The sequence below is a fragment of the Lactuca virosa genome, chromosome 1 (genome assembly GCF_052849685.1).
Source record: "Lactuca virosa cultivar CGN04683 chromosome 1, Lactuca_virosa_CGN04683_v6, whole genome shotgun sequence".
In the NCBI taxonomy this organism is placed as follows: domain Eukaryota; kingdom Viridiplantae; phylum Streptophyta; class Magnoliopsida; order Asterales; family Asteraceae; genus Lactuca; species Lactuca virosa.
In genome coordinates this window covers 133002510-133074598 of record NC_136426.1, presented here as the reverse complement: position 1 = coordinate 133074598, position 72089 = coordinate 133002510, and the positions used below count along the sequence as shown (strand labels likewise).

Genomic DNA, 72089 nt, shown 5'->3' with positions numbered 1-72089 from the left:
CTAAGCTTAAAAACGGATTTGGAATCATAAAGTTCCATTCTTGGGACCAAAAGGTCCAAAACCCCATTACAAGAGATCTAAGCATTCATGAGGCAAGTTTTGAGCTTTTTACCTCAAATGAGTGCTAAATGATGATGATGTCTCAGATCCTTAAGCTCAAGCTACACAATTTCTTCTTCACCAACTTCTTTTTTCTCCTTCCAAGCTCCAAGCCACTAAAATGGACTTCACAAGATCAAGATCATACAAAAATGAAGAAGGTTAGGTTTCTAGGGTTTCTGAGTCAAGGAGGCTGGTAAGGAGTTTGGGGTTTGGGACATAAAGATGTATTTATGTGGTCCAAACCCTAAAAATTAGGGTTTTGAGTCAGCTCGCGTACACTGCGCGTACCCCTTGGTACGTTGCGCATACGTGCTTCAGCCCCCCTGCATCCAATGATGCCACTAAGCCCTGCGTACGCCAAGCTTACGCCCAACGTACGTCTTCAGTCAGCCCAAACATATAACGGCCAACTCAATAAAGGCCCAACTCAATAATCCAACATTAATCTCATAGTCCAACAATCAATTACAAAAATTAAATAATTAGCATTACCTCAAGTCAAGGGTGTTACACGTTGATTGCATGATTAGAAAAGTCGCAGCATAACTGAATTTGTTTTTTATTACTGAATTTTATTTAGTTTATTTCATTTCTATTTTAGTCTTTAATTAATAATAGACAAAATTTCAAAAATGGTCCCTACGGTATGCATTTTTTTGGGTTTTAGTCCAAACCACGACTTTTTTGGTTTCGTGGTCCTTTTGGACTAGTTTTTATGTGAAAATAGTCCCTCCAAAAGTTGAAATGACTATAATACCCTTGGAGTATTTATTTTTCATTTTTTAAACTTTAATATTTATTTTTTTATTTTAACAATTATAAAATAATAGAAGACCCGCCCCCTCTCTTTCCACCGTATACCCCCACCTTCTTTTTCTTTTTACCCAAGATGAACACTTCATCTTCTTCATCTGTTCCTTCTTAATCAAAATTCCACATCTACCCACCGAGTTATCATCTATAATGTGACAACCTGAAACTTTTTCCGTTATCCTTACCCAGTTTCCGTTAATAAAATTTGGGGTTTTTATTAAATTCCGTCAAATTTCTTAGTTTGGGAAAGACTTTATGTTTTAAATAAATAATATATATTTTATATGAGTCGGAATAAACCAGAAATCACGCGAAAAACTCGAAACTTCACCTGAAAACACCGAGTTCACGGTCAGGACGAGTTTACGGTCGTAAACTCGTGTAGACCGTAAACCCAGTTTACGGTCGGTGCCAGGTGGACCCCACCACCGACCAAATCCCCAGCCTATAAATACTGGACCCCCACCCTCATTTGAACCTTCTTGACCGGAAACACCCACTTTCTCTCTCTAACTCCCTTGACCATAAACACCAAAAAGCCCTCTTTTCACTCGAAAAACGTCGGAAATCGCCGTTTGGGGCCGTTTGGGAGCCTCTGGAACACTTTTTCGTCGAAAACAAGCACCCTTTTTCTTGAGTTTACGGTCAATCTTCATAGACTGTAAACCCGTTGCGACCGTAAACTCACCAGATCTTCATAGACCGTAAATTGCCTGTCGACCGTAAACCCTATTCACGGTCTATCGACCGTAAACAGCTCTTTCGTGAGGAAAAGCCTGTTTTCTCAATTCAACCAAGTCCCGGTAACATTCCTTAACCAAAAACAAGTGTTTATCTAACGAAATCGCTAATTTAGATACATATATGTATTTATTTGATATTAGGATTCCGTTAAGTGCCACGCGCGTCGACTTGAGGATCTTCCAGTTCAATCCTTTGCACCCAACAATCAGTGAGTTCATACCCCTATATTTTCCGAGTTTTTAATGTTTTCAAGGGGGGATACAAGTAAAAGCACAAGTAATCTTGTGTTTAAAAATATAATTTGGTTTATTATATTTACCTATCATTAGTATACACTGAACATAGAACTTACTAATCATGATGAACATAGTTACTACTAGATTTGCGGATAGCTTTATAAACATGTTAAGATATAAACATTGCAAATACAGTTTTCAGAACAAAGGAAACAAACTTATGAATTATAAAATAAAAGATATTATTTTATAAGATTTCATGTTAATAACAAAATGGATTTTCATAGTATTATTAGTGAATTCGTTGAGGGAACTACAGTGTGAGACGCCTTGTAACCAGAGGCTCCTGGAGGGAGAGCGTGAGTTTGTGTATAGATCTATACGGGAGTGACAATCCCGCACCCTGACTATTAGCTACAGTCAACCTAGGGTGACAAACGTCATTTTTCACGACGTCCGAGTACGTCTTAATGTTGATCGTCCATAGTATGGTTATAAGAATCCACAAGTGAAACAACGACTCGTTCACGTAATAATATACCTAACAAACAGTCAACAGGGTTAGTAACTATGTGATTACTTAGTATGTACATTAGGGTAATATGAAATTAACATCCGACTTACTGTGGGATGTGTGATTCCGTCTCATTTCCTGTTCCTTGTTTGGTTGTGGGCTTAGGGCAGAATCACTCAATCGACTGTTTATCCATCTAGATTTTCATGACTCGTATGTACTAAGTGATCACAGGAGGGTATTAACAACACTTTCAGGATACATAACAACACATTATCATCTAGTTTTATTTATGTAATAAGACTACTATACAATGGTTTTCATACAAAGGTTTTCAAACAGAACAATGCATAAACAACATAAGTATGGTAGATACTGGTACACCACGATTCGGAACAGATAATTCAAATAACGTACTCTTAAGGAAACTATAGGATTTTCCTGGGTAAACATCGGTATTTTACAAATAATTGGTTCATTATTCAACTAACGAACATTCGATAGTAATTCCATGAAGCTTAGTTTATGCATCCAGGTTACGTATGAAGAATACCTGATAGACTGTGGAATGTGTGTTTTCCGCCTTATTCCCTGTTCCTTGTTTGGTTGTGGGTTTATGGGAGATCCACACAATTAACTGTCTATCCGATATTGGTTTATACATAACTAGTATGAATTAAGAAGTCATAGAATGAATGGGTTAATCATGCTTTACATAAGAAAATATTGGATTTTCCTGAGAAACACTTTCAATATACATCAAAGAATCATTTTTACTTAACGTTCATTCCATCAGAAAATATAAGGTTTTCAGGAGAAACATAACGTACTTTTCGAAGGAACAAGGAATAGTTTTCTAAAACATAATGCTTATGGACTCACCAGCTTTATGCTGATACTCTTTCAAAACCTACTTGTATTCTCAGGACATTAGTAGACAGGTACACGCACCGGGTTCAAGAAGATGGAGCATAGTAGCTTCGAGTCTTTACTTGTTATTTACTTTTTGAGTCAATCGTGTATGATTCAAATGTAATGTAAACCTTATACTATTAATACAATGGTTGTGATTGCTTTGATTACTATTATTCAATTGTTGTGATACTACACATGACATCCTCCACCCCCGAACGTTTCCGCCGTTTCGGTTTGGGGTGTGACATATAACAACCGTTATAGCCCAAAAATCAGTTACATTCGATACCGGTAATACCAACAAACCCGGATTTCATGAACTCAATTTGGGTTCGCCTGTTTCCCCCTTACGACCTGGACCAGTGGCTAGCTATAGCTCGAGCTCATGTGGTTCAGGTCGGAATGAAAATAGAATTCAGCTTCGATCAGCTTCTAAAAGGGTAGATTTAGGTTGAAACGTCTCAAACTACAACTACATCGACCCACCATCTTCTCCATACAATCATTGTCACCATCTTCACAGCAGCAAGAAACCAACCCCCACTCTCGGTTTCTTTCACATACGGATCTACAAATCTCGATTTCATTTTAAATGGACCTTGGTCGTGGATTTTGAAGATTGTTCTCTGGAGGTGACAACAAAGATGAATTCAGATCGATAAAGTAAGGCACCGATGTTGAGTGATATGCTAGATAAACCCTTCAATTGGGTTTTTGACATCGTAGCTTTCCGGTTGATTGAATATAAGGGGTTGCAGGTTTCCAACAAGAGATTGAATAGAAGGAGTTGTAGGTTTCGATAATTAATTTTTTTTTTGTTTTCAGTGAGAGATTATCGGTAATTTAAACGATCCTCTTTCTTCGTGAAAGATTGAATAGATGAATTCAGATCGAATAGGAGCTAGAAATCAAGAAGAAAGAAAGAAATAACCGTAAGAAATGGAAAACACACACACACACACACACACACACACAGAGAGAGAGAGAGGGTGGGCCCTCTTATTTTTTTATTGTTTAAATAAATTAATAATTATTAGATTTAAGAAAAATGAAAGAAAAATAGAAAATAAATACCCCAAGGGTATTAAAGTCATTTCAGTTTACTGAGGGACTAAATCTGCAACGAAACTAGCTCAAAAGGACCACTAATCCAAAAAAGTCGATGTTTGGACTAAAACCCCAAAAGAAATGCATACCACAGGGACCATTTTTGCAGTTTCTTAAAAAAATCTTCTTTTTATATTTTTCTATTTTTGACTAGAATGTGCCTTAAGCAAAGAGGCATTGACTTTTAGGTTGTGTCCCGATGGATTCGACCCTGTTTCTTTATGCTATCATTTAGTGCATTCGAGCAGTGATATTTTATTTGCTTAGGATGCCCGCGACAACGTCTTAACAAGTATTATGGTCCTATGTATTTCTAGTTCATAGGAATAATACATGAGACTCCATATACACCCTTTAATATCTAAATCTACAACCGGATAAAGAAAAACCAAGTGTAGAAAGAATAGCAAAATCAATATAACAAATTTGTACTAGGTTAAGGGCAAAAGCAAGAAGATCCAACACATAGACCTTTCATATATCTAAATCTTTTATATTCCATCATCCACTTTTATACAATTAAAATATATATAACCTTCATCTTCTAAACCCCACATCACTAATCTCAATATCGAGTACATATCTTCCCGACCATGATGAACAACTTCATTTTCTTTAAAAACAAACAAATCTCTCTTTACCTCAATCCAACTCCACCCTACCACTTTCTTAGTCTTTATATCTTTTTCTTTCTTCACTGTAGCTACACTTTCCCATTTTCCCCTCACCTCATAAGATTTACACAACACAATATAAGGTAACACACATAGGTTCCAATTCCACCAATATTTCAGCAACTTCTCTATAAATCCCAACTCTATATGTACCCCATAAACATCAAGAATCGACTTACACATAAAACCATTGAGTCCACTGCCCATTGTTGTTATTATGTTAACTGCTTCATTAAGTTTTCTAGCTAATTGTATCATCAAGTCAATAATGGTGGTCAAATGGGTGTTTTTTTGGCGTAACACGTATGCATTCTCCATTGAATAAAAGATTAACAACCCTTCATTGATAAAAACAACCATGTAACTCATTTAATTATAAGTGTTTGCAGGTATATGGGTCAGAATCGGGTTTATGACTCACAGGTTAGAAGTCTAAATATCACATATTTACTTATTAATTTTTACTTTCTTTTATTTGATATATATTGTTTTATTTTATTTTTTCTAATAAAATAAACGGGTTCATTGGTCAACACCTAAATTAGTTGTAAATGTAAACACAACCTGTATAATAAACGGGTTAACGGGTCAAAAAAACTCAACTCAAACCCTTTTATCTTCGTCCGGATCAAAACAAGGCTTTATCGGGCTAGCAAATATTGTAAACTTAGAATAAAGGAAAATGATGAAAGTAATGCTAAAATGATAATCTGGAATATGATCTAAAGTTTTCATGAATACATGACATTAACCGGAAATAAAAATTGATTTATAAAAAGTTACAAATTTCGTTTTGAAAAACAAAATATGTCTCGATCAAAATTTCATCCCGAAACAAGTTTTAAGGTTTGGAAAAATCGATTTAGATTTCTATGTGAAGATCCATCCTCCGACATGGCCTCCATAGCCATGCTTTTCAATTTCTCACAGTTCCTCGTTTTCTCTCCACCTTCCATCACCATCGCCAAACACCTCTTCATCTCTTCCCTCCCCACCACTCCTTCATCATCCGCCACCGCCTTCACCCCATTCCCCCACACTTCCTCCACCATCTTTGCATTCATCTTCTGATCGGCATCCTGTGGATACCCCACCATCGACACCCCACTTACCATGCTCTCCACCGTCGAGTTCCACCCACAATGCGTCACAAAACACCCAATAGCAACGTGGTTCAGAACCTCCACCTGCGAACACCATCTCACTATCAACCCACCGCCTTCCGCCGTGTAACGCCTCACCTCTTCATCATCCTCTCCTTGATTGCGAATGACCCACAAAAACTGGTAACCTAATTCGATTAATCCTTGAAATATCTCATCTTTTTGATTTTTCTGTAATTTCACCAAGCTTCCAAAGGAAACGTAAACCACTGATTTCTCACGTTTCGAGTCTAACCAGCTAAGATATGTTTCTCGATCGGAATCCTGAATAGTATCAATGACGAACGGCTCCTCCGTTTCGCCGGAATTCAGTGGTCCGACGGAGAAGATGTTAATGTGATCCGGTAGTGATTTAATCGATTCTTCTTCTAACCCATCAAAACTGTTGATTAGTATGAATGAATTTGGGTTTTTTTCTAGGGTGTCTATGTGTTCTTGGAAAACATGAGCATATCGATGGGTGGGGATGAGAAACGAAGGAATTTCACTATATCTTAACAAGGGTAATCCTGGTACTTTTATTGAACCAGTAAGGTTAATATTGGAATTTCCTACCCCACCGTCACCTTTAAAGAAATGGTAAACAACCGAAAAAGAAGCTGCCGACGGCACGTGGAGTTCACGCGCCACCTCTGCCACCCATGGAAGGGAAAGACCATAGATTAAAAAATCCACCTTTTGTCCCTCTTTAGCTTTTGTTAGCAAGAGTTCTTTGAGGTTTATTGACCCAAGGAATTTGAGTTCTTGTATGGAGCTTAGTTTTCCATCAGCACCGCCGCCGGGGAAGAAGTGGTAAGACATGCCGGAGATTGAAGGGAGGGTTTTGAGGCCGCTGATGGTGGTGGCCAGAGTGACTTGAGCACCGGTGCGTGTGAGTCTGGTGGCTAGTCGGAAAGTGGGGTTGATGTGGCTTTGGATGGGTAAAGATACGAGGAGGAAATGGTGGTGCTTCATGGTGTTATGGTTGGATTTAGACGAGTCTAGTGTTGTTATATATAAAAGGGTGTTTCGATAAGTATTTTAAAATTGTTGTAACCATTTTAAAAGTTATATCCTCAATCAAATAATCAAGAAGGTGTTTGTTTGTTTCTGTTTTCATAATTGATTAATTGATTATTGTGGTATAATGGATTTTTGTGTTTGTTAATATGATTATTTAAGCATTTCAAAGCTAAATTATTAGTTTCATTTCGGTTACAAGGAGTCGACAGGCATGAGTCGCAGGTCAGTGGCATTACCACCGGTAACACTAGCCTCTTGACGTGGGGTATTATCACTGATTAAAAGAAAAAGCATGCTATGTAACCCGTTTCTCTCCATCTCTTTTTCTCTATCTTTTTTTTGTTTGACTGTGTTGACCAACGGTCAAATTTCAAAAAAAGAAACATTATAGTATATTTTACCCATCATAATGGCCTTTAAACGGTTAATGGACCATACATTCTCTAAGGCTAAACGGAGTGGGGGTGTCAAACCCACTCGCTATGCTCGCCAATCGATCCAGGAACACCGCCCCCTAGCTCTCGCCAGGGGGGTCGCTACCCATGCCTCGTTACAGATTTGGCGAGAAGAGAGAGAAGGTGAGGGAGGAATTTGATTGGTAAAAAATCCCCCAAATCTCCATCACAAAACCCCAGAGAGTCATCTTCATCCAGGTAATCCCGAATTTCAATTACTCAACACTTCGATTACACTTTAATTTGATAGTTTTTGTATGTGGGAAATCATGAACCTTCAGGCGAAGCTCGCTTTAACAATGGCAGCCGGGGGACTTAGGGTTTTCAAAAAACGATCAATTGGCACCTCGTTCGTCTTCACCAAGAATCAATAACTCGAGGTAATTTCATGTGGTGCGGGAACCAGTTGGAAAACGAGTGTCAAGGTGTGGCTGCGGGATTTAGAATTTTCAGAAAAAAAAAAAAGAAAAAAAAAAAGAGAAACATGAAGCTCTAGTTGGTATGTGAGGCTACCATGATATCAATGGTGAAGGTGAATGAAGATTGAAAATTAAAAGGAGAAAGAAAAAGAGAAAGTTTTGTGTGTATCTGTTGAGCCGAAGAGCACCTGATGGAGAAGATAGGTCTTGATAGCTTGAGGATTCCATATGGGTCTTGATAGTTTAATTTGTGATGGTGAAAAGTAGAAAAGAAACACACTGTGTGGCGTTAATTTTTTTTATGTCATATTAATTAAATTAAAAAAATATTTGTGTAATATTAAAAAAAATGTTTGTTTAATAAAATAAATTAATTAGATTAAATTTGAACAAGAAAATAAAAAAAATAGAATGTTAGGAGTGTTACCACTCATTACCAAATGTTAACATTAGGTGTTAAATTGAGAAAAATGAGGTGGCATTCAAAAAGGTTACTTGGCAAGGTGTTAGGAGTGTTACCACTCCTCTTAGCCTAAGGTCATATGGTATATGTAGCACGAGACCTGTCGTGGTTAAGCTGGCCACGAACAACGGTCGTGCACACCGCCCCGTTGTTTCGTGGTTGCTCATTTTCGTGGTCTTTCGTGTTCCACATAACGGACGTAAACGCCCAATAGAATCGCAGCACACATTGACCATTTTCTATAGCCGTTCAACGGCTACTTTGTTTAAAAAAAAAAATTTATCCAATTTATTTACCTATAAATACAACACTTTTACTCCTTATTTTTTACATCATTCTTTTCTTTCTCTATACACAAACTACACATTACATCTTCACAACCAAAAATCATGGATCCCAACCAAAATACCCCTCCAAACTACAGAAATCGCAAACCCGATAACGCTTTTGCGTTAGATACAACCCTCACCAATTCCCGACTATGGAGTCACCTCAAGGCGGTTTTATCAATTTGCTTCAAACCGGTTCCCCTATCCAACAAACACCACTTTTCCAACAACAATATCAACATTTTCCGTCTTTCCAACAACAATAAATTTCACAACAATACCAACAATTTCAACAATTCCAACAACTACAACAACCCAAACAACAAGCGTCACAACAACAAAAACAACAACCACCAATTTCACAACCACCACTTTCGTCGGATTTTGTTGCGGAAACGCAACCTTCACCACCACCTCAACGAAAAAAGAAAAAAGGAAAAAAACCGGCCCGACGCACTACCACCCAAGAAAGGGTCCCATGGACAAAAGACGAAGAATAAAAGTTAGCGGAGGCATGGGTGGCGGCTTCCGAAGATCCAATTGTAGGAGATAGTCAGCCTTACGGAAGTTTTTGGGAGAAAGTCTGAGCCATTTTCTACGAGTTAATGGAAAGTGAAACTCGAAATGCCGATCAAATTACGTCGAAATGGCGAGATATTCGACTAAAATGCACCGAGTTTGGAGGAATCTACAACAACCTCCTAAACATACGCAAAAGCGGCTCGAACGATTTGATGTTTTCAAGGCGGCCATGGAGCAATTTGAAAAAACAACGCCAACACGCAAAGCTTTTCCGTATATGAAACTGTGGCTAAAATTGAAAGACGCTCCAAAATGGAAAGAGCAAACGGAAGGAACTTCGCAATCTTCCGGTTCAATGCGTTTGAGAAACCCCGATGGAACTTCCCAACAATCGGACGACCGAACACACATCGACATCAACGACGATCCGCTAGATCTTGAAAACGACCAACCTCTTCGTCGGCCCGTTGGAAGAAATAAAGTAAAAAAAGCGGCTTCAACATCTTCGAACTCTAGTGTTATGGATATGTTTGGCGATAAATTTGATCGATATGTGCAACTTCAAGAAACGAAGGTCGAGGTGATGACTCGGATGGAGCAAAAAATGATTGAAGCACAAACATCATTTCAAGAGGCACAAACGACGATCCAAACAAAAACATAAATGGAAATTTTGAAAATGAAAGCAGACGACCTCGAGGGCGAAGACTTGGAACTTTTCCTCGCGATGAAAGAGTCGGTTCGAGCCCGACGTAGGCGTATGGGGTAGTTTATTTTATTTATGGTTGGAATTTTTAGTTTTTTTTAATGTTTTTTTTTTATTTTTTTTATTTTAAGTAATGTAATTTTTATTTTTATTGTATTTTTTATTTCAATTAATGTAGTTTTTATTTAATGTAATTTGGTCTTTTAATTTAATGGAAAACTAGTATTAAAAAAATGATTTTAATGTATTTTTGAATTAAATTTAAATAAAAAAATGATGTGAAGTGGTGTGTTTAGTGGTAGGCATCCCTTGGTTAGTGGTAGGGAATGTGGTGCTGATGTGGCACCCACCACATATGTGGTATGTGGTAGGTATAACGGATGGTCTAAACAATTAAGAAATTAGAGTCATTTAGCATTAAATGGTTTTGTTTTAACATAATCACCTTAATAAGCATTAATTACGATATACTTTATAATAATACCATGGGTGTTTATAGGTGAAAGGTGGTTTACCCATAGTCACATAATTCGTGGTACGCTCCGGTACGGGTACGGGTTCGCAGTACGCAATTCGCTAGGTCCCAAAAATTCGGTACGAGGGGGTAGGCTCATTTCGGTACGCTTCGGGACGCTCCAGTACGATGCACTAAATATTGTGGTACAATGTACCGGTTAACATCAAAGTTTCAAACATATTAGATAAAGTTAAAAGTTAAAACATGAAATCAAAACATCATACGAATATTTGAATGTGTCTGACTTGGTTGTTGAGTTGCCTCATCCACATTCTGGTTCTGATTGTCTTCTTCATTGCAGTCCTCCATCATCTTTGTCACAGGCAACACCTCTACTCTTTCCAAAAACCATGATTCTCTAATTGAGATTGAGAAATCGAGATTATGATTATGTACGTCTATTTATGATAACGAATGGAGCTTGAGAATGGAGGGAAGCCTAATATAGGCCAGAAGAGTGCGTAATGTTCAATCGATTGCGGAGGGTCGTCAATTAATTTTCTAATCCTTAGTAGAATCGTGACTTTACAACTTCCGGTACGATGTTCCCAAACGACTCTAGAACGCGTATTGGATTCATCAAATTCGCGATCCAAACAGCAACAGGTACGATTCAATTGCATTTTGGGAACGTCAATTTCGGAATTGGAAACGCGATCCCGAGCGTACCCGGAACGCGAACGTACCGCATTTTGGTACAACCGAATTGGTACGTGGTTCGTGGCACTTCCAACGAATTATGTAACTATGGGTTTACCTAGACCTAGACCTCGTGTTGCTGTCGTAACCAATGTTTTAAAAACCGGTTTGTTAGTTGAACCGGTATGGTGACCGGTTCCCGGTTTAACCGGTTCGACCGTCGGGTTAACCGGTTTCTATAATTTTCATATTTTTTCCGATTTTTCTATACATACCTATATATATAAATCATGAATTTGACGTTTACAAGTTCAAACATTAAAAATACATATAAAAACAAGTTGTAGATCAATCCAAATACATTAAAATAGCACACAATCATAAGTTTTAGTGTTTTACATCAATCCATATACATTAAAAAGAAAATAAAGTATAATACCAAAACAAAATATAGTTTTAGATGAATACAAACACATCAAAAAACTTTATAACATTTACCATATATTTTTATTTAGAAAAAACTAAATAGATTTAAAAAAAATCAACAAAGTTTATTATGCAAATGATTATTTTCCATGTATTTTTATTTGGTTTAACCGGTTCAACCGATTTATTTGGACCGGTTCAAACGAGTTTTTCTAAAAACCGGCCGGTTCAATCCAGTTCAGAAATCAATATAAAACCGGTGATGGTTGAACCGCTCCCTCCCCCGGTTTCCGGTCCAACCGGTTCGACCGGCAGGTTCAAACCGGTTTTTAAAACATTGGTCGTAACAGTGTCAAGAATATCACATGTTTTATCTTGGGATCTATTATTAATACCCCCGTTTTTAGCTTCCTACCCCTTTAATTATTACAAATTTGGTACAAAATTTATACTTTTAAATTTTATAAAAGTTTTTTCAGAGTATTAACCAATAAACATAAAATATCTTCTTTTAAGACATTGAAGAATGTATTCGATGCATGTAATGTTTTAACAGCTTTTTCAGAGTATTAACCATCATGTAATTATTAATATGTTCTTCCTACCCCCATGTTTTAATCATATTTCTGACGAGTTTTGAAGTTTTAATCAGATTTTCAACAACAACAATAAACACACATTCGGCCACCAACCACTGTCGTCAGTCACTACCACTGCCGTCGGTGGGTACCGGAAAGACTAGGAGAGAGACTAATAGAGAGAGAGAGAGAGATGTCGCCGTTATCCAACGCCACCTATTTCGCCGGAGAAGAATGTGAATCATTGGAATCGGACAAGCGTGAGAAAGAAATACTCGTCGGAGCGTAGTACAGACGGGTAAAACGTCGCCGGAAATCTGAAAACGTCCCTTGAAATCGTCCGAATCATTGGAGAGTGAGAAATAAATAGTCGCAGTCTGAAAACCTCACCGGAAAGCGTATAACACCTCGCCGAAAATCGCCTTAAGCACCGTCGGAAATCGAATGGGCAGTCGCCGAAAATGGAAAAGGAAAAAAGAAAACAATATAGCACTTATGTGACAATATAATGAAAAGATAAATATGAGTATAGCATTATGAAAAAAGTAGATACTTGTTTACTCAAGACATGCAACTAAAACTATTTGTTAATTTAATATTAGAAGTTGGTATCAAGGTGGCTTGAGGTCATACCGATGTCGTCTTTGATCTTATTTTATATTTTTATTTTATTGAATTATTTTAGATGTGTGATATCAAATCTACCAAAGTTGATTCTTGCATGGCAATGAACACGATATAAACAATTAACAAACAAATAGAAAGATTTTAGATTTTGGTACAAACTTATAAATATAAGGCAGGAAGGTGCGTGCAGGAAGCTTTTTTTACTTTTTGGCTGTCATGTCATCATTTTCTGTATTTTTCTTTCCCTCACCAAAAGTCAAAGTATTTGTGGAAAACTTCATTCACTTTTTTTAAACTAAAAATAATTGAATTTGATGATTTATATATATATTTTTTAAATGAGTAATAAACATAAAAATTACTTAAAAATAAAAACCACTTCATTAATTTAAAATTACATTAAAATATGCAAGATTTAAAAATAAAAAAAATAAAAAAAAAAAAAAAAAAAAAAACCAACAAATATTTAAATAAAAAACACAACTAAAAAATCATAATTAATATCCGAATTTTAAAAAACAAAAATACGTCACTAGGGATCGTCGTCCTCGTCATCGACATCATCGTCATTGTCATTCTCATCTACATCATTCACGTCCTCGTCATCCGAATCCTCGCTCTCGACGAATATATCTGAATCTTCATCTGATTCGTTAAACAAATCATTGTGTCAATACTCTGTCAGCGGTTGAATGTGAGTCATATAAACGTGATCCACCAAATCAGCACGAACGACATGATGAATGTCGCGATCGTATATTTCTGTTCTATTTGCCCTATACTCTTGCGTACCAACGGCTACTCCTTTGATATTTGGCAAAACTTCGTTTTCGTTGTATCGACATATTGCTCTTCCTTTGTCTTCAAGAATCATATTATGCAATATGATGCGCGCATACATTACGTGTTGCAACCTTTTCACTTCATATGACCGTGCCCCGACTGCTAGTACTTGCCAACGCCTCTTGAGTACACCAAATGTTCGCTCCACGTCCTTCATAGCTGACTCTTGCGCCTCTTTAAACTTTTTTCTTTTTTCGTCGTTCGGACTTGTAAACGATTTCACAAAAACAGATAAGGGAGGATATATACCGTCAATAAGATAGTACCCGCGCTTATATGTTACCCCATTTGCTTGAAAAGGTACATCGTGCGACTTTCCAATGTAGATATCTTTGAATATTGTCGACTGATCCAGAGCATTGATGTCGTTGTTTGCACCAGTTGGACCAAAGAATGCATAACATATCCAAAGATTATGTGATGTGATTGCTTCTAGAACAATCGTCGGCTCTCTGTGGTCGCCTCACATGTACTGACCACACCATGCACTGGGGCACAATGCTCAAGCCCAATGCATGCAATCGATACTGCCTAGCATTCCTGGGAACCCATGTTTGCCCTCATGCAATATATCTAATGGTTTTCGTTGATAGTTGGTTTGCGCAAATATCATTGCCCGTACACCAAATTAATAGCTTGGAGAACTTGTACACACATTCCCATATGGTACGCTCAGACATCCTTAAATACTTGTCTCATTTGTCTACACCCATGTCGTATGCTAACTGACGAATTGCAGTCGTGCATTTTTGAATTTGAGAGAAACCTTTTTTGTGTCTACCATCTAGCTTCCATTGGAAATACGGAAAAACGGCCTTCCAAATCGCCAAAAATACGTTCCTCATCCAGAACCGTTGTCGAAACATTTCTGCGTACACGGCGTCATCTGCAAAGTAGTCTTCTATAAGACGATTGTGTCCGGTTTCGCGATTTCTACGCAACGACGGTTTTCTTGGTTTATTTCGTGGACATGAAGTTTGGCCTCGTCAGTTTTGAAAATATGCAACAATCTTCGCCATGACGAAACCGACAAAATGCCTCCTCTTTAGAGATGCACAAACCACGGATCCGGATCCGATCCGGTTCGATGACGTCAAACCCAATCCGATTCCAGCCCATATCCGATCCGCTTTCAAACCGGTTTTGACCGGTTTTTCCTCCCCCGAGTCCGAATCGGTTTAATCCGATCCAATTTTTGCAAAAAAAAAAATTTAAATAAACATTTTTTGGACCTCATATATAACACAAAATGCAACATAGGTTCATTAAAATAGTTAAAACATACATCAAACGTCGAAAGAGAAAGAGTTTAGAAACTAGTTAACTAATAATAATAATAATAACAATAACAATAACAATAACAATAATAATAATAAAGTGGCGTTATAACATTTAGCCAAATAGAAATAGTTTTTGTGGTCTTCCACTTCATGTCGCCTTCACTAAAATATTCTTCAACCGCCACGCAAATAGTTAGGGGTCTCATCAATACCATATTCTTCATCTTCGTCTTCGTCTTCATCGTCATCGTCTTCGTTTTCTTCCGGAGGTGTTGATAAGCCTTGTGTATATTCTTCATCCATGATCTCCGGTTCAACATTTTGTGCTAGTGGGCCTTCTAGTGATGCCAAGTGTTGTATACGTTCCACCGATTCCAAGTAACTTTCAAAAAAACGCAAACCTCTACCGCAACCGGAGTAAGATTCGTCCTCAACTTTGACAAAACTCTACCACTAAAAGAAAAAGCGAATTCCGAAGCTACCGTGGAAGCTTGGACGGTTAGTAAATCGCAGGTCATGATGAAGAGAATAGGAAATTGTGCTTCATTTTCTCTCCACCAAGCCAAAAGATCCAAAATTTTAAATTGTGGTGCACTCATGAATTTTAAAAAGTTTGACCCCATATAAATTCCAAGTTCGCTACTAGGGGTTAATGTGCGTGCTCTTTTGTTTTGTTCCTCCAAAAGGTAGTTATAGAGGTCGATATGAAAATTCGTTCGACCCCCACTACTACCCGATGCACCACTAGTAAAGTCGGTTACACTTGCAAAAGTGTTTGACATATTGCCATATTTTGTAGCGTAAATGTCAAACAAATTAGTAAAAGTATTATTAAAATTGTGTATTTTGTTACGGATGTAGTTTGAGTCATCTTTGTACAAATTTAAAGACATATAAATTTTGGTAATGAAAGTCTCTACACTCGTAACATTGATACATGGGTTTAATGTCGCAGCGCAAGAAAAAAGTGGTGGCATTTTTTTGAAATATTTGACTAATTTTTCTCTCATTGGTCTCGTAACCAAAACAAATATTTCACTTTTTTTGTTCAAAACGCTCCAATTGCGCGGACATCAACCATAATTCATTTAGTAACAACGGACTTGTAGGGTAATACACGTCCGATAAAAAAGTGGTTGATTGTTTAAAAACTTTTAACATTTCCACAAACTTTTCCATCAAATCTCAATCAAAATCCGAAACCGGGTTTTTTCCTTTTGAAATTGTGTCATAAAATAATTGCAAAACGATTCTTTGATGTGTCAAACTTTCAAACATCATGCACGTCGAACTCCATCTAGTGTCAACATCCCAATGAGGACTATATGGAGTTACGTTAATGGAAATGGCACACTTTCGATATTTTTCCATTGTAGCTTTATTTTTTCCAAAAACTCTAGTTAACACAGTTTTGAATTTTTCAATCGTCGAATCTATCATTTTTAAATCATCTTGTACCGCAAGATTAATAATGTGACAAACACATCTAATATGAAAAAATGAGTCATCCAAAATAGGTTTATATTTTGCAATTAATCTTTTTGCTTCGGCGGTATTGTTAATTGCATTGTCAAACGAAATAGATAAGATTTTGTCGCTTAAATTATAAGTCTCTATAACGCTTACTAAAATTGCAAATAATTGTGCCCCCGTGTGAGGATGCGCAAAAAGTTCAATAGCAATAATCCGTTTGTTCATTATCCAAGTAGAGGGATCTATCCAATGTGCCGTGACGGCAAGATAGCTTTTGGGACAACTTCCGGTGGAGGACCAAACATCAAAAGTTAAAAAAACACCGGTTTTTATATTTAAAAATCTCAATTGCATATCTTTTTTGGCTATATCCCAATACTTTAAAGCATCACGTCTAAGAGAAGTGCAACTTACATGCCGGTATTATGGTTGCATTTTTTCCCGCAAAATCCTTGTCAAACGTGGGTTGTCGAAGTGGTTGAAAGGCAAGCCCTCTTGAATCACGAACTTGCAAAAGCTTTCACGAATGTCATCATTGTTGTAAATAAATATCGCCACGTCGGGAGTAATATTTGGTTGATCCGGATCACCTTGACCTTTTTACAACCGGACAAGTTTTTGTTGTATGACTCCTCAGCGTACTATTACCATCTTTTCCCAAAAAATCCCGCACTTCTTGCATCTCGCTTTTTCCTTCCCGTTCGACAACAAACACAAATCATAATGTTTTCACACTTCTTTATTCCGAGTGGTTGGTATGATTTTAACTACCGTTGCATCCGAATCTTGACCCGCAGTAGAATTTTTCGAGCTCATTTTTGTGGAGTATTATGAAAATAGAAGTATAAAGTAGTAGAATTTTGTGTAACATTGAAATCTAGTAAATGCCATCTATTTATATGTGTTTAGAAGGTCATAAAAGTCAAGAAATAGTCAAACTAGCCGTTTTTGGAGTTTGCCAACGGCTAGGGAAAAAAATCGAAAATGCCCGTTTTTGAACGGTCAAAAAAAAATCCGGTTTCAATCCGGTTCTGGATCCGGTTTCAGTAAAATCCGGTTTACGATCCGGGAGTTGATCCGATTTTCCGTCCGAAGCTCCAAACCGGTTTAATCCGAACCGGTTCGGTCAAAACCGGTTTTGACCAAATCCGGTTTCCGGATCGGATCGGATCCTATGGGCCAATCCGGTTTTTGTGTGCATCTCTACTCCTCTTGAGCCGTCGAATCGGATGATGAAGATGATGACATTGTGTTTTAGTGTTTTTTTTAGAGATAACATGTAGAAATGGGTTAAAAATAAGGTTAGGTTGGGTTGGTATTTATAATGGGGAAAGAAATAAAAAATATATATATATATATATATATATATATATATATATATATATATATATATATATATATTTCCTTTTTCTGATTTCTTACCGTTACCAAAAAAAATAAATAAATAAATCATCCAGCCAATAGGAATCGGAGAGAGAGTGCAGCACCCGGACCCCCCCCACCCCTTTCCCGCACCATTGTTCCCGCAGTGCCGGTGCGGAGTTCCATTGAGCGGGAACGGTTCCCTCGCATCCCTCCGGGTACACTCCGTCGGGTCTAAGACAGTAAGACACAAAGACCGAATTTTTTATTGCCTAACTAAAAAGATCTAATAAACAAATAAAACACAAAAGGATAAAAGATATTAATCATATTGGATCGTGTTTCATTAGTTCTGAATATAATTTCAAGATTCGGTGATTAGGATCCTAACATATCTAAATCTACAAACAAATAAAAAAAACAATTAAGTGCATAAAGATGCAAAATATGACTTAAGAAGAATTACAACCACTTTTATATATCTAAATCTTTAATCTTCCATCATCCACTTTTATACAATTAAAATATATAACCTTCATCATCTAAATCCCACATCATTAATCTCAACATCAAGTACAAATCTTCCCCACCATGATGAACAACTTCACTTTCTTTAAAATCAAACAAATTTCTCTTTACTCCAATCCAACTACACCCCACCACTTTCTTAATCTTTCTATCTTTCATTTCTTTCTTCACTCTAGCTACACTTTCCCATTTTCCCCTCACTTCATAAGCTTTACACAACACAATATAAGGTAACACACACATAGGTTCCAAATTCATCAATATTTCAGCAACATTTTCTATAAATCCCAACTCTCCATATACCCCATAAACATCAAGAATCGATTTACACATAACACCATTGAGTCCACTATCCATTGTTGTAATTATTTCAAGTGCTTCATTAAGTCTTCCACATTTTATCATCAAGTCAACAATAATGGTCAAATGTGTGTCTTTTGGTGTAACCCCATATTCGTTCTCCATTGAATAAAAGATTAACAACCCTTCATTGATCAAATAACCAAAATTACAAGCTAATAGAATTCCATATAGGGTTACTTCATCTGGGGTGGGCCCACTTTTGAGTAATTCATCAAAAAGTTTAAGGGATTCCATTGTTTTTCCATTATAAGTAAACCCTAGAATCATGGTGTTCCAAGATATTAAATCTTTGACACCCATTTGGTCAAAGATGGTTTTTGCAGAGTCAATGGAACCACATTTACTATACATTTCAACAAGTGAGCTTGAAACAATAGAATCATTCTCAAACCCTAATTTCACAACCAAACAATGCAACTGTGTCCCGAGGACAGGTGGCAGAAAGAGGGAAGAACAACTCACCAAACAACTAAGTGTGAATTCTGTAGGCCTTATGTTTTTGTTTAAAGAAAGGGCAAAAATGTCAATTGCATTCACCTCAAGTCGATTGTCCACAAGGCTTGAAATCATTGAATTGCAAACGCATGAATCCCAATTGTTGATTTCTTCAAAAACACGTATTGAATCGTTTATATTTTTACATTTTGAGAACATGTCGATAGCTGCACTTGAAAGAATTGTGTTTGAAAGAAACCCTAATTTTATGGATAAAGAGAATAACTGTTTCCCTGTTGATAAATCTTGATCAATGGTAGAAGTAGAACTAGAACATGAAGTCATAATTGAAGATATTGTAAATGCATCAGGTAGATGATTGGTTGTTCTCATGATGTTGAAGTGTTTATAAGCCAATTCTTTGTAACCCGATTTACTAAAACCTGCAATCAGTGTATTCCAGGAGATGATGTCGATTTGCTCCATATTTAAAAACACACCAAAAGCATAATCTAGAACGCCATGATTACAATACATATCAATCAATGAGTTCCAGATAATAACAGAAGAGAAATCGACTCCATTTCTTATCATGTTACAGTGGATTTCCATCCCATGATGAGCAGATTGTATGAATGACAACACAATCGAATATGTGTAGTCACTTGGTGTTACTCCAAAAGTTTGCATTCGTGAGAATAATCGAAGCGCACAATCGTGAAACCCACTAGAAGAGTACCCTGAAATGATGGAGTTCCAGCTCACGACATCTCGTTCAGGCATTTCATCGAACAGTTGGCGTGCTCCTTTAATGTCGTCAAGACTAATAAGAACTCGCATGTATATATTCCAAGAGAATACATTTTTGTGGCGTATGTCATCAAACGCTTGGAAAGCGTCTTTAATGGTTCCGAATTTTGAGTAAAGATCAAGACAGCGATTACCCAAGAAAGTGTTGGTGTTGCAAAGACTGAGCTTTATGAGTTGGGCATGAACGATTTTAACGGAAAATAATGACTCTAATGAGAGACAGTGATTTAAGAGGGTTGAAAAGAAAGTTACTCGTGGAGAACAGACCATATTCTTTCTTGTTTCATGATATCATCATAGCTTCAAACTTTTGAAGCTTCGACATGGTAAGTTACGTCATCATGTTGATATGGTCAGGTTTCTTTATTTCAGAACTGTAACTATCTCCAGTAGCTATGATTCTGATAACAACATATGGGGGAGAAACGAGTGGCGACCCAACCCCCAATCACCCGAATAAGGTGGAACTAAAGCTTGGCAAACACTCTTGAGCCCCATCTCTGACCCAATACTAAATTTTATTTTTAAACAAAATGCGATGTAAAATTGCTATATAACACTAATACAAAACGACCTATTGACCTCAATGACATTTTTCTAACAAAATTTAATGATCATCTCAAATGTAAATTCATATAGTAACCATGGTTATTTTAACAAGGTTTTTCGAAAATGAAGCTTTATTTCGAATTACTAAACAAGGGATTTTTTATTTAAAACTTTATTTTTTCTAAGTTTGACTTCCGAAATTCATTCAAGACATTCTAAAAAAACAAGTTCTAAAATCTTGTAACCACATCATATAAATAAGAATGAGTTCAAAAAAATATGAAGGACCGTGAGATTTGAAGTAAGTTTTGTTATCTATGTAGGTAAATGTTCATATAATTTATTGGAAATCATAATAAAAACTAGTCGAAGAATAAAGTATTATGTTCATTTTGTTCGAAACTACTTTAAAAATTTAAAATTATTTCAAAAAATACTTATTTTAGTGAGAACTGAAATTATATATGTTATGACTTATTGAATGTTGTTTTTCTCTGATCTTCCATCGGACCAAGAAAACTAGAAATGATAGCTTACGGTTTGGAAACCAACTACTTTGATATACGAACAAACAATTGAGGCTCCTTCTAATTCAATTTTCTTTTGTATAGATCGTTCGAAGATGCTAGAATTAAGGATATATTTGTAGAAGTTGGTTAAGTTATATTGAAGAAATTACGTTCTAAATGATTGGATTAGTTAATTGATGATATCGACCGTCCGATTTCATATAATACAATGAACAATCGGATATAATAAGTTAGTATGTCATTATAGCTTTTATTCATTCAAATCAAATATGGGAACAACCACCACAAGGCATCTCACATTGATACACTCAACTATCTCGATATAATAAGTTAGTATGTCATTATAACTATATATATTTCTATATGTGTTTCTATTACATGAACTTTGCTAGTCGCCATTTGAACCAAAATCAACATACTTCGTATTTGCAGGAAAATCTATATCATACTCCTTTCATTATGATGTTAAGCATTGCATAACACAATTTATTATTTGTCATGTACCTCCCATATGCATAACATCTCTAAAAAATTTAGCATGTCAGATCCATTTTCTATTTTTTTTTCTGAATTTCTAATGTCTCTTCTAACTTTTTGTTTGATAAATGAGCTAGTAGTATATGGTAAGAAAGTTTTTCTAAATTTCAAAATAAATATACCTTTCCCGAAAACGTCTTATCACTTAAAGAAGTTTGAAAATTTGTAAACGTTTGAAAATTTCTAATTGCTTGTTGTTAGTAAAAGTAGTTTGAAAAGTATATTCATTTCGATAATGTCATAAAAATGTGTATGATAATCTGATTTTTTTTAATTACAGATTTCGAACATTGTAGTTATTTCTCAAATTTCGAAATTGTGTGATCATTATTACGTAGGACAAGTTTTTTTATATGGTCATTGAGATCAATAGCTCATTTACATATACTAGTCTACAAAAACCTAAATTCATGTTTTCGAACTTGCTTTTCATTTTCGAAAACCTAAATATAATGTTATATTGGTTGGATTTGTGTTTCGAATAACGCATTTAATGTGGTCATTGAGATCAACAACTCATTTACATATATTAGTCTACGAAAACCTAAATTTAGTTTTTCAAACTTGTCTTCATTTCCAAAAACCTAAATTCAATGTTATATTGGTTGGATTTGTGTTTTAGCAACTATTGCAACGTAAGATTGGGTATATAGACGTATGTAAATAGTTTTCTTTTACATGTTGTAACAACTTTCGAGCATGTTAAAAACTTAGTGATTACTTGTTATTTTGGTAGATTTGTGCTTTAACATCTTTCGTAGTGTAGATTAATGTATAAGATATATTGGGTGTGTCACTTGGGTTTTGCTTTTTATAACTAAAAAGAGAAACAAATACGAAACTGATGAATATATTTAAAAAGGAATTAGATGTTCGACACTCCGGTGAAAGATTGTAAATTTATTATATTTTTAATTGTTGTGGTTTTATTACATCATCTTTGCTTTTAAAAAGGCCAATATGACTCTATAAATGGTATCATACCCATAAAGAAGATAAACGATAGGTCGAGTTTGGTATTTTTCATCTTTAAACGGCAGCAAAATTCACTAAAAAAACCTTGTTATTTTGAAGAGAATATAGTTTGAATCTTAACAAAGTCAATAAATTAACTAATTATAATTAAAAATAGTGGAAAAAATTTAGACGACAAATTGTAAATTTATTATGTTTTGTGTTTTTGGTGACGATCTTTGATATTTTTAAGAGCTTTTAACTTTTATTTTTTAAGAAAAAGATTTGAATTAAAGAAAAAGTTTTGTTTGTTAATACGAGATTTTAACTTTTATTTTAAATAATAAGTATGTATCCAAAAATTACTTTAAATAGTTTCGACCAGCTTTTAACTTTTAATTTTTATATATTTTATATTTTTAAAAGTAAAACAACTATTTTTATTTTTATCAAACAGTTTTATATAAATAAAAACTACAAATTCTAACTGGTTTTTATCAAACATGTCTTTAGCCTTTTATTAAAGAGTTAGTTTTTTTTTTGTAGCTTCTACTTCGTTTCTTACATCCCTGATGAAAATTTTGTCATTGAGGCGTGTAATTTTACTAGGGGTTCATGGTTCAAAAAAAAAATTATATTTCTACAAAAACTGTAAAGTTAAAATTGTAATCAGATTCATCAAACAAAACAAATAAATACACAGAAATTTGTAATATACTAATTAATATTTCGTAGTATGAAATAACAGCGCAATCACAAAAAAAACAGTCGGCGGTAGTTTCATGCTTGGTCTTCAAATGGGTGTGGGGATGCTCCTTCCCTCTATATCCATCAACGATAAAACCTTCCTCTATAAAACCCTAGTTTTTCCCAAACCCTATATCAGAACCCTAACGTCTACAAAACCCCAATTCCAACGTCCGACCAAACCTCCTCCTCTTTCAGTACACTTCTCCGGTGGCAAAACGAACTTTTACAAAGAAAATTCGGTTCAATTTGATGATCTTCCTCGAAATTGGAACCTCAAAAGGAGTTTGTTTGAGAAGCTCAAAGCTAAAGACTCAAACCCTGTTCAGATCCTCGAAGAGGATGGAGATTGGAGCAAAGAACTTTTCTGGGCTGCTGTTGGATTCCTCAATCAAACCTCCAGATCGATCCAGGTTCTTCAGGTGAAGTTTCACATTCTTTAAACGTCATTAGTTTCTTTATTAAAACCTTTCTGTAAATGGGATCGATTGTAAGGATGTCAAGCTTTTCTATGGTGCGATAGTTCATGTTTTGTAATGTTGCCCACCAGGTGTTTGATAAATGGAAGAGCAAGGATGATTCTCGAGTGAGCCAATTCAACTACGAGAGAATCATAAGTTTGTTAGTTGAAGAGGGATTAGTTGAAGTTGCAGCGTTGACCTTGAAAGATATGAAGAATTTTCATGGTTTGCAGGCTTCATCTGAGATCTATGATTCAATCATCAATGGTTTTCTCAAAAAAGAAAGATCCGAAGATGCATTGTTTTATCTTAAGGAGATGGAAGATACCAAAGTGATTCCACAGCCACATACGTATAATAAACTAATCAAAGCGTATGCAGATAATGGTTTGTATGATGATATGGCAAAGTGTGTTAAAAGAATGGAATCAAACGGGTGTTTCCCTAATCAATCTACTTATAATTTGTTAATCAGAGAGTTTTCAATAGCTGGATTGATTAAAAGAATGGAAAGAACATATCAGATTGTGATCTCAAAAAAGATGGATCTTGAAGCTTCAACAATGGTGGCAATGCTCGATGCGTATGCCAACTTTGGGATATTGGAAAAGATGGAGAAGGTTTATAAAAAGGTGTTGAAGTTAAAACCGAAAGTTTTCTTGAAAGATGATTTGATTCATAAAGTGGCTATTGTTTACATTGAGAACTTTATGTTTTCTAAGTTAAACTATTTGGGAAACGAGCTTTATCATACCAAAACAAAGAATAGTGACATGGTGTGGTGTTTACGGATGCTTAGTCACGCGTGTCTTTTGAGTAGAACCGGAATGGAATCCGTGATTCAAGAGATGGAATACAAGAAAGTTGGATGGAATGTGACGATTGGTAACACAATGTTGTTTGCATATGGGAGAATGAAAGATGTTGAGAACATGAAAGTTGTAATCTTGAAAATGGTGGATAGAGGTGTGAAAGGTGATATTGTTACTTGTGGGATTTTGTGTGATGTATACGGGTTTGATGAGTTAAGTTATTGGAGAAAAGTGGGATTGTTTGGAGATGTTGTGGAGTTTAAAAGTAACCCTTTGATTGTTGTTGCATTTGGAAAGGGGGGTTTTTTGAAAATTGTTGAAGAACTTGATCATAGAGAGAGTAAAGTTTGGAGCTATGAGCATCTTATCAAGTTGGTGAAGCAACATCAAATTGATGAAGATAGGTTTACATGATATGAATGATGTAGAAATATACATTTTTTTATGTACCTTTGTTAAAATTAGTAAAATACCCTTTTGCATTATAATTTTAACAAATAAATGTTTTTTTTCTCTCCAAATGTCGGGCATCTTCTCTCTTCTATTCTCCAAATTACTAAAATACCCTTTTGAACCCAAAAAACCTGTGCATTTCCTACCAACAAAGAAAATTTATTATCTTTTACATTTCAAATACTTCCAATTCAAATTCCTTAAGAAACATCTAGAGAAATCAAATGCCACTACTTAAAAACAAAAGTTCAAATTCAAATGAAGAAGATTATCAATCCAAAAGTACAAAAAGAGAATCAAAAGTGTCCATGTATCAACAATCTACACAAAAGAAAAAAAAAAAAAAAAAACACAACCAATTTTTCCCCCTTTTTCGGCTCCTTGGGAGCAGAATCCGCTCCAATATATAACCTTAAAGTTCTCAAAATACACAATAGACATACTATCCATCTCACAAGTTGTAACTTACAAAAAAAAAAAAAAGTCAAAATTAGAATTACCAAATACTCTTCTCTCCCTGAAATAAGCATTCTCTTTTAAGACTCTCAATTCATATGAACATTTTTATAACAATAAGAAGACATGAAGATTTCCTTAATTTTCAAGAAGTTTGAACAGCAAGCCTCTGTAAATGCTCAAAAAAGACTTGAAGGTTGACATCATCAGTGAAGATGACATCCATTCCAGCTGTAGCCACTTCATTGTTATATGTTGCTGATGGATTCAACTTAGCCAATAAGAATCTTGCCTGTTTTTCACATATTAATCAGTTAATCACTTAATCTGGACACCTATACATTGCTGTTTCCTTTTGGCTTAATCCATTTGTAAACAATGACTTAATGTATTCAAACACCAACCCTTTTACCTATTAGCAAAAATTTGTTATTTGGAATGCAAGGGTAAAATGGTCATTCAGTCTCATTCAAACGGTTTATTCAGTCTAGAAAAGAAACAAACCTTATGTATAGTGTATACAACAACACTTTATCTGTAATTTACTCAATAACTAATCAATATTGTGAAATTTGTTATTTGGAATGCGAGGGTAAAATGGTCATTTACCTGAGAACCATGTTGATCACACACCACCAATCGTGGGACAGGAAACCTCTCACGTATTATCAGTTCTGCATCATCATGTGGCGCTTGTAACAACTGAGCAAATGCCTACAAAATATAAAAAAATATTAATCTGATGGTTTTTTTTTTTTTAAATTATAAAAAGGAAAAGTGAAATGAGGGAAAATGAGAAAAAGTACTTGATGTTCAGGCTGATGTTGGTAGCCATTGTTTCTCCATTGAGCAATTGTCATGCCATGAAAAACAACTACACTGAAATAAGAATCTAACAACAAGATTCTATCAGCTGAAATTGATGCCACATCAAGCAATGCAGGAGAAGGAAGTGAGTTAAATGAATATGAAATCAATGAAGGCTGAATCATCACAGTTGCATTTGTTATGCTTTCTCTGTTTAACATCATCCGAAAATAAGCAGTTTCATCTGGACTATTATTAAACACCTGCCAACATTTCATAAAATTAAAAAAACTCAACATATAACAAAAAGAGCAATTCGGTAAATTAACAACTTTTTACCTGAACGAATTGTGATCTTCGAAGATTGAACATGAATTGAGGGAACAATGAGAAACTAGGGTTTAAAGAAAATGAAGAAGGGTCGTCTTTTCTATAGTCTCCAAATTTTGAACATAGGCGAATTAGGTTTCTATCTATCCACCTTGTTGCATCAAATGATTCCTGAAAAGGGTAATTCGGTAAATAAAATTTATACATTTGATTTGTATAAAAAAGTACTAGAAAGGAAAGTGCAAATTCACCTCCATTTCCATTTTATAAGAAGTTAATCTAGCCACTACTACAGCAGCAGTCTCTTGATCAAAACCTTGCATCAATTCCTGTTAAGGAAAAGGGTAAATAAGTCTTTTAGCCAAATAAAGAAAAGGGTTTTACTATTTTTTTACCTCTGAAACGACAGCACTCTCTACCCATCTTCTAGTAATTGTAGTAACTCGTAGTTTCGGTTGCCCATCAACACCCTGGTATCTGCACCAAAATGACCGTTTTACCCTTATGTTCTCCAAGAAACAATTTTCACAGTATTCATCAATTTAATGTGGGGAAAAAGAAGGTGATTTTACCTTGTGGTGGTTTGTATATACAACTGTGGATTTACATTTCCAGAAGGATCTTTATCACTTGATGATATATCAAAGAAAACAGTCAAACAAGTGTCTTTATCAAGTCCACATAGCTTCCATGATGTGGTGTTCCCTTGACCTATCACTGTGTTTGCAACAGCAGGTCCTTTCTGCAACATAAATAGCAAAAAAAAAAATTATTATATACAAATTGGTAAAGATTAATGAACAATTTAGTAAATGACTAAATTGCCACCTTTTCCAATGATGTGCAAGGTCCTATGATCCCCTGAATCTTGATATCCTTTGAACATGTAATATCAAGTGTGCCACTGAAAGTAATGTAATCACAATTCACAAATTCATTATACATTTATAGTTATACATCCAATAATATAATGATTAATGATAATATATTCATCTTATGTACTCACTTATGAGCAAGGCCAAGAGACTCTTCTCCTTTCTCAAAAACACGTTTGAATGAATCTTTAAAAACTGAATGACCAAAACTTTCAGCTAAAACAACAAGTCCACCAGTTCTTTCAATGATCACCTTCATTTCTGCAACTCCAACCTAAGATATAAAAAAAGGTTCAGTTAAGAACAGAATGATGGAATGAATAGAAGAGTTAAGAGAATGAATGTTGACCTGGTCAAGGGCAGAAGCAAAAAGATCCAAAACATGACCCTGGCTGACCATTTGCTTTGCAAGTTCTTCATAAAACTGAACTGCTTTTCTGAAATATGGTGCTGCATCTTTGTCCAGATCTTTATGTGAACGAACAGGATCTGAGAGATCTTTGGATATAATCTGAAAGAAGATTGAAGGGAGATGGAGGTTTGGGTTTAATGGGAAGTGGAAATGATTAAATGAAAAAATGGATATCAAAATGGCTTACTGAACCAGGGCCTTCTGTGCAGGGACCTCCGACTAGCGCCACCATACGAGCACCTGTTCCAGGCAAGCAAGCTCCAAGCAGACCTGCTGCAACACTCAATGCGACTCCAGTACACCTTAATGAACGATTACCAGGAGCAACAGGCCATTGATCTGTTCCTAATTCCTCCAGAAGCTGAATTATGGATTTGATAAGCATCCGATTGAAAGGAATGGATTGAATTTAAAACAATGTGATGATAAAACTCACCGAATGGATAATGTATGCACCCTCGGAAGCAGGTAGTAAGAACCTTGTGACACCAGCATTTGGTTGTACTGGTCCTTTCTGAAACCCTTGCCCTGGCACCGGCACGCCACCAGGTCTTCGGCCACCGGCGAAACCTCCGCCTAACCCCAATTGCTCTAGAACTTGATCTTTGGTCATCTCTTTTGATCCTCGAAAAACATAAACCTTTGACATATCGGAATATCCCAATTCATGAACCTGAACCTGAGTTCCGAAAGAAACAAACCCGACCAAAGCGTTTTCTGGTAAGAATTCAAGCGCCTGTTGTAACGCCGATTTCGCAAACCCTAATTCTTCCTCGATCATGCAGGTGTCAAGTACGAATACGTAGACAGGTGGAGGAAGCGTGTGGTGGACGTCATGAACAGGAAGTGCGTATTCGATAGTGGTGTATTGAGGGTAGAGTTCAGCGGGAACGTTAGTTTCGGAGATGCCGGAGAAGTGGTGAGGGAAGTGGTTGCGTTGGAAGCAGAATGGGCAGATCCAGATGAAGGCGGAGAAGTCGACGCGGCAGAAGGGATTAAGTACGGCGGAGCAGGTCTTGCATCTGAGTGGCTCGTAGGGATTGGTGGGGATGAGAGGATGAGTGCGGATCGGCGAGATCGAGGCGGCGATTGGAATCACACACTTGCTGGCTTCAACTTTTGTGCGTGGCCAGGCGTTCCAGGTCATACGAACTCCGTCGATTCCCTCTGGATCGGTATTCGCCATCTCCGTCGCCATCTTGCCTGCAAAATTGAAGCTTTTTCTGGGGGTTTTGTATAGTTGGATTGAAGATGGTAAAAAGGGGTTGGCGACCCCTTTGGGGAAGATGGTGAAAAGGGATCACTGAAAATGGTTAAAAATCTGAGAATTGGAGTCAAATGGAGAGAGAGGAGTGAAGGGCGACTACTGTTTTGTGAGCTTCAGTGATGGATTGGGATCGGGTGTGGTTGATCATCTATGAACCTTCATAATCATAGTGTCTTTTTTTATAAAACTGGTTTTGATTCATTAAAAATGTTTTTTTTATAATAAATATAGGGATATTATTATATATATATTATAAGTTGTGGAAGAAAGGAATAGTAAAGTTGGCATACTTTGTCCAGCTTTGGCCCTTGATTTACATATCCGGTCCTTGTACTTCTTTAATTAATTTATTCATGTCCTTTTGTTTGTGTTCCATTCAACTTCCCATTTTCTTTGGCAGAATTGGTCCCTGTATTATTGTTGGGTTTGTGTTCCATTCAACTTCCCATTTTTTTGGCATAATTGGTCCGTGTATTATTGTTGGAAGTTAGAAATACTAAATTTGGATGTTTTTTGGCAACTTTGGTCATTATTCTTTACCCATTTTGACACTTTTGGTCCTTCCAATCAATATTTTTACACTTTTTTGGAACCTTTTAATATTTAAAGTTTGGCCACAAAACTTTAACGCTTTGACAACTTTGATCCCTTTTCTAAAAAGTTGCTAATTCCTACCCCTTTAATTCTTTAGCCATTTTCACACTTCTGGTCCTTGCAGTCAAAACTTTTACATTTTTTTTCCGGGGCAAAGCCCAGACTTTTCATCCTTGCACTTTCTATGTCTGTCATATTTATCAATTCGGAAACAACATTAAAAGCTTCTGGCCCCCGCATAGCGGGGTTAACCTTTCTAGTTTATAAAAATAATTGAGTGAAGCTTTTAATCAAAAATAACTAATTTTATTTTGTTTTCAAAAAATGACTACTTTGTGTGGTCATTCTATACTATTCAAAGTAAATTTCTATTTTTTTATTTATATATTTATTTATATCATCTTTATTTATATCCGAAAGGTTAATTTTGAAATATTTAATATCATTGTATTCCAACAAAAATATCATATTTTAAGCACATGTATATATCTATATACTTCCCACTTAGTATCTTTTAAAAAACTTGTTATATTTTAGTAAAAACAAAATATTATTTTTTAAAGTTATAAAATTGTTTATGGCATTTCGGATTTATTATTGAAATTACAGAATATATTTTTTTGTGATCCAAGATGATGTGGAATGTATTTTTTTTTTTTTGTCAAAAATATATATTTTTGATCGGACGTAAAGTAGTGAGAAATGCCTTATTTTATAAAATTTTGCTATTTAAAAAAATGTTATTATTTTTTCTTAAATATTAGATTCAAAGTGGTTAGTTTTATAAATATCCCATAATTATATGCTATTATATAAAGTTATACACTATGATACCAAAACGAAAGTCAATATATGATCATAATTATATTTATGTAATTCATATAAAAAATATTAAGAATTCATGATAAAAAAAAATTATAATAAAGTTATTTTTGCAAATTATTGACTGAATATATTAAATTCACCAAACTTGCTTATGCCAAATCACATACACTATCATTTTTATAGTTTCACAAACTATATGCAAAATTCATAGATTTTGTCTATGGCTTGTTAGTATCTCGAATGGGACGTTATGATGCAAGCTTTATGCTCGGTGGTACTTACCAGACATTATTACAATCTTAGAACTTAATGTGTTTGCTAAGACAAATTTGTATTTTCATCCTTACCACATGATGTGTGGATTCCTTGGTATATGGCTTCTTAATCCTTTCTTCTAGCTTATAGAATTCCTTTTGCTAATCTTTGTTGCAGGGGCGGACGCAGGATTTTACAGTAGGGGTTGCACGGTAGTAGAAAAAATAAAATTTTCGAAAAATTTTCCACTGCAGCCGGAAAAGTTAGGGGTTGTCAGTGCCACCGTGGACCACCCCTAGGTCCGCCCCTGCTTTGTTGGCATGTCATGGAAAAGAAACATGATGTCGAGAAAAAAATTGTCATGGGAATGTTATTCTCAAAAATGAAAAAAGCATTAAAAAACGATGTTGAAAAAAATAGAAATAATGAAAATAAATGCATTGCGAAAGAATGAGAGTCAACAAATTTAGTATGCATCTAATTGTTATATATTTTCAAATTAATATACACATAACATTTAGTTGGCAAGAGTAGAAGCTTAGTGTCCAAATTAGCATATCCATAATCTACATTTTAAAAAATATAAGTATTGAACATTTGATATTTAAATTAGTAGATGCAAAACTTTCAACCATCAAATTAGCAAACACAAAACCATTTTTTGATATGATTTCATCCAAATCAACAGACGCAAAACTTTCAGGCTCTAAATTAGCAAAACCCATATATAGTTGAACCTTCATATTCCTCCACCAAAACACTATAAACAACAACAACAACAACAACAACAAAGAAATTATAAGCCAAAAGAAAAAAGTTGATCCAAACATAAAAGTTTGTCAAATTGAGACTTTTACGGGAAAAAAAAATTATCTACAACCGGAAGATTACTGAGAAGCCTACTAAATGAATTAAAACCAAAAAATTGGAAAAAAAATGTGGGGATTTCATTTTCAATAAAAAAAGTTTAGGTTGACACTGAAAAATCTCAAAATTAAGGTTTTTATATAATTAACTAAGTATGAGGATTTTGAGTCGCCTTCAAAATATCCCAAAGTCCTCTAACCCTAGGTTTTTACTTGCATTAGAATACATGTCAAAATAATAGGTTGGGATTTAGGAATATCTAACGAGTAATATCGGGATTTCATCATGTTTGTAGTCAATGAATCACTCATTCCTTGACCTATGATGTATCCCCAAAATTATTTTAAAAAAAACTTTTGAAAATCCTTTAACTCTTTTGTATAAGAAATCTTTACTCTTGATTCATTTGAAACATCATTTAGAAGTCTTATAAATATTTTATGAACTAGTTGTGAGAACTATGTATTACATGGTTTTATTTAAAAAAAATAAACAAACATGAAGATCTAACAATTTAGAAAATTTTAATTAATAAGAAAAAAGTAAAATATTAATTATTAAAATTTAAATCCTTATTTATCTTTTAAATTTAACTGATAATTTAAATAAATAAACAACTAAAATAATTTGATTCAATTTAGAAATTTAGAAATTATAAGAAAGTTGCATTAATGAATTTGATATATATTTATTATTTCATTTATTACATGTAATTATTATATGAAATTTAATAAAATAGAAAAAACCACAAAATGACATATAAATATAATTTAATCTAAATTTACCACAAAATGACACGTGACATAATGCATAAGAGGATGACAAATGACAAAATTATTTTCATTTATTAGGGATGATTAATGTCACAACTCGTAACTCTTTATAAATAAATAAAAATTCATCCTTTCTTTTTTAAGAAACACTTTGAAATCTTTAATTTTCTTTTAAAACTTTTTTTCTTTCTCTTTAAACACTTAAACATTAACAAACTCTTTTAAATAACTCATTCTCTTTGAAACTCATAAAATGCATAAAGACACATAATCATCATGAAGGAAAGAATGCAATGCATGATGTAATCTAAACCCATCCCCGTTCCTCTCTTCGTACTTTCCAGTTTTGTTTCTCGTTTTGACAGCAATGAGGACTATGACCTAGTTAGCACATGACAACATATGTCACAACTTCTCTCATTTCTCTTAGTCTCTTAAAGGGTATGAGTGAGCTATCACATCACGAGTCTCGTATAAGAGGTAGCTAGTTTCTTGCACAAGTGGTACATGTCTAGAATAACACACAACCCTTTTTAGGAATATCTTAGTCTCGTTTGCCATGGACTTTAGAATGACACACTAGTCTTTTCCCACATCTACATGAATGCATATGGATTCATGATAAAACTCTTTCAAATCATCCAAACTTCTGGAGAACCTGAAGGTCAGATTTGCGTTGGACCTTCTATGCATGGGAGCGAAGGATTGGTTGAAGTTTGCAACTCAGACCTTTTCTCTTGCGGAGCGAACCGCTGTGACTTGGGTGCAGTTCTTAGAGATGTTCCGGAAAGAGTGTAACATCCCAAAAATACAGATATTTTTTTTTTAAATTCATTCAATTCATAAGAAACTGATACCAAAATATTCAAAAAGAGTCACATTGTATCATATTATCAGAGTACAAATCCCAAAATCACTAAGTGCGGAAAACATGGAGTGATGCGGTGCAATCAAGACGTGCCCTTCCCCTTCGAACTGGAAGTACCTGAAACAGAAACTGAAAATTGTAAGCAGAAAGCTTAGTGAGTTCCCCCAACACACCACATATTAAACAAACATACTGTCAAGCATATATGGGTGTTGGCCTACCCTTTCGGTCTATTCCAACCCGATACTGTCAAGCATATTTGGGTGTTGGCCTACCCCTTCGGCCTATCTCAACCGAATACTGCCAAGCATATCTGGGTATTGGCCTACCCCTTCGGTCTATTTCAACCGAATACCAAGTCTATTTCACCCCTACTACTACTATAGAATATCATAACAGTAATCACGGAGTCGTCAAGCAAATACAGACATGGCTGACAATTATCACAAAGACAATCATCATGCTATGAAATAACTAGTAGGGCGGCCTTAGTGCCTTCGACCCACGACTACTGCGAATGAAGACTCACCTCAGACTGTGGGTATTAAATTGCACTCAGCGGATGACTCGCAAACTCCTCTCCCTATTGCACAAGCACAAAACCCTAATTACAATTTGTTGGATTAGTGTCTAAGTCCATAACTATAATTGGTATGTACTTGACCCGACTTGGCATGGTCCATTTGGGTTGCATGGCATCGGAACAATTGGATAAACAAAATGAGAAAAAGGATACTTATGATTTATATTAATATATTATAAGTTCTAATATATTAATATGAAATCACATTATTTAATTAGTATTGATCAATAATTAATTTAGAATTAATTTAGTGATCAAAAGGAACTAATTAAGTATGGACTCTTATATATATATATATATATATATATATATATATATATATATATATATATATATAGGATGGGCCAAGTTCATTTAGGTTGGGCTAAGCTTTCATGGATAGTCCATGGAGTGTTTAACCCATGGATCCTATGGAAATGAAAGGTCATGGTATTAGGGTTTACATGAATGTAACCCTAATCATCCCCACTATATAAAGAGGTATATGGTTCATGAAATGGCACTAGAGTGCATACATAAAATGAAGGCTAAGCACTAGTGTATAGTACACAAGAGGGCAAAACCGATTTGGTGCAAGTATCCTTATTCTCAAGTTATTCCAAGGGTTCTTGGTGTTGTGTGAACTATTTGAGGTGTCATACTTGAGGCACTCGGCTCTTAAGCTCCAAGACTTCAAGCTCCATCAAAAGGTATGTCATTCTACTAGATTCTTGTATTGTATATACTTCTTATTATGCTAGTTAGGATGAAACCTTGGAATATTGAATATTTGCATGTATAATAGAGAAAACATAGATCCAAGGTTTATAGGGTTGCATGTACACCATGGGAGTGTTAGAATGCTCAAAACCCATTAGAATTTAGGTAACAATATAACCCGAAGGTCCAAAATCCTAGTCCTTTACTTAAGGCAAAAAGGCTCCTTTACCTTTGCCTTATTGGGCCTCCTTCTCTCCAAGGCCCAAAACCACAAAACCCAAAAAGGCATCTAAGCCCACTATAGGGCCTTTAAGGTCCACTATCGTCCAAGGACCCCAAACATGGACTTAGGCCCAAAAAGGACTTGCTACACTCAGGTGGGCCTGAGGCCCAACTTTCTCAAGTCTAAATCCCAACACCAAACAAGCCCAAAATCTTCCAAGCCCACAGATCGCGTACTCGCGGCGTACTTGGCTTGTACGTCCAGCGTATGCTGGTATTGACAAAGGTTGAGGCGTTGACCCAGTACGCGCAGCGTACACCTGAGTACGCATGGCGTACTGGTCTGCCAACCCAAACTTAGCTCCATGTCTTAATCCCTTAAGACCTTACGTCTAAAATGTAGATTGTCACACCCCCGAACCGGAACGGCGGAAACATCCGGGGGTTGGGTGACTTCATCTTGTAATATCATCACAGTGTAAATAATTGAATCAAGACAACATCATCATCACACATAAAATAATACAACCATCATTGTTTACATAAGTGTGTTGGATTATAAATTACATTCCAAAATAATAAGTGTATGGTGATAACAAAAATACAACAAAATCCATGTGTTCTTGATTACCCACCCGCTTAACGATTTCCTGAGAATACAAGTTATTTTGAAAACGGTCAACATATATAATGTTGGTGAGTTCATAAGCATGTTTGTATGAAAAGTTTTGTATCACTTTGTAAACACAGAAAATCTGATATTTTCTGTAAAAATGGTTTGAAAGTTTTGTATCAAATCTTGTATTAAAGCATGTGTGTTTCTGTTTTGAAAATGTATAAAGAGAGTATCCCAGAAAATCCTATATTCTCTGTTTGTAATAGTGTTGTGGTCTTAAAACTCTAAGACCGAAAAATGTTGTTTGTATGGTTTTTGTAATAGTAGGAATGTATATGTATTCCATAAATTTACAGTGGAGTTAATCTCTATGTGAATCGTTATAACCATGCTTGATATGACTGATCTGTCTGTTGTGACGTTATTCAGGCGTCGAATTGTTTAAGGTAAGACATTTGTCACCCTAGACTGACCTAGTCTAGCTGTAGCGAACAGCTCAGGTGCAGGGCTGTCAACCCCATATAGATCTATACACAAACTCTCGCTATCCTTCCAGGAGACTCGGTTATAACTACAAGACTTAAGGTTGTACACTAGGTAGGTACGAATGAAAGAACGTCTCTCAATAACCCTAACTGAATTTACGCGAACAGTTTAACACACTATTTAATGTTTTAAATAATGTTCTGTGTATGTATTTAGGTTACAAGGCCCAATGTGTATGTACATTAATGAATGAGGCCCAATAAGCATGAAATGCATATAAAGGTCCGTCGAGCATGTAAATGGGTTAACAATGCCCAATAAACATGTAAGGAGCATACAGGACCTATCAAGCATGTAAATGGGTCACTAAGGCCCAATAAACATGTAATGAATGTATCAGGCCCAATAAGCATGTAAATTGGTCACTAAGGCCCAGTAAACATGAAAAAGGATAAACAAGGCCCAATAAAAGTGAGAATGACGTAATTAGCCCATTTGTTATTATATTGCTTGTTTTAGCTCAATTATTTACCAAAAGGACATAAAAGGCCCACTTTTTGTAAAAATGACATTCTTGGCCCATTAAGCTGAAAATTTACAATTAAGGCACATTTTTGGTAAAAATGACACTTTAGGCCCATTAAGAGCAAAAGTTTACTTTTAAGGATCATTTTGTATAAAATGACATTTTCAGTCCACTTTTAATAGAAATAACTTTTTCGGCCCAAATTTAATAGAAATGACATTTTCAGCCCATTTAACCGAAAATTTACATTTTTGGCCCATGTTTGTTTAAAATGACAATTTAATCCATAAAAAGTCAATAAATACCTTTTTAGGGCCCATAATATCGTGAGTTTCTAATTAAGACCCATTTTTGTGAAAATTGAGAAATTTAGCCCATTAAACCGTGAAGGCCCAAATAGAAGCCCATTCGTGAAAATTTACATTTTTGGCCCCTTTAAAACCGTGGATATCATAAAGATCCATTTTTATCTAAAAATGACTCTTTTGGTCCTCTCAAAACCGTGAGTTGTCAAAAAGACTTAACTTTTTGTTTATTTGTCAAATAATGCGCCTTATATGGTTTTGTTTAGTTTTCTAGTGTTCCTTAACATGTTGATCCTTTCAACTTCATAGTAAGTTGCATATGATGATTTAGTTTACAACATCACCAAACTTTAGTAGATCTCGAGTTTTTATGAAGTTTTAACAAGTTTTCATAGCATAATCACAACATATAACATAAAAACACACATATACATGCATAAATACATAGATCTAACACAAAAGCAACTTGTATCCTCCCCCGAAACATAGTAAAAACCGAAAACAAGGGGGTATGAACTCACCTTGAGTGATGAATCGGTTTTGATGAAGAAATGAGAGGTGATTCTTGGTCTTAGCTTGCTATCTTGAAGAGGTTTTGAAGTTGTGAGTGGTTCTAGGGCCTTATATATGAAAATAAGGTTGTAAGAACAAGGATCTTGCTATAGACATGAAACAAAACAATGAGACTTAACCAAGACTTACCTAGTTTCTAAAACTTGAAAGAAAACTCCTTGAAGAACAAGCACCCACACGAATTTTAAAGAGAGGAGGTGAGAGAGTTTCTTGAGAGCTTTTGAGAGGAAATAAGATGAAGTTTGAATTTGGAGAGTGGAGAGTGGAGAGAAGCTTGGTCGAGAATTAAGAAGAGGAAGAGAGAAGTGATAAAAGATATTGCATAGAAGTATGAGATTGTCTAGTTGTATGGTGGTTATAATGCATGGATATTCAACATATAATAGTGAGGTGTCTAGTTATTTAGATAATCTCATTTCTTTTTTTTCTTTTTTTATATAAATACAAACCGAGAATGGGAGGAAGGAAAAAGAAATAGTTCATTTTGGGCTTGAACTTGGTTCGTGACTGAGAACCTTTAGGCCTAATGAGGTTTTCGGTGTTAAAGGCCCAAATTTTATAGATCTCGGCCCATTAGATGACTTATAGAGGGTATTGGCCCAATAAGGCCCATTATAAGTCTTATGGCCCAAAAACCTATAGTTTGATGAATGTGGGTCCAACTAGGGCCCATATAAGGTATCTTAACTCAAAATAATCAAGTTGTGGGTTTATTGGCCCATTAGGCCCAATAAATGATTCCTGGCCCAAAAGATGTTTGAACCGGGAAATTAGGGTTACAAGCCCAAAGTCGAGTGAGTGTAGTGCATTGAAGTAGGTTTAGGGCTTCACGAGTGAGTTTTGATTTGAATAGTTGTTTTTGAAATGAATAACATGTATAGCATCAATCTTAGAGTTACAAGATACATCAAGAGTTGATCATACACGGATAGAATTTCCTAGCCAAAAATGCTAGTTGTGACATAGATCCAGACCCCTAGAAACGTCCTAAGCCACAAAGTTGCAAACTTTATGCTTTTTCATGCAAGGATGGGGGGCTCAAAACATGAATCAAGTCCATAAGCACCCTTGGTTGGTCCCTAAAACTTGCATGGTTGAGGCTTAACCATCAAGACCCGATTTTTATGTCTCAAAACACCTCCAATATCTCAAAAGGACAACTCATATGGTATGAAGTTCCTTAACTCCAAGAATCCAAACTATGGGACCAAAAGATGACATTTTCCACCCTAAAAATAGATCTACGCATGCAATGGTCAAGGTTTGAGCTTTATACCTTCAATGGGTCAAAAACGGTGTCAAACTTCTTGAGCTACAAGCTCTTCCCACGTCATTGCTTCTTCTCAATCTTCCTTCTTCTTCAAAGGCTCTAAAGAACACCAAAAATCACTCAAGAAGCTCACAAATGCACTAGGGTGGCTTAGGGTTCGAGATTTGCACTTCAAGGGCAATGAAGGCTAAAAATGTAAGGGACTTGGGGGACTTAAGGTCCTTAAATAGGGTGCAAACCCTAAAAACTAGGGTTTGGTTCAGACATTACTACGCCATGTGTACACCACGTGTGCCCAATGTATGTGGTTAAGATCCGCGACCAAACTGTGGCTAGTACGCCCCGCGAACTAACCAAGGGACTAAAATGAAAGAGATTTTACATTAGGGGCTTAAAGGGAACTTACCAAAACTTGGATGTTAAAATTATGTAACATCCGGATTCCCAGGTATCTTATTTTAGTTATTTATTTTGGGTTTTATGGAGGGACTCGGCGAGTAGACGCTCAGACTCGCCGAGTAGGATCGCGAGTTCTTGACTGGATTAATGACCGGACTCGACGAGTAGATACATGGACTCGGCGCGTCCGCGCTGTAAAGTGAAACCCTAAATCCCCGGGCATGTGCCCTATTTAAAGGCCTTTATGGCCTCCATTTGCGGCCAATGCACCCCAGAGAAACCCTAGAGAGAGCAGTGAGAGAGTTGAGAGCAAGAAGAGGCTAATACATCACTTTTGGTGTAGTTTTGCTAGAAGGAATAAGGAAACACCCATCTAGAGCGTGAAGGGAGCTTGGATCTGGGCTAATCATCTTGAGAGTTCATCTCTGGAGGTATAATCCCTTCTATTTCGTGTTGATATGATAGATTTCATGATTTTAGGGTTTTTACCTCCATTTTATGTAAGATCTAGTGAGTATGAGGCCCCCTTTGTGTTAATAGCATCATATCTGGACCATGAGAGGTCCATAGAGTCACTATCCCTCAGCTTTATGCAAGCAAATGAAAGATTGGGGACGAGGTTGCCATTTTTAGAGTTATTTCTCCATTTATGACTTGTTGTGGGTTGCATGCACGTAAAGGTTGCACCTTTACATGACATTTGAACATTTGAAGGGTAGATCTGATAGTTAGGGAAGCAGATCTGACCTTAGGAGGTCATTTGAGGATGAACATGGAGGCAACTCGTCGAGTCCATAAGTGGACTCGACGAGTCGAGTCGGGGTTGCCCCGCGATTCGTGACAGGTGTAACCCGTCGAGTGGAAGGATGACTCGACGAGCCAAGAGAGGCTGAAAGGATTCAGAGGACCCGCATGGACTCGCCGAGTCGCCCTTGTGCACTCGACGAGTCGGGTCAAAGTTGACCGTTGACTTTCGTTGACTTTAGGGTTCTGGTCAAGACTGGTTCAGGAGAGTTCAGGGAAGGGTAGAATGGCCTTTTACCCAATCTGTAGAGATGAGATCATGAGTGAATATTGATCGGGGATGTTATCTGAATAATAGGAGGAGGCTAAGTCGGGACGTTGAGCACGGGAGTTTATCCGACTTCATTGAGGTGAGTCTTCTCACTATACATTACCTAGAGTGGTATTTATGTGTAGACCAGAGGGTCTTGTATGCTATGTGTATACATATGAGTTATGTGCATTGTGTTTTATGTATGCTATGTGTTGAACAGACCGGGCCGGAGGGCCCAACGATATAGACCGGACCGAAGGGTCCAACGACACAGACTGGACCGAAGGGTCCGACGAGCTATGACCGAACCAGAGGGTCCAATGAGCTACGAGACTGGAGTGTCCCGCTGAGACACATCGACCGGAGGGTCGTATTGTAGCCTCGAGTGGCGTATGTGTTGCATGTGGTATTTTGGGGAACTCACTAAGCATTTATGCTTACAGTTGTTGTGTTATGTGTTTCAGGTACTAGCGAGGATCGCGGGAAGGCGCCGGCATGATCCGTACACACTGAGAGGATTTATGTATTTGAGGATCTTGGGATTTGTTTATTGAGATAACATGTGTTACATTGGATTACTATGATATTTTATGAATGAGAGTATGTTTTTTAAATGAAAAATTGTTTTGGAAATTTACGTCGTTACAAGTTCTCGCCCACTTGAATCAGACTTCGTCCTCGAAGTCTGCTGCTCCAAATAACTCTGGGTAATGCTCTCTCATCTCATCCTCTGGTTCCCACGTCCACTTCTAACCCTTGTGGTGCTGCCACTGCACCTTAACTAAATCGACAACCTTGTTCCACAAGTTTTCCGTCTTCCTGTCTAGGATCGCTACAGGTCTCTCAATGTAGTTCAGGCGGTCATCCACCTGAATGTCCTCTAATGGAACCACTGCGGAATCATTAGCCAAACATTTCCACAACTGCGATACGTAAAAGTATTGTGAATCTGACTAAGCTCCTCCGCAAGGTCCAATCGATACGCCACCCTGCCCACCCGAGCTATAACCCTGAAAGGACTGATATACTTGGGGCCCAGCTTGCCCCACTTCCTGAATCGGATGAAATCTTTCCAAGGTGACACCTTCAGGAGAACCATATCCCTAACCTGAAACTCCAAGTCTGATCGAAGCTTGTCACCGTAGTTTTTCTGCCGACTATGAGTTGTTTGAAACCTGATACGAACCTGCTGAATCAGCTCGGTCGTCTTGAGTACCACCTCGGTACTCCCCATAACTCGCTGACTGACCTCGCCCCAGCATATCGGGGTCCTGCATTTCCTCCCATAGAGCATCTCAAAAGGTTTTTGATCGATATTGGCTTGGTAGCTATTGTTATATAAGAATTCTGCTAACGGAATATACGTATCCCAACTACCACCGAAATCCAAAACGCATGCCCGCAACATATCCTCTAATGTCTGGATAGTCCGCTCGCTCTGACCATCCGTATGTGGGTGAAAGGTCGTGCTGAAATGCAGACGAGTACCCAACTCGTCGTGAAATCTCTTCCAAAATCTGGAAGTAAACTGGACATCCCTGTCAGAAACCACAGAAATCGGCACCCCATGTCGTGCTACGACCTCCCTGATGTATACCTCAGCCAGCTTCTCCGCAGAGATACTCTCCTGGATCGGGATAAAATACGCGCTCTTGGTCAGTCAATCCATGATGACCCAAATCAAATCCACACCGCGCGCAATTCGGGGCAACTTCGTAATGGAGTCCATAGTAATCTCTTCCCATTTCCAAAGGAGAATATCCAATTGTTGCACCTTGCCGTGAGGTCGCTGATGCTCGACCTTGACTTTAATGCAAGTCAACCACCTCTCCACATACCAAGCTACATCCCGCTTCATGCAGGGCCACCAATAATCAGGACGAAGATCCTTATACATCTTCGTCCCCCTGGAATGAATATAGAATCTCGACTTGTGCGCCTCATCCATCAGAACCTGGCACACACCACCATAATAAGGAACCCACACTCTCCGATGGAGAGTCAATAACCCCCGACTATCATAATCGAAGGAAGCCACCTGGCCCACAATTCACTCACTCTTACGGTGCTCCTCCTTCATAGCATCAATATGCGCCTCCCGAATCCGCTCCAGAAGCGGAGTAATCACGGTCATCCTCAGACAGATATCCCTGATCGGTGTCGCGACTGCCTTGCGGCTAAGAACATCGACCACCACATTGGCCTTCCCCGGATTGTAAAGGATCTCGCAATCATAATCCTTCACCACATCCAACCACCAAAGTTGCCTCATGTTCAGATTTGGATGATCCATCAAGTACCTCAGGCTCTTGTGATCCTTGTAAATAGTACAACGAACCCCATAAAGATGAAAATGAAAATTCAAAATTTTCAGCAGCTTGAAGATGAGACACTGTATGATGCTTGGGACCGTTATAAAGAAATGCTGCAAAATTGTCCACAACATGATCTAAATCCACATCAGGTCGTGCAGACTTTCTATAACGGGATCGATGTTTGTACCCGTCAGTTAGTTGACTCTCAAGGACCCATTCCTAAGAAAAATCCAGCTGACGGGAAAGCAATAATCGAGGAACTCGCCCAACACTCACATCAGTGGCATTCTTCACGAGATTCATCTTTCCGAAAAAGATCAACAGGAGAGAGCTCAGATGGCTTGGCATCATTAAATGCAAAATTGGATGCATTAGGAAGAGACATGAAAAAGGTCAATCAGACAATTCATGCTATCCAAGTCGGCTGTGACAACTGTAGTGGACCACATCTTGAAAAAGATTGTCCATTAGATCAAGATGGGAATCAAAAGGTTGATGTATGCTACTCATCTGGAGATAGATACGATGAAAGGAAGCCTCGGAACAACTGGAAACCATTCGATGAATACAAGAAGGAAATGGAGATGCAAGGGAAATGGAGACAAAGCGGTCAAGGTTTCTACCAAAAAAACCCACCATTGGAGCAAATTGTGCAAGAAAAGAAGCCAACTTTCGAAGAAATGATGGCCAGATTTGCAGAAGCATCTGATAAAAGACATCGAGATACAGAAGAGTTGGTGAAAAGAATCGGATCAACAACTGAAACTGCTCTAAGAAATCAGCAAGCTTCGATGTTGAACATAGAAAACCAAATCGGGCAAATTTCGAGAGTACTACAAGAGCGATTTCCTGGAACATTACCAAGTAACACTGAGACAAATCCGACTGCTCATGTCAAAGCAATAACAACTCGAACTGGAAAAATTCTTGAGCCGTTAGTTCCAGTTCATACTAACGAACCTTCTACTATTTCACAATCCCAAGAGAAGGAAAAAGAACCAATTCCGGTTGAGACAACTACATCCACTCTAGTTGTCAAACCATATAGGCCACCAATTCCTTTCCCTCAACGCTTGAGGAAGGAAAAAGAGGAGGAGGACTATCGCAAATTCATCGATCATATCAAATCCTTGCATATCAACATCCCATTCATTGAAGCTATGGCTCAAATGCCCAAATATGCAAAATTTCTGAAAGATTTGCTTGTTAACCGAAAGAAAATGGAGGAAGCTTCAAGTGTAGTATTAAACGAACAATGTTCAGCAGCCATGTTGAACAAACTTCCTCAGAAAATGAGAGATCCAGGAAGTCTGACTTTACCGTGCCAATTTGGTAATTTGGGTCTCAGCCATGCTCTGGCTGATTCAGGAGCAAGTATAAATCTTATGCCATATTCGTTTTACAAGAAACTTGATTTACCTGAACCAAAACCAATTCGAATGGCAATCCATCTGGCAAACAAATCAGTGACGTATCCAAAAGGGATAGTGGAGGACTTACTGGTGAAAGTTGACAAGTTCGTATTTCCTGCAGATTTTGTAGTGCTTGATATGGAAGAAGACAATGAAGTTCCTATTATTTTGGGAAGACCATTCTTAAGCACTGCAAGAGCATTAGTTGACATTCATGGATCAAAGTTGACACTAAGAGTCGGAACTGATGCTATCACCTTCGGTCTTGATAGAGCAATGAAGCACTCCAAGGTGAGTGATGATGAAGTTTTCTTTGCTGATATTTTTGATAACTTATTGGAAAATGAGATATTGGAAGTAAAAGATAAAGACATTGAAAGCATGATGCAACTTGGAGAAGATACGTTTGATGCTGAAAAAGATCTGGAAGAACTGGAAAAACTGCTGGAGGAGATTAATCAAAAAGAAGACTACACGGATAGTAAATCAGAAAAAGAGGAAGCACACCAAAAAGAAACACCTTTTGACTCCGATGTCAAAACTGAGTTGAAAGTTTTACCTGATCATTTGGAGTACGCATACCTAGGAAATAATGAGCAATTCCCTGTAATCATCGCTGCAAATCTCTCACCGCATGAAAAAGAGAGGTTGATTGAAGTTTTGAAAAAGAGAAAGCAAGCTATAACATGGAATATTTCTGATATCAAAGGAATAAATCCATCCTATTGTTCTCACAAATGTTTGATGGAAGAAGGATCAAAACCAGCAGTCCAACCACAAAGGCGATTGAACCCGAAAATGCAAGAAGTTGTGAGAAAAGAGATCGTAAAACTCTTAGATTCGGGAATGATCTACCCTATTTCAGACAGTCCATGGGTAAGCCCCATTCACATTGTCCCAAAGAAGGGAGGAATGACCATCATAATCAATGAAAAGAATGAGCTGATACCAACAAGAACAGTTACAGGGTGGCGAGTGTGCATCGATTATCGAAAGTTAAATGATGCATCCCGCAAAGACCATTTCCCCCTTCCTTTTATCGATCAGATGCTAGAACGTCTTTCTGGAAATGCTTACTATTGTTTCCTAGATGGTTTCTCAGGATACTTTCAAATTCCTATCGTTCCTGAAGATCAAGAAAAGACAACATTCACTTGCCCATACGGAACTTTTGCATACAGACGAATGCCATTCGGACTTTGCAATGCTCCTGCAACCTTCCAAAGATGCATGACAGCCATTTTCCACGACATGGTGGAAAACTTCATGGAAGTGTTTATGGATGATTTTTCAGTGTTTGGAGATTCCTTTGATGCATGTTTAGCTAATCTAGACAAAATGCTTGCTAGATGCGAAGAATCAAATCTGGTTTTGAACTGGGAGAAATGTCATTTCATGGTGCAAGAAGGCATTGTACTAGGGCATAAAATCTCCAAGGAGGGGATTGAGGTGGACAAAGCGAAAATAGAGACAATATCAAAATTGCCACCTCCAACCAACGTCAAAGGGGTCAGAAGTTTTCTAGGTCATGCAGGATTTTACAGAAGGTTCATAAAAGATTTTTCAAAAATCACGCGCCCTTTGACTCAACTTCTGTTAAAGGAAGCAAAGTTTAATTTTTCTTCAGATTGTTTAAATGCTTTCAACAATTTAAAAGAAAAATTAACAACAACCCCGATAATGGTCGCTCCAAATTGGAATTTGCCATTTGAATTAATGTGTGATGCTAGTGATTTTGCAGTGGGAGCAGTTATGGGACAAAGAATTGAGAAACATTTTCAGCCAATCTACTATGCCAGCAAGACGTTAAACCCCGCTCAAGCAAATTACACCACAACTGAAAAAGAATTGCTTGCTGTGGTTTATGCTTTTGAGAAATTTCGCTCTTACTTGATCTTGTCAAAAACTATTGTCTTTACTGATCATGCTGCCTTGAAGTATTTATTCAGGAAAGAAGACTCTAAGCAACGATTAATTCGTTGGATCATGTTACTCCAAGAATTTGACATCGAGATTAAAGACAAGAAAGGCATGGAAAATGTGGTTGCTGATCATTTGTCCAGATTAGAGAATCCCAACATCGAAGAACTCAAGGAATCTGAAATAAATGACAAATTTCCAGATGAATCCTTGATGATGATAGGTGAAGAGGTACCTTGGTATGCAGACATTGTAAACTACTTAGCTGCAGGATTTCTTTTTAAAGGAATGACACATCAACAAAAGAAGAAATTTTTTTCGGACCTCAAGCACTATTATTGGGATGACCCTTACTTATTCCGAAGTTGCGCGGATAATGTAGTAAGGAGATGCGTATTCGGAAAAGAAAGTCGTGAGATCATGAAAGGATGTCACGCTGGACCGACTGGGGGGCATCATGGTGCTAATTACACAGCAAGAAAAATCTTTGATGCTGGATTTTACTGGCCTACGATTTTCAAAGATGCTCACATCTTCGTGAAAGAATGTGATGCATGTCAAAGGGCCGGTAACATCTCTTCCCGAAATGAGATGCCCCAAAACAGCATCCAAGTATGTGAAATTTTTGACGTTTGGGGAATCGATTTTATGGGACCATTTCCTTCCTCACGAGGAAACAAATATATTTTGGTAGCTGTTGACTACGTATCAAAGTGGGCTGAAGCGAAAGCTTTACCCACTAACGATGCTCGTGTAGTAGTCAAGTTTTTAAAGAATTTGTTTTCACGTTTTGGTTTCCCTAAAGCTCTGATCAGTGACAGGGGTACACACTTCTGCAATACCCAACTGGAAAAGGTTTTGCAAAAATATGGTGTTCACCATAGAATCGCAACGGCCTATCATCCACAAACCAGTGGGCAAACTGAAGTCACAAATCGAGCTTTAAAAAGAATTCTGGAACGATCAGTGGGAAGTAACAAGAAGGAATGGGCAGATAAACTTAATGATGCGCTGTGGGAATTTCGAACTGCATACAAAACACCTATTGGTAGTACACCATATAGGATGGTCTTTGGAAAAGCATGTCATTTGCCAGTCGAAATCGAACATAAAGCATTTTGGGCATTGAAATCATGCAACTTTGATCCTGTGGAAATTAAAACTAACCGTCTTATGCAGATGAATGCTCTGGAAGAATTAAGGGATGAAGCTTATGGAAACTCTCAAATCTACAAAGAGAAATCAAAGAAATGGCATGATAAAAGATTAAGCAGAGACAAAAAGTTTACCCCTGGAGAAAAAGTATTGCTATTCAATTCCAGGTTGAAACTTTTTCCAGGTAAACTGAAAACGCGTTGGTACGGTCCATTCACAATAAAAGAAGTCGTTTCACATGGTGCAATCGAACTAATTGGAAAAAATGGAGAAAGCTTTAAGGTAAATGGACATCGAGTAAAGCATTACCAGGAAGGAATGTTAGAAGAAGAAGAGAAAGAGGATATACCCCTCCAACTCACTGAAAACAATTAAGTGAGGGGTAGAGTCTGGCTCATGACTCAGTTAAAAAGAAGCGCTTGCGGGAGGCAACCCGATGTTTGTTTTGATTTTTAAATTTGGTGTGTTTATTTTCTGTATATTTGGTGTGAATTTTCTTTTTAGTTTGTGTTTTCAATAAAAGTGCTTTTTAATGGTTTTATTTTTCTGTGAAAGTTACTTTTCAGCTTAGAAACAGGTGCTGGTGAGAATGGTGTAAAGTAAATTTCTGAAGTGCAAATTACAATTGGAGCAATGGCATCACATAAGTGTGGGGTGATTCCCCACAAAGAGCAGGATGGAGAACTGAAGCTAACACTGACCAACGGGAGAGCATTATTCGAAGGATGAAGCAATTGTTCGGCCGACACAAGTCAAATCAATTCACTCAGCAAAAAGGAGTAATTGATCTAATAACGCAATGTGTACTTGGCCAGTATAAAAAGCGTTAAATTCAAGAATTGCGAAGAGAATCCCAACAATTGCATTACGCGACGCGTCCAAATCTTATACGCAACACGTAAATGCACCTGTTCAGAGAAATTGTGCGGAAAAAGATTCAGATGCCACACTTACCTAAATCTCCAACTGGTTCAAAAAGAAAAGATTTACATGCACTTCAACATTACAAACAGAAAAGTGCACTCAACACTTGTCCTACGCAAATCAGGATTTCGACCTCGCCACTGCAATACCCCAGGGGAGTCTGTTCCTTTTTCTCCCTTTTTACTTTTATGTGCTTTAATTTTACATACAATGGGGACATTGTATGATTTAAGTGTGGGGTAGGGGGTCGAATAAGGAAACCAAGCATTTTTGATAAAAATTAAAAAGTTTTATTGTGTTGAAACTTAAGTTGTTAACGTTGTGTGGGATGATTCAATGCGAACTCAAATGTTTAATTGAACCAATAGTATGTTATAGTACATTTGTGGCTTCCCTATCCTAGTGAAATCATGGAACAAAAACACAACCTTGCTTAGTTTGAGGGCCATAATATGTTTAGCATCGTGTACCAGAAATATATCCAGGAGAGCTTATGTAGTCATTGCACTCTAGACTAATATCTATAACCAATAAGAGTTGAAGTTAAGTTCCTTTGCTTAAGCATATGTTTTTATTTTTAGGATTTTTAGATTGAAAAAAAAATAAAAATAAAAATAAAAAAAATAAAAATAAAAAATAAAAAATAAAAAAAAATAAAAAAAAAAAAAAAAAAGAAAAGTTACAAAGTTTGAGAATAAGAGTCTACAAAGCTATGAAGATCAAGAAATATCATGAAGAAAATCAATGAAGACTCTAGAATAAAGGCAATTTGCCAAGTTATTAGTTATTGTAATTTTTATTTCTAGGTTATTTTTCTATATGTATGCTTGGGGACTTAGTAAAAATACTTTGAGGTTAAGAAAGATTTCTGAGGATATATTCGGAGGGATGCATAAAATGAATGTTGTTCAAAAGAAGTGGACAAGTGTTTATGAAGATTGTGAGTATTTAGGATTGGGGAAGTTTTAAGAATCATTAGACACAAATGTATGCATTGAGGTTTCGATGTAATGGCTGGGTTCAAGTTGGATTGTCTTAAACAATGTTGGTGATGAAAGTTTTGATATGATGACATGCTAAAGTCAGTTTTGCTTGAGGACAAGCAAAGTTCAAGTGTGGGGTAATTTGATATCGCAATAATTATACATATATTTCGAGCGATATTTATGTATTTTTAGCTATATTTTGGTATGATTTAAGATAAAAGGTACTTATGAAGTTTGAAATTCCATTTTACAGCTAAAAATCATTTCTGAAGAAAAAGGAGAAGAAAACATGCAAAAATCCGCAAAAAGAAGTGAAAGAAATTACACGAAGAAAAACGAGATCAAAAAGTCAAAGAATTCAAAAAAATAGCCGCGTTGGAAAGACGAGAAAACAAAATAAAAAATATAAAAAAAAAAGAATTTAAATTAATTAATGAGGTTTAATTAAAATAAATTATTGGGAATTAATTATTTAATTTCTAAATAATTTATATTAATTAAATTAATTTAATTTAATTTAAATTGGAAAAAGAAAAAAAAAAATAGAAAAGAAACAAAAAAAACCCGGAGCCCAAAATCGGAGCCCAAACCCGGAGCCCAAAACCCGAAGCCCTGATCCGTCCACCCAGATCCGGAAGAGCCGAATCCGAGACCCGATCCGAGAACCGATTCCGCCCCATGATCCATTTTACCTCACAGAATGATCCGATATTACCGATCCATACCGGCTCCGACCCGGGTTGGATCCGCGCTTTTTTCCACTGGTGACGTCATCGGAACCCGATCCGCATCCGACTTCGACCCGGCCGACCCGAAGATCCGATTCGATTTCCCTCACGTAAGATCCGCGTGTCGACCCGCGTGTTGACCCGGTTTCCGACCCAAATTCGATCCGGTACTATTCATTGGCAATACGACGTCGTTTTGGCTTCCAGATTTGCCAATTCCGATTCCATTCCGTTTTTAACCATTTTTTCCCCACTTTTTCCTATTTTAAACCCATTCCTTTCCAACTAATACTCAATAATTCACCACCTTTAAACTTTCCAACTTTTTATTCCCATCTTTTTATTTCTTTTGAATTCTTTTTCATTAGATCCAATCTCAATTTATTTCTTTTTGATATTTAATTCTTCCAATTTTTACTATAAATACCACCATTTTTCACCACAAAGGGAAGAGAAGAGATTGAATCATACACTTTGATACACAAATTTCTCCATACAATTTCTTACCATATCACCACTATACCAAATTCCATCCAACCTTTGAACTACAATTGAGGATTCAAGAGTCAAAAAGCTAAGGAATTGAAGATTGCAGTGGCATTAGGGACTACATCGGGTTTGTTTTATCGACATGTTTAACATTCTCAATATGTTTTCTATGTATGTTGTAACCTTAATTATGAGCTAAATTCTCTTTGCTTTCACTTGGATAATGAAACCTTGAAAATATGATTTGATTTATATTATTCGGATATTAATTGTTATTTATTTTATCATGCATATTTGATCATTTATTTGTATATGTTAAGTTTTTGTAATTAATTTTCCCATAACTAAGTTAATATTTTTAAAAGATCACTTTAATTATATTATCTTGAATCATAAATTTTTCATAACTATTGATATTTATGACTAGTAAAGGACAATATTCTAGGAATTGGGCAAAATAAAATACTAAAAATTTAACATGTATATTTTATATCGTACGACCAACTTACGATTTCCTATTAGTTTTACGACCACTAAAATTAATAGTTTGATCAAATGTTTGCATGATACGAATTAAATATTGTTAATAAAATTGTTAATTGCATGACAATTGTTTTTAATTAATTTTATTATCAAAACGGTAAAAATTAGATCATGATTTTTAACCAATTTTAGAAATCGGTAAATAACTAATAATATCCATTGCACTTAATATAAATCATTCATTACTAAAAGGTGGAATTAAATCTAAGTGAAAGCATCCTTATCATTCTTGATTCTTAAAAACCAATTCTTGTTCTATATTTATTTTTACACTTTAATCGTTAAAATTCTCATTATTTGTCTCGTTACTAAAAATTCTCCCAAGTTACTTATCTTTTAAGTTAATTAGCGACAAATAGTCTAAACGTAAATCATACTCGTTTCCCCAAGTGTTCGACATCCGTTCTTACCATTGCTATATTACAACTCAATTATGTACACTTGCCTAAGTCGTGTAGTAAATTCTAGTATCGGTAATTTCAACCCTATAAATTTAAGACTAGAGTGAATTTTACACATCAAGTTTTTGGCGCCGTTGCCGGGGAAACGGTTTTATTTGGTTTAGTCTTATTGTTTGTTAGTTAACGTAAAAAAAAAAAATTAAAAAAAAAAAAAAAAAAAAATTTATTATATTTTTTTTTCTTTTAGTTTAGTATTGCATAAATTTCCTTAGTTGTAAGTTAATTATAGATTGTTAAATTTACTTATAAAAAAAAAATTTAAAAATATTATAAAAAAAAATAATATATATATATTTAAAAAAAAAATTTATTAAAAAAAAAAAATAAAAATTTAAAAAAAAAAAATGGTATCAGAGCTATGTTTATATTGCATGAATAACCTTATTTAATTCGCGTGTAATACGAGTAATTCTACTTACCAGAACGGAGTTTGGAATTGGTACGTTGGTTTTGGTTGTTGGATTTCAGAAAAGTTATATTTATAATATACACCGAAATGATCCTGCCTCCCGGCTGCCTCTCTCTGTCTGTTCTCTATTTGATAGTCAAAGTATTACACAAAAATTAAATAAATAATTTATGCAATATAATCAATTTAAGATAGAATTTCCCTAATATATGACCCGAAGTTCAAATTTCACTTTCGTTCCACCTTTAGAAGAGCCCGAACGCACGTTTCACCAACTAATCCGAGAAAACCAAACAATGACCGATCTAGCCCTCCTTTCATTAGAGGAATATACAAGCCGTACTAGAGACGGAGATGATCATGGAGTCATTCGTCCAGCGATACCAGCCCAAACAAATTTCGAATTAAAAGGACAATTTCTTCACCTTCTACGAGAAACTCCTTTTGCCGGAAGAGAAGATGAAGATGCGAACCAACATGTCGAAGCTGTACTTGAAATAGCTGACTACTTCAACATTGTTGGAGTAAGCAAAGATGCAGTCATGCTTAGAGTGTTTCCAATAACACTACAAGGAGCTGCAAAACGTTGGATAAAATCTGAACCTACGATTACCACATGGGAAGGTTTAAGATCAAAATTTACAAAACAATTTAGCCCACCATGCAAAATTGCGAAGATGAAAATGAAAATTCAAAATTTTCAACAGCTTGAAGATGAGACACTGTATGATGCTTGGGACCGTTATAAAGAAATGCTGCAAAATTGTCCACAACATGATCTAAATCCACATCAGGTCGTGCAGACTTTCTATAACGGGATCGATGTTTGTACCCGTCAGTTAGTTGACTCTCAAGGACCCATTCCTAAGAAAAATCCAGCTGACGGGAAAGCAATAATCGAGGAACTCGCCCAACACTCACATCAGTGGCATTCTTCACGAGATTCATCTTTCCGAAAAAGATCAACAGGAGAGAGCTCAGATGGCTTGGCATCATTAAATGCAAAATTGGATGCATTAGGAAGAGACATGAAAAAGGTCAATCAGACAATTCATGCTATCCAAGTCGGCTGTGACAACTGTAGTGGACCACATCTTGAAAAAGATTGTCCATTAGATCAAGATGGGAATCAAAAGGTTGATGTATGCTACTCATCTGGAGATAGATACGATGAAAGGAAGCCTCGGAACAACTGGAAACCATTCGATGAATACAAGAAGGAAATGGAGATGCAAGGGAAATGGAGACAAAGCGGTCAAGGTTTCTACCAAAAAAACCCACCATTGGAGCAAATTGTGCAAGAAAAGAAGCCAACTTTCGAAGAAATGATGGCCAGATTTGCAGAAGCATCTGATAAAAGACATCGAGATACAGAAGAGTTGGTGAAAAGAATCGGATCAACAACTGAAACTGCTCTAAGAAATCAGCAAGCTTCGATGTTGAACATAGAAAACCAAATCGGGCAAATTTCGAGAGTACTACAAGAGCGATTTCCTGGAACATTACCAAGTAACACTGAGACAAATCCGACTGCTCATGTCAAAGCAATAACAACTCGAACTCGAAAAATTCTTGAGCCGTTAGTTCCAGTTCATACTAACGAACCTTCTACTATTTCACAATCCCAAGAGAAGGAAAAAGAACCAGTTCCGGTTGAGACAACTACATCCACTCTAGTTGTCAAACCATATAGGCCACCAATTCCTTTCCCTCAACGCTTGAGGAAGGAAAAAGAGGAGGAGGACTATCGCAAATTCATCGATCATATCAAATCCTTGCATATCAACATCCCATTCATTGAAGCTATGGCTCAAATGCCCAAATATGCAAAATTTCTGAAAGATTTGCTTGTTAACCGAAAGAAAATGGAGGAAGCTTCAAGTGTAGTATTAAACGAACAATGTTCAGCAGCCATGTTGAACAAACTTCCTCAGAAAATGAGAGATCCAGGAAGTCTGACTTTACCGTGCCAATTTGGTAATTTGGGTCTCAGCCATGCTCTGGCTGATTCAGGAGCAAGTATAAATCTTATGCCATATTCGTTTTACAAGAAACTTGATTTACCTGAACCAAAACCAATTCGAATGGCAATCCATCTGGCAAACAAATCAGTGACGTATCCAAAAGGGATAGTGGAGGACTTACTGGTGAAAGTTGACAAGTTCGTATTTCCTGCAGATTTTGTAGTGCTTGATATGGAAGAAGACAATGAAGTTCCTATTATTTTGGGAAGACCATTCTTAAGCACTGCAAGAGCATTAGTTGACATTCATGGATCAAAGTTGACACTAAGAGTCGGAACTGATGCTATCACCTTCGGTCTTGATAGAGCAATGAAGCACTCCAAGGTGAGTGATGATGAAGTTTTCTTTGCTGATATTTTTGATAACTTATTGGAAAATGAGATATTGGAAGTAAAAGATAAAGACATTGAAAGCATGATGCAACTTGGAGAAGATACGTTTGATGCTGAAAAAGATCTGGAAGAACTGGAAAAACTGCTGGAGGAGATTAATCAAAAAGAAGACTACACGGATAGTAAATCAGAAAAAGAGGAAGCACACCAAAAAGAAACACCTTTTGACTCCGATGTCAAAACTGAGTTGAAAGTTTTACCTGATCATTTGGAGTACGCATACCTAGGAAATAATGAGCAATTCCCTGTAATCATCGCTGCAAATCTCTCACCGCATGAAAAAGAGAGGTTGATTGAAGTTTTGAAAAAGAGAAAGCAAGCTATAACATGGAATATTTCTGATATCAAAGGAATAAATCCATCCTATTGTTCTCACAAATGTTTGATGGAAGAAGGATCAAAACCAGCAGTCCAACCACAAAGGCGATTGAACCCGAAAATGCAAGAAGTTGTGAGAAAAGAGATCGTAAAACTCTTAGATTCGGGAATGATCTACCCTATTTCAGACAGTCCATGGGTAAGCCCCATTCACATTGTCCCAAAGAAGGGAGGAATGACCATCATAATCAATGAAAAGAATGAGCTGATACCAACAAGAACAGTTACAGGGTGGCGAGTGTGCATCGATTATCGAAAGTTAAATGATGCATCCCGCAAAGACCATTTCCCCCTTCCTTTTATCGATCAGATGCTAGAACGTCTTTCTGGAAATGCTTACTATTGTTTCCTAGATGGTTTCTCAGGATACTTTCAAATTCCTATCGTTCCTGAAGATCAAGAAAAGACAACATTCACTTGCCCATACGGAACTTTTGCATACAGACGAATGCCATTCGGACTTTGCAATGCTCCTGCAACCTTCCAAAGATGCATGACAGCCATTTTCCACGACATGGTGGAAAACTTCATGGAAGTGTTTATGGATGATTTTTCAGTGTTTGGAGATTCCTTTGATGCATGTTTAGCTAATCTAGACAAAATGCTTGCTAGATGCGAAGAATCAAATCTGGTTTTGAACTGGGAGAAATGTCATTTCATGGTGCAAGAAGGCATTGTACTAGGGCATAAAATCTCCAAGGAGGGGATTGAGGTGGACAAAGCGAAAATAGAGACAATATCAAAATTGCCACCTCCAACCAACGTCAAAGGGGTCAGAAGTTTTCTAGGTCATGCAGGATTTTACAGAAGGTTCATAAAAGATTTTTCAAAAATCACGCGCCCTTTGACTCAACTTCTGTTAAAGGAAGCAAAGTTTAATTTTTCTTCAGATTGTTTAAATGCTTTCAACAATTTAAAAGAAAAATTAACAACAACCCCGATAATGGTCGCTCCAAATTGGAATTTGCCATTTGAATTAATGTGTGATGCTAGTGATTTTGCAGTGGGAGCAGTTATGGGACAAAGAATTGAGAAACATTTTCAGCCAATCTACTATGCCAGCAAGACGTTAAACCCCGCTCAAGCAAATTACACCACAACTGAAAAAGAATTGCTTGCTGTGGTTTATGCTTTTGAGAAATTTCGCTCTTACTTGATCTTGTCAAAAACTATTGTCTTTACTGATCATGCTGCCTTGAAGTATTTATTCAGGAAAGAAGACTCTAAGCAACGATTAATTCGTTGGATCATGTTACTCCAAGAATTTGACATCGAGATTAAAGACAAGAAAGGCATGGAAAATGTGGCTGCTGATCATTTGTCCAGATTAGAGAATCCCAACATCGAAGAACTCAAGGAATCTGAAATAAATGACAAATTTCCAGATGAATCCTTGATGATGATAGGTGAAGAGGTACCTTGGTATGCAGACATTGTAAACTACTTAGCTGCAGGATTTCTTTTTAAAGGAATGACACATCAACAAAAGAAGAAATTTTTTTCGGACCTCAAGCACTATTATTGGGATGACCCTTACTTATTCCGAAGTTGCGCGGATAATGTAGTAAGGAGATGCGTATTCGGAAAAGAAAGTTGTGAGATCATGAAAGGATGTCACGCTGGACCGACTGGGGGGCATCATGGTGCTAATTACACAGCAAGAAAAATCTTTGATGCTGGATTTTACTGGCCTACGATTTTCAAAGATGCTCACATCTTCGTGAAAGAATGTGATGCATGTCAAAGGGCCGGTAACATCTCTTCCCGAAATGAGATGCCCCAAAACAGCATCCAAGTATGTGAAATTTTTGACGTTTGGGGAATCGATTTTATGGGACCATTTCCTTCCTCACGAGGAAACAAATATATTTTGGTAGCTGTTGACTACGTATCAAAGTGGGCTGAAGCGAAAGCTTTACCCACTAACGATGCTCGTGTAGTAGTCAAGTTTTTAAAGAATTTGTTTTCACGTTTTGGTTTCCCTAAAGCTCTGATCAGTGACAGGGGTACACACTTCTGCAATACCCAACTGGAAAAGGTTTTGCAAAAATATGGTGTTCACCATAGAATCGCAACGGCCTATCATCCACAAACCAGTGGGCAAACTGAAGTCACAAATCGAGCTTTAAAAAGAATTCTGGAACGATCAGTGGGAAGTAACAAGAAGGAATGGGCAGATAAACTTAATGATGCGCTGTGGGAATTTCGAACTGCATACAAAACACCTATTGGTAGTACACCATATAGGATGGTCTTTGGAAAAGCATGTCATTTGCCAGTCGAAATCGAACATAAAGCATTTTGGGCATTGAAATCATGCAACTTTGATCCTGTGGAAATTAAAACTAACCGTCTTATGCAGATGAATGCTCTGGAAGAATTAAGGGATGAAGCTTATGGAAACTCTCAAATCTACAAAGAGAAATCAAAGAAATGGCATGATAAAAGATTAAGCAGAGACAAAAAGTTTACCCCTGGAGAAAAAGTATTGCTATTCAATTCCAGGTTGAAACTTTTTCCAGGTAAACTGAAAACGCGTTGGTACGGTCCATTCACAATAAAAGAAGTCGTTTCACATGGTGCAATCGAACTAATTGGAAAAAATGGAGAAAGCTTTAAGGTAAATGGACATCGAGTAAAGCATTACCAGGAAGGAATGTTAGAAGAAGAAGAGAAAGAGGATATACCCCTCCAACTCACTGAAAACAATTAAGTGAGGGGTAGAGTCTGGCTCATGACTCAGTTAAAAAGAAGCGCTTGCGGGAGGCAACCCGATGTTTGTTTTGATTTTTAAATTTGGTGTGTTTATTTTCTGTATATTTGGTGTGAATTTTCTTTTTAGTTTGTGTTTTCAATAAAAGTGCTTTTTAATGGTTTTATTTTTCTGTGAAAGTTACTTTTCAGCTTAGAAACAGGTGATGGTGAGAATTGTGTAAAGTAAATTTCTGAAGTGCAAATTACAATTGGAGCAATGGCATCACATAAGTGTGGGGTGATTCCCCACAAAGAGCAGGATGGAGAACTGAAGCTAACACTGACCAACGGGAGAGCATTATTCGAAGGATGAAGCAATTGTTCGGCCGACACAAGTCAAATCAATTCACTCAGCAAAAAGGAGTAATTGATCTAATAACGCAATGTGTACTTGGCCAGTATAAAAAGCGTTAAATTCAAGAATTGCGAAGAGAATCCCAACAATTGCATTACGCGACGCGTCCAAATCTTATACGCAACACGTAAATGCACCTGTTCAGAGAAATTGTGCGGAAAAAGATTCAGATGCCACACTTACCTAAATCTCCAACTGGTTCAAAAAGAAAAGATTTACATGCACTTCAACATTACAAACAGAAAAGTGCACTCAACACTTGTCCTACGCAAATCAGGATTTCGACCTCGCCACTGCAATACCCCAGGGGAGTCTGTTCCTTTTTCTCCCTTTTTACTTTTATGTGCTTTAATTTTACATACAATGGGGACATTGTATGATTTAAGTGTGGGGTAGGGGGTCGAATAAGGAAACCAAGCATTTTTGATAAAAATTAAAAAGTTTTATTGTGTTGAAACTTAAGTTGTTAACGTTGTGTGGGATGATTCAATGCGAACTCAAATGTTTAATTGAACCAATAGTATGTTATAGTACATTTGTGGCTTCCCTATCCTAGTGAAATCATGGAACAAAAACACAACCTTGCTTAGTTTGAGGGCCATAATATGTTTAGCATCGTGTACCAGAAATATATCCAGGAGAGCTTATGTAGTCATTGCACTCTAGACTAATATCTATAACCAATAAGAGTTGAAGTTAAGTTCCTTTGCTTAAGCATATGTTTTTATTTTTAGGATTTTTAGATTGAAAAAAAAATAAAAATAAAAATAAAAAAAATAAAAAAAAAAAATAAAAAAAAAAAAAAAATAATAATAAAAAAAAAAAAAAGAAAAGTTACAAAGTTTGAGAATAAGAGTCTACAAAGCTATGAAGATCAAGAAATATCATGAAGAAAATCAATGAAGACTCTAGAATAAAGGCAATTTGCCAAGTTATTAGTTATTGTAATTTTTATTTCTAGGTTATTTTTCTATATGTATGCTTGGGGACTTAGTAAAAATACTTTGAGGTTAAGAAAGATTTCTGAGGATATATTCGGAGGGATGCATAAAATGAATGTTGTTCAAAAGAAGTGGACAAGTGTTTATGAAGATTGTGAGTATTTAGGATTGGGGAAGTTTTAAGAATCATTAGACACAAATGTATGCATTGAGGTTTCGATGTAATGGCTGGGTTCAAGTTGGATTGTCTTAAACAATGTTGGTGATGAAAGTTTTGATATGATGACATGCTAAAGTCAGTTTTGCTTGAGGACAAGCAAAGTTCAAGTGTGGGGTAATTTGATATCGCAATAATTATACATATATTTCGAGCGATATTTATGTATTTTTAGCTATATTTTGGTATGATTTAAGATAAAAGGTACTTATGAAGTTTGAAATTCCATTTTACAGCTAAAAATCATTTCTGAAGAAAAAGGAGAAGAAAATATGCAAAAATCCGCAAAAAGAAGTGAAAGAAATTACACGAAGAAAAACGAGATCAAAAAGTCAAAGAATTCAAAAAAATAGCCGCGTTGGAAAGACGAGAAAACAAAATAAAAAATATAAAAAAAAAAGAATTTAAATTAATTAATGAGGTTTAATTAAAATAAATTATTGGGAATTAATTATTTAATTTCTAAATAATTTATATTAATTAAATTAATTTAATTTAATTTAAATTGGAAAAAGAAAAAAAAATAGAAAAGAAACAAAAAAAACCCGGAGCCCAAAATCGGAGCCCAAACCCGGAGCCCAAAACCCGAAGCCCTGATCCGTCCACCCAGATCCGGAAGAGCCGAATCCGAGACCCGATCCGAGAACCGATTCCGCCCCATGATCCATTTTACCTCACAGAATGATCCGATATTACCGATCCATACCGGCTCCGACCCGGGTTGGATCCGCGCTTTTTTCCACTGGTGATGTCATCGGAACCCGATCCGCATCCGACTTCGACCCGGCCGACCCGAAGATCCGATTCGATTTCCCTCACGTAAGATCCGCGTGTCGACCCGCGTGTTGACCCGGTTTCCGACCCAAATTCGATCCGGTACTATTCATTGGCAATACGACGTCGTTTTGGCTTCCAGATTTGCCAATTCCGATTCCATTCCGTTTTTAACCATTTTTTCCCCACTTTTTCCTATTTTAAACCCATTCCTTTCCAACCAATACTCAATAATTCACCACCTTTAAACTTTCCAACTTTTTATTCCCATCTTTTTATTTCTTTTGAATTCTTTTTCATTAGATCCAATCTCAATTTATTTCTTTTTGATATTTAATTCTTCCAATTTTTACTATAAATACCACCATTTTTCACCACAAAGGGAAGAGAAGAGATTGAATCATACACTTTGATACACAAATTTCTCCATACAATTTCTTACCATATCACCACTATACCAAATTCCATCCAACCTTTGAACTACAATTGAGGATTCAAGAGTCAAAAAGCTAAGGAATTGAAGATTGCAGTGGCATTATGGACTACATCGGGTTTGTTTTATCGACATGTTTAACATTCTCAATATGTTTTCTATGTATGTTGTAACCTTAATTATGAGCTAAATTCTCTTTGCTTTCACTTGGATAATGAAACCTTGAAAATATGATTTGATTTATATTATTCGGATATTAATTGTTATTTATTTTATCATGCATATTTGATCATTTATTTGTATATGTTAAGTTTTTGTAATTAATTTTCCCATAACTAAGTTAATATTTTTAAAAGATCACTTTAATTATATTATCTTGAATCATAAATTTTTCATAACCATTGATATGTATGACTAGTAAAGGACAATATTCTAGGAATTGGGCAAAATAAAATACTAAAAATTTAACATGTATATTTTATATCGTACGACCAACTTACGATTTCCTATTAGTTTTACGACCACTAAAATTAATAGTTTGATCAAATGTTTGCATGATACGAATTAAATATTGTTAATAAAATTGTTAATTGCATGACAATTGTTTTTAATTAATTTTATTATCAAAACGGTAAAAATTAGATCATGATTTTTAACCAATTTTAGAAATCGGTAAATAACTAATAATATCCATTGCACTTAATATAAATCATTCATTACTAAAAGGTGGAATTAAATCTAAGTGAAAGCATCCTTATCATTCTTGATTCTTAAAAACCAATTCTTGTTCTATATTTATTTTTACACTTTAATCGTTAAAATTCTCATTATTTGTCTCGTTACTAAAAATTCTCCCAAGTTACTTATCTTTTAAGTTAATTAGCGACAAATAGTCTAAACGTAAATCATACTCGTTTCCCCAAGTGTTCGACATCCGTTCTTACCATTGCTATATTACAACTCAATTATGTACACTTGCCTAAGTCGTGTAGTAAATTCTAGTATCGGTAATTTCAACCCTATAAATTTAAGACTAGAGTGAATTTTACACATCAGTAGACCACAATATCCTCAACACCCTCTGGCAGGGTCAAAATCAGTGCCTCGCATAACCTTTGTCCCAGAGTCTCAAACGCTGCCTGTTGCTCATGCCCCCAACAGAAAGTGGCAGTCTTCTTCGTCATTCGGGTCAGAGGAACCGCTACCTTGGAGAAATCCTGAACAAATCTCTGGTAATATCCCACTAAAACAAGGAAACTCTGAATCTCTGATGGAGACCTCAGAACTCCCCACCTCATCAGTGCCTCCACCTTGGCCGGATCGACCAGAATACCATTATGGTTGACAAGGTGCCCCAGAAACTACACCTCGTGCAACCAGAACTCGCACTTGGAGAGCTTTGCATACAGCCTCTCCCTCCTCAGGTCTCTAACACTTCGAGCAAGTGCTCCTCATGTTATTCCTGGGTCTTGGAATAGACCAAGATATCATTAATGAATACAATCACAAACCGATCCAACATAGGTCGACACACACGGTTCATGAGGTCCATGAAAATGGTTGGAGCATTGATGAGCCCGAAGGGCATCACCACGAACTCATAATGACCATAGCGAGTCTGGAAGGCCATCTTATGCACATCGTCCTCTCTGACCCTCATCTGATGATAACCCGAATGCAGATCAATATTGGAAAACCAAGATGCACCCTGAAGCTAGTCAAACAAATCTTCAATCCTCGGGAGTGGATAACGGTTCTTCACCGTCAACTTATTCAACTCCCGATAGCCGATACACATCCGATGCGACCCATCATTCTTCTTCACAAACAAGATCGGCGCTCCCCATGGCGAACTATTCGGTTGAATGAACCCCTTGTCTAACAGCTCATGCAGCTGTGTAGACAACTCCTGCATCTCGGGAGGAGCTAACCAATATGGTGCTTTGGCTATCGGAGTCGCATATGAACCATGTCAATCGTGAACTCCACCTGCCTCTTCGTATGCACTCCATGAAAGTCCTCCGGGAACGCATCCGGGTATTCCCGAACAAGCGACACATCATCGACAGTCACCTTACCCTTCTCCCGGGTATCAATAATATAAGCAACATATCCGGAACAACCCTATTGAAGATAGCGTCTATCCCTAGCTGCTGAACATCGAATCGGCCCACGCTGAGCACTTTCTCCCTGAACCACTAACTCTCCTCCACTTGGGGTCTGAATACGTACCATCTAGTGCTCGCAATCAATCACTGCCCCATTAAGGATAAACCAGTCCATCCCAACAATCACCTTGTTCCTGCGCAAAGGAACAGGAACCAAATCAATTGGATACTGCTCACTGAACATCTCTAGAATACAACCATCAGATGCAATCTAAACCTCTAATGGAAAATCCAGCTCCCCCAGAGCACCAACAAACCTCTTGCTGAGCATAAGAGATATGAAAGATCGGGTAGCCCCTGAATCAAACAATACCAAGGCAGAGATACCATTCACAAGGAACGATCGTAAAACAAAACACACAAATATAAGCAGAGAAATCAATATAAATAAAGAGATAAGTAGAAGATACATACATGTCACCGCATCAGGTGCTGCACGAGCCTCCTCGGTTGTCAGCTGAAAAGCCCTGCTCCTCACAACAGTCGCATCCGCCTTGCCTTGGCGGCCATCAGTAATCCGTAGAGTCGCTAGAGCGGGTGCTGCAATTGGTCCTCCTACTGCTAAACTCGGGCAATTGGACTTCTTATGGCCCCTCTACCTGCAATGGAAGTAAATCAGATCGGATACATGGGTGGTGGCGGTAGTAGCAGTGCAATCCATGCTAATATGACCCGTCCTACCGCACTTGAAGCAGTCGGAACCACCCACCATGCACGCCCCATCGCGTGTCTTGCCGCACTTGCCATAGCGTCTCCGGCCCTACTGGCCTCTTTATCTCGAATCAAATACCTTGTGCCTCTTGCTTGAACTCCCTAAACCTTGAACCTGATCTGGCTTCTTCTTCCTCTCTATCTCTAAATCAGTATATATATATATATATATATATATATATATATATATATATATATATATATATATCGCTCTCGCAATCATATCCTCCAGTTTCCTACAACTGGATCGGCTCACAAACTGCCGGATATTACTCCTCAACATCTCATGGTATCTCGCCTTCTTCATCTCCTTATCCGCCACATACTGCGGAACCAACAACGCTCTCTCGCGGAACATAGCGATGATCTCAACTACTGTCTCAGTAGTCTGGCGAAGATCCTGAAACTCCCTCGCCAACTGTTGCACCTCTATCACCAATGCAAACTTAGCTCGAAATCTCATCACAAAATTATCCCATGTCATCGAATCAGATTTTGCGTCTCCTACGACGCATCCAATCTCCTCCCACCAATCTTAAGATCTGTCTTCAGAAGGCAGGAAGAAAGTCTGACCTTTGCCCCCTCGGGACAACTGCTAGTGCAGAAGGCATTAGCGACATCCGCTAATCAATGTCTACTCGTGATCGGGTCCTTCTCCCCGAAGAAATCCGGAGCCCCACATTCCCGGAACTCCCTTAAGTCAACGTGCGAGCTCCCATCAATGCCACCATCTCAGAACAAAAAGCGCTCAAGCGCTCATCCAAAATCTCCAAAATTCCCTCCTTAACCGTACCAAAGATCACAGGAGTCTGCTCAAGTATGCTACGGGTGATCTCAAATGAAATGAACTCCCACGTCTGCTCATCTAACTGTCTGGATCCAGAGCTCGAACCAGAACCTCCTCGTGTGGCCACCATACTGAAAATATACCACACAAAACACCAGAACATACATATATATATATATATATATATATATATATATATATATATATATATATATATATCTCGAGGAGTCCCATACTCTACAAGCTTCCCGGTATCATCGCAGCTTTCCTCGACTCGAGTACAAATCCTCTGCTTCCAGTAGTACGGGCCTATACTACCTTCCACATCTATCTGTATTTTCCTCAATGATCGCTCCCAATCCTCCAAGTCACCCCCTTATCCATGCTTACAACCCTCAACAAGACAAGGCTCCCAACACTAAATCTCTTCCTAGGCTTTCCTAGGGCAATCACCATACCATTCTCCGCGATCAGATGCATAAAGAACTCCATCTAACACCCTCTAACTAGCTCACAAATACAATTACATACCATCGACACCAGATAATTCTTCGAATGAAAGGTCTCACGCTATAACGGTTGGACTCAAACAAGAGCTGTGCAATAGAGTTAAAACCTAACCTTCTAAAACTATTTAGCCTCAACAGTATGTAACTTAGCATATTCGCTTACTAGTTAGCTAAAGTTAGTGAGAACTCCTAAAAAGCACAAAGCAAGTAGCATTCGAGCATTGAGTAATCGAAATCAAGCATAACCTAAACATGTCATCCTATCACTGACTGATCAGTACTAGCATGCAAATCTACAAGCTCATATAACAGGCATACAAAGGCATCTCTCCTAGATCCTTAGCCCTAATCTAGCATGCGATTCACAGATCAAGCATATCATAAAACAGATATGGGTATTTTGAGAAAACTTACTTGATTTCGGTCGATTGCATGCACTAGACCCCTTTCTTTTGTTAGAAAATTCATTTTATGAAACATTCATTTTATAAAAATCTACCAAATCCTCAGTTTGAGTTCAGATACACCCGAGAGTGTGCCTGAATCCCTCAAACCAAGGCTTTGATACAAACTTGTAACGTCCCAAAAATTAAGACCAAAATTTTCAGTTTTTAAAATAATATAGCCATCATTCAAAACATGTTCATAAAACCATGATAGAATATGAGTAGGATCAAAACATCCAAATACATCATGGTCAAATAAAAAAGCGGAACGATATGATGTGTGCGATGTGATCACCCCAAGCTCTTTCCTTTGGATCCGGAAGTAACTGAAACATAAACTGAAAACCGTAAGCATGAATCTTAGTAAGTTCCCCAAAACACCACAAACCATACATATCAAACATATAATCGGCCCCACCCGACATCGAGCCCCGCTCGGAACAGATTTGTTAATAACATGAGATGGGCCCGACCTCATCACATTCATCGGGCCCCGCCCGGTATACATGCAAACACATAAACACATGCAAGAATCACAAAGATAAAAATCATACAATACAATCATCAAGACCCACTTGGCATTGGGTCCTGCCCGGTATACATATCAGATAACATACATACAAGAGTCACACATACAACTAGCATCCTAATCATAACAAACCATGGGCCGAAATTGGTGCCTTCGACCCACGAAGCACAGTGAGGAAACTCACCTCAAGCTGTTGAATGTCTCAAATAAAGGCTCGGACTACTGATCGGGAAACCCCCATGCTAACCAAACAAATAAAACCCAATTAATAAGTTTGGCCATAAACCAAAGCTATGAATCTCATCCATCTGTCCAAATCCCTGGATAAAGACCATTTTACCATTTCCTCACTTAGTTTAATAACCAAGGCCCATGTAACACTTGAATCCTGGTAAGTTTCTTCCTTGCCCTTATTGTTTTAAATGTTGCATTTTTGGTCCTTGAGTTGAACGCGGGGCGTACCACATGGTACTCTTAGTGTACAAGCTGTAAAGCGAGTACGCGGGGCGTACCACATTGTACGCTTAGCGTACTCATGCGATGCGGGATCGGGACTCCAGACACGTATATTTGGCGTACATGTATGTACTCGGGCCGTATGTGAGTCATTTAGAAATCCTAATTTTTGGGGTTGGGCACTATATAAACATCATTATGGACCATAAAACCCTTATTTCTCAGCCTCCATTGTCCCTATAGCTTCAAACACGAAACCCTAAGCCTCTCCTTTGTGTTTTGAGTTCATTGTGTTCTTTTTGGTGTGTTTTGAGTTCATTGTGTTCTTTTTGGTGTGTTTTGGTTCATATTCAAGAAGTAGAAGCTTGGGGCAAGGTGGTGGATCAAGGAAGAGCATGTGGATCTCGTTTATTGGCTTCATTTCCAGCTTGTTTGAGGTAAAAAACTATGAACTTGCTCATTACTGACTTAGATCTATCATTTGTGAGTTTGGTCCCTTTTGGCCCCAAGAATGAGATATAGTGGTTTGCTACCACTCCAGGGGCTTTGAGTTGCCACTCTTGGTGTTTCTGAGGTTCTAGATGCATAAAGTTGTCACCTTTAAGGTTTAAATCCATCCATGGATGAGTTTGTGCCCATTTTGTGAAAGTAAAATTCTATATCTTGAAGTTGGGATCTTTTGGGGCATGCAAAGTCACAAAGTCAGTGAGTTATGGTTCTAGACGTTTATTAGGGCTAAGATCTATGATTTGGGCTTTTGGTCTTAAGCATTAAGTGCTTAATGTGAATAATGGCTTGTTAGGTGAGTACGTTGGGCGTACAAGTCTGTACGCACGGCATACAAGCCATTTAGCTCGTACGTATAGCGTGCAGTTTAGTACGCCCTTCGTACTCAATCTGTTGGGATTAGCGTTTTGGGCTTCAAGTTTGGACCATTTTATTGGGATTGGATGTGTGGGTCCTTGTTGGGCCAACTAAGAACAAGTGTTTTGGACTAGGAAGAGTTATTGGCATTTACGGTAAGGCCCATGGAAGGGTTTAGGCCCAATTTGGAAAATTAGGCCATCAATGGACTGTGGATGATTACTTGGTTTTGGGCCTTATAAATGGGGAGTTTGGGCCTTATTCTTGGACCAAACTAGGCAAGGGGTAAAATGGTCTTTTTACCCCAAGTATGGATTGTTGGTCATGGTTTGAGACCCAAATGTTAATTAGATGTTACTTTATATTGATAGCTCGAGGATTCGTTGGACTAGCAGTGAGGGCTTTTTAGCGAGATTCAGCAATCCAGGTGAGTTTCCTCGCCATGTATAGCAGGTCGAAGGCACCAATGCCGGACCATGATCTGATATGTTAGAATACTCATTGTTTGTGGGATACTATCATACTAGTATATGTATGTGCTGTATGCTTACTGGGACGGGGCCCGATGATTATCATGTATGCTATTACTTGTTATGTAGTATGAATTGTATATGGGTGGGGCCCGTTATGCGAGTTAGGATGGGTCCCGTTATACCCATTGGGTGGGGCCCGTTATGCGAGTTAGGGCAGGGCCTGTTATACTCTTTGGGCGGGATCCCCCTATATGTTTTGTGTTTGGGATGCGGTATCTTGAGGAACTCACTAAGCTTTGTGCTTACGGTTTTCAGTTTATGTTTCAGGTACTTCCGGTTCCAAGGAGAAGAGCTCGGGATGATTGCATTGCACACACCACATGGTTTCCGCTTTTGAGATACTACTCTGATTGATATGATGTTCGATACACTTATTTTCATTTGGGTTGTATGGATAACGTTTTGGAATACTATTTTATTTGAATTAAAAATGATATTTTTGGACCATATTTTGTGATGTTACAAGTTGGTATCAGAGCCTTGGTTTAAGGGATTCAGGCACCAATGTCGAACCATGATCTGATATGTTAGAATACTCATTGTCTGTGTGACACTAGTATGTGTATGTGTTGTATGCTTACTGGGCGGGGCCCGATGATTATCATGTATGCTATTACTTGTTATGTAGTATGAGTTGTATGTGGGCGGGGCCCGTTATGCGAGTTAGGGCGGGGCCCGTTATACTCATTAGGCGGGGACCGTTATGCGAGTTAGGGCGGGGCCCGCAATACTCTTTGGCGGGACCCATTATGTGTTTTGTGTTTAGGATGTGGTAGCTTGGGGAACTCACTAAGCTTTGTGCTTACGGTTTTCAGTTTATGTTTTAGGTACTTCCGGTTCCAAGGGGAAGAGCTCGGGATGACTGTATTGCACACACTACATGGTTTCCGCTTTTGAGATATTACTCTGATTGATATGATGTTTGATACACTTATTTTCATTTGGGTTGTAAGGATAGTGTTTTGGAATACAGTTTTATTTAAATTAAAAATGATATTTTTAGATCATATTTTGGGACGTTACAAGTTGGTATCAGAGCCTTGGTTTGAGGGATTCGGGCACACTCTCGGGTGTGTTTAAACTCAAACTGAGAATTTGGTAAAGTTTTCAAAAATAAATATATCTTTAGAAAATGGTTTTTCTAAAAGAAGAAAAGGTGTGGTGCATGCAATCAGTCGAGCTCAAGTAAGTTTTCCCAAATTACCCATACATGTTATCTGATATACTTTGATCTGTGAATCTGTGAATCGCATGCTAGTTAGGGCTAAGGATCTGCTCAGTTTTTGCATAATAGGATGTTAGGAGATATGCCTTTGTATGCCTATTGTATGAGCTTATTGACTTGCATGCTAGTGCTGATCAGCCAGTGATAGGATGGCCCGTTTAGGATGCTTGGTTCTGATTACTTGTTGTGTGAATGTTGCTTGCTTTGTGCTTTTAGGAGTTCTAACTAGCTTCAGCTAACTAGTAAGCGATTATGCTAGGTTACATATTATGGGAACTAAATAATTTTAGAAGGTTAGGTTTTAACTCTGTTGCGCAACTCTTATTTGAGTACAACCGTTTTAGTGTGAGGCCTCTCATTCGAAGAATTATTTGGTTTTAGTAATACGTAATTGTATTCATGAGCTAGTTAGAGGAAATTAGCGGAAGTTCCTTCTGCAGCTGATGACGGCGAGTGGTGTGGAGTTTGCCCTAGGAAAACCTAGGATGAGATCTAATGTTGGGAGCCTTATCTGTGAGGGGAAATTGTATGGTTATAAATTGACTTGGTAGAGTCAAGGCAAGCCTTGAGGAAAGTACCGATAGATGTGGAAGGTAGTATGGGCCCATAGTATTGGAAGTAGAGGATCCGTACTCGATTCAAGGAGGGCTGCGATGAAGCCAGGGAGCTTATGGAGTTGTGATTCACCGATGTATATATAGTTTGATGTGCGTTATGATGGTTTGTCTGGTCTATTTTCAGTATGGTGACATTACGAGGTAGACCTGTTGGCAGTTATGGTGCTGGGGAGGGCTCAGGCTCAAGATTTGGAGTCGGGTAGCTAGATGACCAGACGAGGGAGTTCATCTCGTCTGAGATTACACGCAATATCCTTGAGGTTACTCCTGTGATCTTTGGCTCGGTCAAGGAGGGTATTCTGGAGATTCTAGATGAGCGGTTGAGCGCCTTTCGTGCAGAGGTTGTGGCTTTGGTTGGCACGTGTTCTTTGACCTTCAGGGAGTTCCGGGCATGTGGAGCTCTGGATTATTACGAGGTGATGGACCCTATTGTGAGCAGGGGTAGTTAGCAGATGTTGCTAACGCCTTCCGTACCAGCCGTTGTCCCGAGGGAGACAAGGTCAGACCAGCTTCCTGCCTTCTGAAGAACAAGACACGGGATTGGTGGGAGGAAGTAGGACGTGTGGTGGGTGATGATGTTGTTGATGTGATGACCTGGGATGATTTCTCGACCAGGTTCCGAGTTGAGTTTGCACCAGTGATTGAGGTACAACAGTTGACACGTGAGTTTTAGGATCTCCGCCAGACTGCGGAGACGGTGGCTGAGATCACCGCTATGTTTCGAGAGACGGCAATTCTGGTTCCGCAGTATGTGGTGGATGAGGAGATGAAGAAGGCTCGATATCATGAGATGTTGAGGAGTGACAATCGGCAGTTTGTGATCCGATCTAGCTGCAAGACGCTGGAGGATATGATAGCGCGAGCTAGGGTGAGGGAGATTGATCTGGAGATGGAAAAAAAGAGGAAGCCATTTGTGTCGAGTGCTGAGGGTTTGGGCAAGGGGCCCAAGGTTGTTGATTCGTGAGGGAAGGGCCAACAGGGTAGAGGCCGTTGCGGCAAGTGCGGCAGGTCGCATGAGGGGACGTACAGGGTGGGTGGTTCTGGCTGCTTCAGGTGCGGCCGGACTGGTCATATCAGCAGGGATTGTACTGCTACCACCACAATCACCCAGGTATCTAATCTAACTTGCTTTCAGTGCAATCAGAGGGGCCAAAAGAAGGCCTATTGTCCGAGTGTGGTTACAGCAGGACCAATTTCAGCACCCGCTCCTGCGAATCTTCGAATTATTGACGGCTGCCAGGGCTGGGCAGATGCGCCTGTGGCGAAGAGCAGGGCTTTCCAGTTGACGGACGAGGAGGCGTGTGCAGCTCCTGATGTTGTGACGGGTATGTATCTTCTCCTTATCTATTTATTTATATTAAATTGCTTGCTTATGTTTATATGTTTTATTTTAGGATCGTTCCTTGTGAACGGTATTTTTGCTCTGGTATTATTTGATTCAGGGGCTACCCGATCTTTTTTATTGCTTGCGCCGAGCAAGAGATTTGTTGGAGCTCCGGGGAGCTGGATTGTCCTCTTGATATTGAGATTGTTGATGATAGGACAGTGCGGGTTGCGAGGGTTCATTGGGTTGTACTCTCTAGTTATTTAGTGAGCAGTATCCGGTTGATTTGGCTCCCATTCCTCTGTGTGAGAACAAGGTTATCATAGGCATGGATTGGTTGAGCCCTAATGGGGCAGTGATCGACTCTGAGCAACAGTTAGTTCGGGTTCGAACCCAAAGTGGGGGAGAGTTGGTGATTCATAGGGAGAGACCGCATCGTGGGCCGAGTTTGTGTTCTGCAGCTAGGGCTAGACGTTATATTCAACAGGGTTGCTCGGTTTATGTCGCCTATGTCATGGATACCTGGGATAAGGGTAAGAGACTGTGGATGATGTGCCGATTGTGAGGGATTACCCGGACGTATTCCTGGAGGATTTGCTTGGGGTGCCTCCGGAGAGGCAGGTGGAGTTCAGGATTGATCTGGTTCCAGGTGCGGCTCCAATAGCCAAAGCACCGTATCAGTTGGCTCCTCCCGAGATGCATGAGTTATCTACATAGCTGCAGGAGCTGTTAGAAATGGGATTTATTCGACCGAGCAATTCGCCTTGGGGAGCATCGATTCTATTTGTGAAGAAGAAGGACGGGTCTCATCGTATGTGTATCGACTACCGGGAGTTGAATAAGGTAACTGTGAGGAACCGTTATCCACTTCCGAGGATTGATGATCTTTTTGACCAGCTTCAGGGTGCATATTGGTTCTCCAAGATTGATTTGCAATCAGTTTATCATCAGATGCGGGTCAGGGATGAGGATGTGCAGAAGACTGTTTTCCATACTCGTTATGGTCATTACGAGTTCGTGGTGATGCCTTTCGGGCTCACCAATTCTCCAGCCGTGTTCATGTATGTCATGAACCGGATGTGCAGACCGATGTTGGATCGGTCTATGATTGTATTCATCGATGATATCTTGGTTTATTCCAAGACTCAGGAGCAACACGAGGATCACTTGAGGGAAGTGCTGGATACATTAAGGATGGAGAGACTTTTCACAAAGTTCTACAAGTGTGAGTTCTGGTTGCGCGAGGTGCAGTTTCTAAGGCACCTTGTCAACCGAAATGGTATTCTGGTTGATCCGGCCAAGGTTGAGGCCATGATGCAGTGGGAGGTTCCGAGGTCTCCATCTGAGATTCGGAGTTTTCTTGGGTTGGCTGGTTATTATCGGAGATTCATCCAGGATTTCTCCAAGATAGTTGTTCCTTTGACCCGACTGACCAAGAAGACGGTTACATTTCGCTAGGGGCCTGAGCAACAGGCAGCTTTCAAGACTCTGAGACAACGGTTGTGTAAGGCGCCAATTCTGACCCTGCCAGAGGGTGTTGATGGTTTTATGGTTTATTGTGATGCTTCAATCACAGGTTTGGGGGCAGTGCTGATGCAGAGAGGTTGCATGATTGCTTATTCTTCGAGGCAACTGAAATCCTCATGAGGCGAATTATCCGACGCATGATGTGGAGTTGGGGGTCGTGGTTTTCGCCCTCAAGATTTGGCAGCATTACCTCTATGGGGTCCATTGTAATATTTACATGGATCATAAAGAGCCTGAGGTACTTGATGGACCAACCAAATCTGAATATGAGACAACGAGATCCTTTTATCACCCGAGGAAGGCTAATGTGGTGGCCGATGCTCTCAACCGTAAGGCGGTCGCTGCTCCGATCAGAGACATATGATTGAGGATGACCGTGATTACTCCATTATTGGAACGGATTTGGGAGACTCAGGTCGAGGCTATGAAGGAAGAGCACTGGAAGAGCGAGCACATTGTGGGTTAGGTGGTTTCCTTCGATTATGTAGTCGTGGATTACTGATTTTGCATTGGGGAGTTTGGGTTCCGTATTGGGGCAGTGTACATCAGATTCTGATGCAGGAGGCTCACAAGTCAAGGCTCTCCATTCATCCTGGGGCTACGAAGATGTATAAGGATCTTCGTCCTGAT

General features: G+C 37.6%; 3 protein-coding genes, 1 non-coding gene and 1 pseudogene across 4 annotated transcripts; 1 reads left to right on the top strand and 4 right to left on the bottom strand.

Annotated features, from left to right (window-relative positions):
- Positions 1-5823: 5823 nt before the first annotated feature.
- On the bottom strand, positions 5824-7258 carry LOC145158362 (UDP-glycosyltransferase 75C1 pseudogene; annotated as a pseudogene).
- An 11103-nt stretch (positions 7259-18361) lies between these two features.
- On the bottom strand, positions 18362-20549 carry LOC145158334 (Tetratricopeptide repeat (TPR)-like superfamily protein). Its single transcript, XM_079077248.1, has one exon. The coding sequence runs from the start codon at positions 20313-20315 to the stop codon at positions 18429-18431; it is 1887 nt and encodes a 628-aa protein (XP_078933374.1). The 5' UTR covers positions 20316-20549; the 3' UTR covers positions 18362-18428.
- Positions 20550-23356: 2807 nt separating this feature from the next.
- LOC145158296 (Pentatricopeptide repeat (PPR) superfamily protein) lies at positions 23357-25137 on the top strand. The gene is made up of 2 exons (XM_079077216.1): positions 23357-23784; positions 23913-25137. Exons 1-2 carry the CDS (start codon positions 23398-23400, stop codon positions 25047-25049), a joined length of 1524 nt encoding a protein of 507 aa, XP_078933342.1. The 5' UTR covers positions 23357-23397; the 3' UTR covers positions 25050-25137.
- Positions 25138-25447: 310 nt separating this feature from the next.
- Positions 25448-29402, bottom strand: LOC145158294 (protein transport protein SEC23 E-like). The gene is made up of 12 exons (XM_079077214.1): positions 28405-29402; positions 28156-28329; positions 27906-28067; positions 27688-27830; positions 27510-27585; positions 27254-27423; positions 27077-27158; positions 26933-27010; positions 26691-26852; positions 26351-26614; positions 26154-26258; positions 25448-25836 (listed from the first exon to the last, which is right to left on the bottom strand). The coding sequence occupies exons 1-12, from the start codon at positions 29164-29166 to the stop codon at positions 25690-25692; spliced, it is 2325 nt and encodes a 774-aa protein (XP_078933340.1). The 5' UTR covers positions 29167-29402; the 3' UTR covers positions 25448-25689.
- A 22768-nt stretch (positions 29403-52170) lies between these two features.
- LOC145151844 (small nucleolar RNA R71) lies at positions 52171-52276 on the bottom strand. The gene has a single exon (XR_013732395.1). It is a non-coding gene; the product is annotated as a small nucleolar RNA R71 (small nucleolar RNA).
- Between the last annotated feature and the right edge of the window lie 19813 nt (positions 52277-72089).

Excerpts from the sequence above, each read along its gene's own strand:
- LOC145158334 (XM_079077248.1), bottom strand. The coding sequence starts at position 20,315 with ATGGTCTGTTCTCCACGAGTAACTTTCTTTTCAACCCTCTTAAATCAC.
- LOC145158296 (XM_079077216.1), top strand. The coding sequence starts at position 23,398 with ATGCTTGGTCTTCAAATGGGTGTGGGGATGCTCCTTCCCTCTATATCC. Across the intron at positions 23,785-23,912 it reads GATCGATCCAGGTTCTTCAG|GTGTTTGATAAATGGAAGAG; the intron begins GTGAAGTTTCAC and ends GTTGCCCACCAG.
- LOC145158294 (XM_079077214.1), bottom strand. The coding sequence starts at position 29,166 with ATGGCGACGGAGATGGCGAATACCGATCCAGAGGGAATCGACGGAGTT. Across the intron at positions 27,586-27,687 it reads TCTCTTGGCCTTGCTCATAA|TGGCACACTTGATATTACAT; the intron begins GTGAGTACATAA and ends CATTACTTTCAG. Across the intron at positions 27,011-27,076 it reads AGAGTGCTGTCGTTTCAGAG|GAATTGATGCAAGGTTTTGA; the intron begins GTAAAAAAATAG and ends TTTCCTTAACAG.